Source organism: Puntigrus tetrazona, chromosome 7, assembly GCF_018831695.1.
Source record: "Puntigrus tetrazona isolate hp1 chromosome 7, ASM1883169v1, whole genome shotgun sequence".
Taxonomy (NCBI): Eukaryota; Metazoa; Chordata; class Actinopteri; order Cypriniformes; family Cyprinidae; genus Puntigrus; species Puntigrus tetrazona.
This window is the reverse complement of record NC_056705.1, coordinates 23,543,226-23,615,314: the sequence shown is the minus strand read 5'-3', so window position 1 is coordinate 23,615,314 and position 72,089 is coordinate 23,543,226. Positions and strand designations below refer to the sequence as shown.

Here is a 72,089-nt window from a genome sequence, read left to right as displayed (position 1 = left end):
TTTCCTATTATTAATGTAATTCCTAATGGAATCTCTGGCATGGAGTATAGGAGTGTTACGGGAGATCTCGGAAGAACAGGTCAGAGCTGTATTAAGACTCAACTCCTGGACGACATCCAGCTGAAGCGGCAGGGATTTTCTTTTGGGTGTTTGGTGGCAGGGCGCGGGTTTCATATACATTTTGTATTGGATTTTAGGTTTTATGTTCAAAATAAAATGATCCAACTATGTACAAAATAAAATTATTTTAATAACCCGTGTGTCTTTGTTACTGACACGATTTGTCACTGTTTTTATTTATTAAAGCGCTAGTTTTAAAAAAGGAGCAGTTATCTGGATTCAGCCAGAAGAGATACAGGAGGGGAAATGGTGAGAACATGTCTCCACACAGAATTTCCCTTCAAAAGGACCAGCCGACCTTCTAAGAGCACATGCAAAGACAGCTTGATCTTGCAGGTTTGCATTACACAACATCAGAAAGATTAGGCTCTTTCCTATCTCGGTATGCTGCACAACTTTTTTTGTCCAGTCCCTTGTTCATTTCGAGGTTGACTACAGCAGTGCTCTTCTGGCCGGACTTCCTGCAAAGCACAGTTAAACCTCTACCCAGTGTTTTAGAATGCAGCAGCACGACTGATCTTCTCCCAAAGAGCACATGTTCAAGACATTGATGTTTGCTTATAGAACAGCCACAGGTGTGTGTGTGTGTGTGTGTGTGTGTGTATCTCCTTACCTTACCTTCTAGCTTGTACACTTATTTGAACAATGCTCAGGTGTATTGAGCACTTCTGTTTGGATGAATTGCTTTATATTCCCCAGTTGCAAGTCGGATAAAAGCGTCTGAAAAATTAACAAAACAAAAAGAAAATCCCCAGTTTTCACCTTTTCTGAGCCTATGGCTAAGCTTCTAAGGTTCGAGGAGAACTACAACAACGTGGTAAAATGGTAAAGCAGTGTGAACTAAAAACCAGTGTGTTCATAATTATTATTATTAACACGATAAGACACATCAAAATGAACAAAGGGCTTGGAACAAAATGAGTAAATAATGAAAGAATTAGAATTTTGGGGTATTAACTTTTTAAGACTATATTGGCTGATTTTTTTTTTTTTTTTTACACAGACCTGTTGCATAACATAATACCCCTTTTAGACATAGGCTAGTGTTTGAAGTAAAGAGAAAAGAAAACACTATACAAAACTTGTTGAAACAGCAAGTAGGTAGACTAATAACTTTGACACGTGTGTACAGTTGAAAACCCCCGCCGTGATTTTTTGCACACGTGAATGCGTTTTAGCTTCTCTTCAATTGTGGAAAATTTGAAAGGCATGCGTCTGTCCTGTAAGAAGATGTCGGCTAAAGTTGTTTTTTATTTATTGAATTTTTTTGCAAGGCAAGATTTTCATTTACCATGTCCTTCCACAATAAATAACTTTTGATCCATTTATGATTGTTAAACGTACCATATATGCAATCGTTATTCTGTGCTCTATAAATAGATATAATTTATGACTACGTGCCATACAAGGCGTAGGAACATGGCGTTTATTGTACAGTGTTAGGATACAAGTCACATCAAATGATGTTTTAAAAATATATTTGTGATATTTCAACTGTAATGGACATGTTTTTCTAGTATGAATATTAAAATGATGACACAGCATGATGTAAAATATACGAGGTTGTACAGTTAATATACTCATAGGTCAGTCAAAAAAAAGTTTTTAGGTCAAAGATTAGAGGGTTAAAGATTATACGGGTATGTATGTGAGGACGTTAAAATATACTGTATGTATAGTATAAAACCACTACACTTAAGTACCTATAATACTAGAAAGATGTCTGTGTGTTTTTTGCATGTAGGTTAGATATTGCAGTGTAGTCAGTGAGTGAAATTTATGTGTTATTCCTGTTACAGGATGCCCCAGTACAGAATTAGGAATTAGGAGAAATAGGGGAATGCCAGCAGAACCTTTAGAGAGGGCCTCAAAAGTAGTAGAGGAGGAGAAGTCTATTAGAAAAGTAAGTAAAAAATGCAGAACTGTAATTTATTACATTTCCAATGAATAGTTAGCCAGCTTTAGAGCATTAAAAACAGGTGTCCTTTGGTTCTGTTGCAACTGTATATGGGTACAGGTGAGACAAGAAAGCATGATGCATGGTATTTTAGTACACAAGGAAAAGAAATATCTTGTGAGAATAATAACAATAAGCATCTAGTTTTTGTGTAGTGATGGAAAAAAAGCAAAAAGTGTATCTCTGCATGGCCAGCTGCATAAACTTAGCATTTAGGTCAAGACTGGCTTATGAACTAGTTTGACCAAAAAACAGTTATCAGCCAGGGGGTAATCAGTCTTACTTTCCCAGTGCAAATAAGACCAATCTACCTTTTCATAACTGCAATATGATCATTCTTGAAGAAAAAAAAAAATAGATGACTGACTTTTAAGACTAGTCTAAATAACGTATGCAACCGGTCCCGGTTCTTTTTTTATCCTTGTAAGATCACAATTGAGTACTCCTGTAAGACCCCCTTTCACACTAACACACACACACACACACACACACACACACACAAACTTTCATGGAATCTAAGCCAAAGTCCATTTTGTCTTTGTCTATGCAATGGTATTTGATCTCAAAAAGTGAGTTTGCATAGTCCTTGATTGTTCTTTCTCCACTGTTTGTATTCATCTGTTTTCTGTATTCATCCACACAGTAGATGAAGAAAAAAGTAAACTTGCAGCACAATAATCACACTGATACCCATTCATTTATTGTAACCAGACAGTTGTCTCCCCTTTGTAATTTATAAGTACAGAACCATCTCTGGCGCCCTCATACGGTGATAAATGGATCAACAATAATTTCCATTCAGTTTGTAGATGCCATCTGTGGTGCTCTCTGCATTCACATGCATTATAAGAAGTGACACGCATCTTTAGACTGAAATAAATACCTGGGTGAATTTCCCTTCTTATAGCCAATACATGAAGACATGTTAAACCACTGACCTGCTAAGTTGCATGGTAGCCTTATCTACCAATAATTAGTGATGACAGATTTATATTCGCGTTGGCTAGTAGTAGCCTACTCGAAAACTAATGTCAACATCAAGTGGTCTTCAGCCCAGCTCTACATGTGTGATTTATGTGATACCATAAAAACTTAAACCCTATAGCCCTATCTGCAGTGAAGCTTCAGTATATTAATTCAGTTCAGAGATTTATACAACCTACTGTACATCGCATGCCTATATAAAATAAATCATAAAATAAGTCAGTACTGTCACACAATTAGCAAAATCTCTATTACCGTTCCTATATAAAAAAAACATCTGCTCATCGCATGCAATAAACTGCAACCAGTTCTGTCCTCAGAGTTAATTTGATTTAGTAATTAAGTCACTGTCCTCTCAAGTTACTGCAGTGTATACTACAAATGTATTTATTTTTAACAGTACTACATATATGTACACACCACAAGCTTTTATGCCTTTACCAAACTCTCCAGCACGCGCACTTAACACGTTTCCCGTAACAGTCTCTGTTCTCTGCCGTTAGAATCGACAAAGACTGGATAATGTTTAACCTCGTCGATCTGTGAGTCACCGTTTTCCTGCAGGGGAGCAGTCTAAGTGTCTTAGTGTGGAATATTCAATAGCACAGACTTGTTCCGTCAGGTAATCAGGCCAAGGCTCATTACACCGGGAGAGAGAGGATAATAAGGAGGACCGAGGGTGCTCGCTGTTACCCAGCTATGTGCTGCTGTGATACGCACACGAGACACGGGGGCAATAATAAAGTCCGGAACATTTAGCTGGTCTTGACATTTTGACTCTGGGTCTTTCTTCGGATGAGACATTTTTTTTTGAGACGGCGTGTCAAGGAGGTGCGGAGAAAGCCGTCCGTTAGCATCCGAGCTGGCACAGATCTGGACACTCAGTTCCAGACACAATAGTTTTCAGCCAATCGCCCGTTTACTATAAATGCCACATGACAAGTGTTTTAGGAAACAGTATATTCACTTATGAAACAAGTTTCTGTTACAGTACCAGATTTTTAAACAGAGAAAGGCTCCGTGATGCCAACGTGATGTAATCTATACAGCAAGCAGCTTTCAGCTTCCGGCAGGCATTTTTTTAAAAAAAGTTATTTATTGTTTACCTGCATGCTATTCAGTTTTAGTTTTTGTTTCATATCTCAGTGAAATAATAAATTCGATAACAAGAGTTTATTAAAAAAACTATATGAATATGCTGTAAACCACACACAAATACAGCTGTAAAGTGCTTTTAAAAATTATTTCACTTTAAAAGGTTGCAAACACTGACATTTTGCTCAATACTTATTTTCCTGAAGGGTGTCCGTACTGCAAATAATTATATTTTAAGTGATAAGTTATCAATAAAACATTAATTTAAAAAAATAAATAAAATGCATTTGTTAGTAGTCAAATGTACTAGCAATTTCAATACAATAGCAAATGTACAAAAGTAACACTTTGCACTGGGCATTACATTTTAAAGAAGATTATAATATATATATATATATATATATATATATATATATATATATATATATATATATATATATATATATATATATAATTTTTCTTGTAAAACTTATTCCAACAGAATGATTTTTAACAGTTGGTGTGATTGTCACTATCCAGCAGATGGCAGCACACAGCTACAAACCTCTTCAGTTTTAGGTTTAGACAGGCGCCGTACGAAGTCTTCAGTGAATTTAATTTTTCCAGCAGGCGCCCTAGACGATCTACTTATTTTTATTTAATAGTCAGGACGTGTTACATTAGCGTACTGTATTATGTTCTCTACGTTTGGACTAATAAAAATAACAACATCGAACCTATATCTCATTCTGTATTTATAACTTCATACACACTTCCTTTCTCCAAGGTCATGCGTTTCCTGATGACATCATAGTATCCGATAGTGTGCGTGAGGCGATGATGTCATGCGTTCGGTTGCTAAGTGATCCCAGGTGGAGCCGTATCCCCGCTGCCTTCGTTGTCCGTTGTCCGTCATTCGAGCGGTCCGATTTATGGAAATGTTTCTGTTTGCAGCTTCATTAAGAATGAATGAGGCTGGATGTCTAGTATATATTTAACATATTTGCAGAAATAGAATTCCCAGAATAGCCACCGAGATCAAGGATACCTGAGCAAGCACAAAACGTATGGCTGCAATCAATGCGTCATGTAACGTAAACCGCATCTGGACGCCATAAAAATAGCAGCAAGCTGATATTTTGGGTAGCGTGGATATCAATAATATCAACCACTGTCTCAATCTGAGAAATAACCAATATCGCTTGGGAAACCAAAGCAGGCTGTAGATAAGATCACAAACCCCTGCTTGTTGGTCGTTAATAAGAGACATGGTCACGAAAATAAATGTAATGAAATGTTATGGTGTATGCCCTTGATTCGGTTTATCTCTCAGACTAAGAATACTGTCTTTTTTTTTTATCCATACAATGTTAATGGTCACCGAAGCTATCAAAATATCTCCTTTGACAGTCATAGAGGTTTTATCTGTATCCCTTTAACCTGCCGTACTTATACGTGAGACTCCGAGACATTTCATTTTTGTAATAAATATTGGTGTAGAACTATCATCCTCATTTTGTAATATAGAATGCTTCATGAAAAGAAAAAGAAAAGAGAAAAAAAAAACTTTTGAAAAGCTTGAAAATCCAACCAAAGTCTGCTGCAGGCTATGCTTGATCAGAGACTGAACTGTCCCTTTGAGTAGAGAGAGATTTAGATGAAGCAGCTTGAGTGACTAGTAATCGATATCAAACTTATATTCAAAATATTTATGCTGTCCGTGAAAATCCATATTTCATCTGCAACAACGTTGCGAACTTTTTATAAAAGTACATTTGGCCGTTAATTTTAAATGCACCGTTATGCAAACACATGGGAAGAAATCTGCGCTTGAAACACCAGCGACTGGCAGAGATTTCTCTCCGATGTGGTGGGGAATGAAATAAAATAAACGTGGAGGACGCTAACTGTGACAAGATGATTGACGGGGCCTTCAAACAGTGACGAGATGCACGTTAAAGACTGTTAAAGATGCAAAGCTTTGCTCTGCTGGTATTATTTTAGGACATGCTAAGTGTGTGTACTGGAATGCGCTTTAAGTGATATTTTGTATTCATCTTTTCGCAGGCGAGAGTGAGGAGACGGTAACTGTTTGAGTGTTAACTGCAGGGGGCAGTCAATGTAGGCCAGGTTAAATTCACCTCACCACGTCACCTCTTGGGCTGGTGTTGCCATGGTTACAAACAAACAATCTTCACGTCTATATACCTCCGAACAAGCAATCTTTTGTCTCTTTCGCGTCAGATGAATAAAAGGAAACTGAAAAAAGTCACACAGGTATTTTTATTCAGGTAAGCTTCAGTGAGACCAGTCTTCTCAGCCTTGATCTCTATAGCGTTCCTGCTCTGTCAGATCACAGCTCAGCGTGACCGTCACCATTAGTCACAGCACTCAAGCTATATACGCTGGAAGCATGTATGATTACTAACTTATCATAGTGGTCCCTCGTTTGGGGGTCAGGGGTGGTCCACGTATACCATCTGACGCGACGGACCGGGTCAGTTACCAGCAGGGTATATATTTACAGTCTTGGCTGGCTTAGTACGAGCCTGTCCTGCTAAAATAGCATTGCTGAGAAGCGAGAATCTTGGCAGGACCTCAGGCATGCCTGTTTCATGTATGTACTGGTAATTCTGGCAGAGGTGCTAAGAGGTTGTTGATTCCCACACGCAGTTTTCATTGATGAGAATTGCTCTATTGCAGACCCGGATGCCATCATCGGGTTTTTCCCAGATTATTATGGTGACATGGCCTGACGCACTCTGATGGCACATCGACCAAATGATATCGATTCACTGATTCATTGTCGAACCATTTGAATCAGTATCATCATAGCAACCAAATAGTGAAGCAGTCGTAATGTACGTTATTACTGGCAACGTAAAGGATATTCAAGGCTGTATGATCATGACGTTAGGGTGTTCCCCTACCTCCAAATACTTTGGAAAGGTTTAGAACGCAAATGTGCATTACTTCAAATTTTTAGGTCTGGGCTTTGAAATTTTTGTCAGCTGAAAAGCCGCCCTCTTGAACATGCCATCACATTAACCTTTCACCCAAAGAACAACACTCAGATGTGTCAGAATGGTCAGCCTCCCAGCCCATGGGTCACTTCTCTATTACAGCGTGCTCACATTCTCAACCACTAATTAAACACGTTCTGATGTTCCAGAGGTCAGTAAGAGGTTCAACGTATGCGTGTGAAATATATCATGGGTTCCTGTGGATCAAACTGTACAGAAACGCAAGGTCATGGGTTCGGTGCCTAGGACATTACCTTGAATACAAATGTAGGCTACAAAAGTCACTTTGAAGGTGTCTGCCAATGTAAATATAAATGAAATCTTGCTATTAAATAGTATTTAAACAAATACATGGCTGTAAAATTCATTAAATATTTTAGTTATTATTATCCATTTAATGACCAGGATAATGTTCTCATGTTTTATTTTATTAGCAATTTATTGATTCATAGGGTGTTGTTTCAGCCTTTTATTTTGTTAATTACTGCTTATATTACATTTTGTCTATACACCGCATCTTGGAGCTATCAGTGCAATGGAATCAATGCATGGACAGTTTTACAATAAATCATTAAAGTAAATTAGATGAGTTGCATAGGAAATTAATTAAATAGATATTATAGTTCATTATTCATGGTCTGTCTGAATACTGTATTCTGGTTGCATGCAGTAAAACCGTTTAAATGCACAGGTACTTCTAGGTAAGTCAGTTTAATCACAAAAATGAAAATATTTATTTTGTTAGCTCACATTGCAAGCCACAAAAAAAAAAAAAGAGAGGATCTGTTGTATATCCATACAGTTTTAACTGTTTATATTTAAACCTGCTTATTTTATTTCATCGGACACTTTCTTTTCTTTGTTCAACTATTCAACTGAAATAAAAACCAACAAAAACTGCAGACATATTTAAAATAAAAGACCACAAAAAAAACTAAATAACAAAAATGTAAAATATAAAAAATTACACAATTAAAAAAATGATAACGTCATGCAAAATAATAATAAAAATAATAGTACTAAAATATCATTTCCTTACAAGGATGAATGTTTTTCTGCGTAACTTGTACAAATGAATCTCATGCTTGTCACTGTCATATTGTCATCTTACTTGATTAAGAGGTTTCCTTGAGGAACTCCGCAACAGGAGTCCATTACTGCAATAACATTAGCATCCTGGACGGCCTCCAGTACATACAGACTTTGGCAGCAGTGCCACTCACTCTGCACCAAGCGCTATCTCCCGAAACCCCAGCCACACTCAGGCCACGGGGGTCAGTCATGCTTCCATCAGAAGTTTCCATCAGAAGACCGGTTAGTCAAAAAATAGACCCCCCTTGCCTTTTATAAATCAAAGCATCCCTATAAAAAGCGTAGCTGGTTGGTGGCGATGGTGGCGAGGCCCTATCTTTAGCTTTATTTATGCACTGGTGTTGACAGTAGCACTTGCATGCTTTCCAGCCACCATTCAATAGGTCACATGTCCGCCAGGGCTTTGTTGCTGGAAAGCACCACCTTGAGAAAAAGCTTTGCACGTGCGTCTTCGCCGACAGTCGCAACCGTAACGACACCAATTTTATCTTAACGGCGAATTAGCTGCTCACATTCTTTCCGTACAAATACTGCTTCGGATACAAAAGTAGAGAGGCAAGTACTAGCGGGGGAATTATCCATTGTGACTGACGTGGTTCCTTTAGAGTCAAACGTGTAAATAAAAAATATATTTCTTAATGTATTTTAATTGACAGGACAGAATGAGAGATTACTAAAAAGATGAGCCTTAAATTAAATGACGTTAAATGAAATGAAAAATAAAATAATAAAACTCAGTAATCATAAATGCCATCTATTGTTGTTCTGAGTCACAAACAAAAATGACATTAAGCTGTCTGCAATCTAAAAATGGATTACGGCTGATAGCTGCCTCTTGTGAGCCGTGTGTTTATCTGTGTAGTCAATGCAATCAATATTTTCAAGTTTCCAGAGAACGTGCTCGACAAAATAGCCACCATCTTATCACCTGCTAACATGATACAGGAGTACACGGCAATTTTCGCAGCTGAAATCAAGGGGTGCGAGCAGGGTTACTCCTGGCTCTCATTCTGTTTTTTCAACTACAGCGTTTCCTTGGTAACGGCTGAAATAACAGGTGACCTAAAAGCAGTCTTACGCATGGGACGCAGGGTGGCCAGACATTCAAAAAGGTATTGTAGAGGATTATTTGAAAAACAGCTGATCTCAATGAAGATGGACACAGCCAGCGGTTCAGTGCAAGTTAAGGAGCGGTTTGCCATTCAATGTAACGCAGTAGTGGGAGCATATTCGTACAACTTATTGGTGAAACTCAACAGATGAAAATCAACTAAGAAATTAAAGCGCTGATTGAGAAATCAAAAAAACGGTTGAGCGGATATAAAGGCAGCGAGTCTACAGTGCTATTAAAAAACAAATACATACATAAATATGATACAATTTGAAGTACAAAAATGAAATACAAAATTAATGCATGATTTTTCAATTTGTTGAATGCTTTTTCAGTTCTCTAACCTATTACTGATTTCCTACTGAAACGGAGGTGACACTGAAGTTACGATTGATCGATGCTGTTTAATTCATGTTTTTGAGAATAATTTTTGAGAGTAGAAAGCCTTAATTACATATTAATTACTTTATTTGCCAGTAATTGTGTTCTTTCACAAAGACAGTAATAGACACCTCCTTTTCCCTCAAAGAACGGTTTACCCAGAAATCATTTACTTCCCCTCGTTCCTCTCTCAGGTTGAAGATATTTAGATTTTGGTAGTCAATGGGGACCATTGACTGTTTGATTACCAGTGTTATTCAAAATATCTTGTTTTATGTTAATATAAGAAGGACACTCAAACAGGTTTAGAACAGCATTAGTAATTTGGAATTATGAAAAATTAACATTTTTGGGTCAACTATGCCTTTAGTTGTATTTTATCACCCTTGTTTCATTCCAATGCTGTTATTTCTTTCATGGAAAATAAACAACACTAATGCTCCAAAAATGACTAAAGTATCATAGTAATACGTATAAAAAAAATTTTCCCATTATAATTTCTAGCATTAGTAGATATGTATTTGTTCACAAGATTAAATGCAATTTATTTTATAGTCTAGTGAATTTATGCAAGGAACTTCTTTACAATGACAGTTGATGGGTTCATCGTTTAGCTTCATACTTTGCACTCCCTGTAGCTGTTATATAGACATTTTCACCACTGCCCATGCAGATGAGCAGCCTCCATATAGATGAGAGCAGGACGTCCGCTGGTCTCCAGGGTTTAGGAGGTAGGCTTTACAAGAGATCTAAGCTGAGCAGCTGTCCAACTGGCCTGTCTAAACTTTTAATGCAGCCATATCGGGGCCGTTGTTCCTGGAAGAGCACAGCAAGATTAAAACCACTGATAGTTCCCTCACAGCGGGAGACAAAAGTAAACTCCCCAGTTGAGCTCTCAGCCTGCCGGATCGTAAATGAAAGGGTCATAGGTCAACTGTTTAAAAAGGAGGACCTGAGCAAATGGAAAAACTGAGTTGAAGCCCTCTGTTTGTCACTTTTAGGAGCCATAAGGTTGAAGGCCCGTGATGGAGGACTGACAGCTGATCATTACAAAGGCTGAACGGTGTCTTCTTTTAGTATTATATTTAAAGGAGTGTCTATTTACGCTAACTGTGACTGGGGTAGTCATCACTACAAAAGACGCTCATTTGACATCAGCTTCAGTGACGCAGATGGTAAACCGTATGGTGGTCTTATTATCTAACTTCAGACTAACTTTTTTCTCCCTTTTTAAATTTCAAAATCACATCAAAAAGTATTTGTTTGCAATAAAATGAACTAAATATTCAAAAGGTTGAAAATAATTGGGTAGGCTTAGGGTGGGTGCAGGTAGGGCTTTATTGTCTCATTAAGGCTGTTAACCATGGCATCTGTTTAAATCATTTGAATTAAAATTAACATTTACAATCAATAAGTTGCATTCTGTTTAATAATGTACTTCAACACTGAGGTGCAGATAACTGCCACTTGCAATAAGTCGTATGAATAGCAGAAAATGCTATTTGCACTTAAATAATGCTGCTATTTTCAATTAGTGTAAATAGAATCCACTGTAAATAAGCGTCTAATTTCTGTTTACACTAAGGGCAACTAGCCACCGCCAATAATATGCTGCTGCTCGTTTTAATCTTACTTTTAGTCATTTGTCGTATTTTTGTAGTATTTTTTGGTTAGTTTTGTTGTTTTATATTATAAATGAACTTTAACTTTTTTAGTCATTATAATCCTTAATCTTAGTAAGTTTATTTTATTTGTTGCCAAAACAACATTTAACGTTTTTTAATTCTTTGTTCTATATATTTCATTTAGCTTAGTTATTTTAATAAATCATCTTTCGGTTTTAATTAAACATATAGGCCTAGTTTACCCCAAATTTTTAATTCTCATACTTTATGAAATGAAAGTTGTTCCACCGATGTCACATGGACTCCTTTAACGATGTCCTGGGCCTCGTTGTAATATCCTTGCTGTCTATGCAGGCTCAGAAAGCTCTCGTATTTCATCAGAATGTCTGAATTTGTGTTAAAAACAAATCAGTGCGAGTAATTCATGACAAAAATTACGACACTCTTGTGGACGACAACATCCATGTCATTTTAAAACACGTATTTTTCCCCCGTAAAACCTTAAAGAAACAATTCAGAACAGTTTTTTCCATAAAACATACCCCTAGCAAGTCAGTTGGTACAAAAGTTGCTTTGGACCCCCCTGACTTTTATCATACAGGGTTGAATAGATGTTACAGCTTTCATTTTGGGGTGAACCGTCGCAATATTCTTTTTATAAAATTCATGCAGTACATGACATAATTAACCGTAAGCATAATTAAGCTTCGTACTACCGCTCCATCCTGAGTCATTAAGAAAGCCAAATCGCGCAGAATAAAAAAAAAAGAATAAATCGGTGCGTTAGTGGCACGTAATAACCAGCGTGGAAAATATCCCGATGATAATGCGCTTGGCCCACATGTGCTCAGAGTAATGGATGTAATCCCACACATAGCAGCTATATGTCTGCTCGTGATGGCCCGCGTTCACACCAGCTAGTAAAGACTCAGACAGTGGGCGGCTCGTGTGGGCGACTGGGCATATGACTGTAGTAAGACTGAGCCCAGAGAGCCGCACTACCACCAGCAAGACAGAGCTGCCAGCGAGTGTAGGTGTAGCTGTTGCTTTCTACAATCTGGCCCGCTCAGGAAAGAGCGCCGAAAAGTATCTGTATGAAGTGAAAAATACACGTATTGATCTGAGGACAGAGCTGTATTTGTCCCGAGCGCTTCGGCCCCGTTCTGTGTCACATGGCGCACGTAATAATTGAGCTGTAGCTCTTCATGTCTGGCAGACAGTCTGGAACGAAGCTTTCCATTTTGCAGAAGGACACTTTTTGAGCGCACCGTCAAAAGGTGTGGATAAACGCAGTTATTTAAGTGCTAGTTTTGCTCAGCAGGATATCTTCGCAACAAAAGAGAACGGCATACAAAACAGCGCGTCGTTGAAAAGAGAAAAGAAAGAGAATCAATCTGAATTAAAGCCCCGGAGTTGAGCTGTTTCTATGACAACCGAGACAATGCAGCGGATGTGCCCACAGAAAAATCAAACTTCCTATTCAAGGTACAGATGAATAGCATCATTTGGCTTTTTTAACATTTAAGATCACCCCCTGAGTAAGGGTATTCACTATGCAGCGCTGCCTAGAAAAAGTTCAAACAAAACTAATGTCTGCCTACTAATGTGGAATACAACAAGTAATGAGGCTATTATGTTTGGGTAGTGTTGTGCTCTCTCATAGGCTGTATCTTTGATTCACTGCTTTCAGCCGGTCTATGAATCACGCCAAACTATTTCTCCAGCCGTGTGATCACGCCTTTATGTTACTGTAGAATCAAGCCAATCACAACAGCCACGCTGCGTATGGCGTTATGTCACCCGTCTCAATGGAAAGAGAATAAACGGTGTGCTTTTTAACTAAAGCTGAATTCGACTAAGACAGAATAACAGATCAAAAGACGTTTTGTTGAGTGAAAGATTTTCCGTCTGACTATGCATTAAAGAGTAAAACTCTTTGATAATACTTTGATATTATACAGACAGGACACCGTGTTCAAGGCCCAGAAACGTAGTCTAGAAAGACATCGATAAAATAGTCAATTTGACAACGGTGGTTCGATTTAATGTTATGAAACTACAAAAAAAGAAAACTTTATTCAACATCTCTCTCGTTGAAAAAAAACGTTCATTAATTGCTCTCCCTCATGACATACCAAACCCGTAAGGGACAAATTAAACAGAAATTAAGATATTTTGATTAAACCGGACAGCTTTCTGACCCTCCAGAAGGCAACAAAAACCTAAATGTTCCCGGGTCCAGAAACGTAGGATATACATCAACAAAACTTTTTTTAACAAGTTGATATCTACATTTTTTCTGAAATAAAAAGTCTTACAACCGTGAGGAAAAAGCCAGTATAAAAGTCATTGCCGTGGACAAGAGTGAATATCAAGAAACATCTGACTGCTCAGTGCCACAACTGACCAAATAAAATCAAGTATTTCAGAGACCTTTGTAATAAAACGTAAACGGCAACTAGCAAAGATCGCATGAACGTTATGAAATAGGTACTGTTACTGCATAGGCGGTACTGTTGTACAGTCAACCCTTCTGTTCAACATGCTGGCATTTAGAGATCTTGACAAAGACAGACCATCTGATATGTAAAGCATGTTGCGTTCTCCACAGTGTAAACTCACTTTAATGCAGTTAACATGGCCAGGCAGCATTTTCACTGAGCAGCAACTAGCCGACATCGTAATGCAATAACAGAAAGGTCTATTCTATTAGCCCCAACTCTGTAGCTTTCTTTGAGCGATAACTAGAGCCATTAGCTGGCAGGCATTTTTAAGCAACAGGACCTCTTTCTGAAAATAGCAAATCACGCGGCCGCCTAAATCATAGTAAATGCCATCTACAATCTCATCATTTTAACTATAAAGACGGCAGCGTCTTTATGGCACAAATAATAATAAGGGTCCACATATTGAGCATCAGGCTGACAAGACAAGAAAACGTAATTTTGTTTTAAAAATAGGAAAAAGGAAATTACAAACCAATGTGGAGGTTAACGGTCATGGCTTTTATCCTATAATGCCACAATAACCCTCCGTCTATTCAAGCACTTGCACGCAGCCTAACAAATAATGGTTGAAGTGGCTCTGAAGTGACCCTTTTAACTGTAGCACATTAATAGCTGCTGATAAGGACCCCTATAGTCAACACCCCATAGCTGCAATATTAATCTGCTTGACATTTATGCAGAGAAGAACAATTCATCAATCTCTAAAAAAAAAAAATTATATATATATAGATAACAGATTTAATCCTCTTAAACAGGCAAAATAATAAATATACAGGCACGCAGGCAGAACATAAACCACACATATGGGCCTCAGTAATCGGACAAACTGAACTCAAAAACAGGACTTAAATATACAACGTAATTGACTAAATTAACAAGAAACAGCTGACGACAATGATACAATTAACAGGAAGGAAAGGTAGAGCACACAGAGCACATGACACAAGACAAAACGCAACAACAAAAGAGTCCAAAAGATTTGAGACATATATATATATATATATATATATATATATATATATATGTATATACACATATATATATATATACACACATATATATATATATATATATATATATATATATATATATATATATATATATATACATATATATATATATATATATATATATATATATATATATATATATATATGTATATACACACATATATATATATATATATATATATATATATATATATATATATATATATATATATATATATATATATGTACATAATATTGTAGTAGGCTATTTGCCAAATCAAAGGCTCATATTATATTCAAAACACTTTAAACAGCTTCAAGTTTGGGAACGAGCCTTGGCAAATAGCATCATTCCAGTAATATCACACAAGCAATCACAGCTGTGCTGAAAGCCAACAGCACAATTGCTTCTTACAAGAATAAGCTTAATAAGCAAGATTTCAATAGACTTATTTAGACCCAACTGACAGCGCCTTTGTGCCTTTTTGCTTCTGACAAAAACAATTGAGTGTTTTTCAGTCAAACAGTGGATCCACAGCGATTCTTCAAACAAAAACACGGTAGTGGTGTACGTTCTTGAACAAATCATTTTGAGTTAATCGGTTAAGTTAACGACTCAATGTATTCCTCATTAGGAAAGTTATTTGTTCAGTTCCTCAGGCAGATTTCATACTAAACGAGAAGCACGATCCATTCATTCAAGTTGCAGCTTCAGGACGGTATTTCTAAAAAAAGGTATAGATTACGTTCTTTTAACGATTTACTCTTTTAAGTATTTCTATTTAATTTATTGCCTATATCCCCCTAATCCTGTCCCAACGGAAAATTATAACATATCGTAACCTAATTTGCCTCTTGGTTTTAAATTGAGTTTTGCTGAAAAGGAAAACCTAATCTCATTAGCTGATCGTATTAGCTGATTTCTGTAAATGTAATGTCTGTACATTCGGACATACATGGAAATAGTAAAAGTATATATTCACGGCTTTAGAAAAGCAAATCTTAACCTTAAAACAAAACAAATCTTATGTTCATCTCTCTAACTATTTACAGATAAAGAAAATTTGTCAATAAAGCGAAGCAAGTGATGCGGTTATGTTACAGTAATGGTAAGTAATGGTCCATGTACCGAAGTACAACTTCATCATTAATACTATTCATATTCATAAAGGTTCAAATTCAATTTTAGTGACTATACTCAGAAAGTATGTGATTTCAGATATGAGGAATACGAACTGGAGCGTATTGGTACTGAAAACTGCCCAAACTCATATATATAGTATATGTTTTATCAGTACAGTCCTTTTATTTAATGTTAAAAACCGTTATCCGAGGCATTATTATGACCTGCTGGAAGTGGGACCCGATGAGAGACACAAATCAGCGAGGTTCCTGAATCTCAAACATTTTTTGCATTGGTTGAAATGAATGGAGAAGATCTGGCGTTATTCTTGTGATCTGCATCTGTGATTAGGACCCAGCACAACCCCTGCAGCGCGCCAGTGCCAGTAAGCACTACTTCTGTTATCGGTGCTGTCCAGTGAGGCGGTTAAATTTAGATCTGGCATTCACGTAGTTGCAAAGTCTAACAGTACGGAAACTCAGAAGTACATGCCTCACAGCGTGCGGCAGAGTAAATATCTCATGTGCCTGACTGGTGCTAACGGCGCAGAACAGAGGATGCCATTCTCTTCACAGACAGCGTTGCATTTTTTACTCATACAAGGTATCACATTTTTTCCACCTATAAAACATTACTTTTTGTATAATTTTAGCAGCGTTCGCTCAAAAACGTAGGTGCCTGAGATCAGTGAGGCCTATGACCAGACATTTCCAAAGAGACTGAATCCAAGATTCGGTAATAATATAGCACGATGAGCATAACTCTGGCATACTTGCGGTTTTAAAAGGCTGGTTATTTTTGACAGGGAACACCCAATTAGGATCATGATAACTACCGAGTCAAAATCTGTACCTGTTTGGTGACCGACAGAGGGCACCGATCACTATTTGTGCTGTTGTCGTTCATCTACCATGACCGCTTTCTTTTTTCATACCAGCAGTTATCTTATTTAGTGTTTTTTTTCCTTATCAATTGTTTAAACTTGTTTTTTAAAATGTAACGCTCACTGCTTAAAAGTCATTATATCACTGGTCAATTCACCTTAAGGTAACTTTTTTTATCTATGCATACCTTGCCGTTGTGCACAACAGCGCTAAAAATGTGCCATTAAGTCTCAGGTTTGTAAGCACGCTATCATTGTGTGATGAAAATGTAAATGCTGAAGAGGACAACTAGATGAATACACCACATTAGGATGAGCTGCAGGGCGCGACAGGGTGAACCGAATCTGAATCACAGACTAAATTGGATTTCATGCTTGTCCCTCTTCACAAAGCTCCACTGGAGATTGCATCACTCAACGTGGCGAGATTAAATATGCATTAGATCAAGACAATTACAGGTTTTTCTGGTTGAAGGAGGCCTCTCCGATTTAGGCAGCTAACCTTCGCTCGCCTTTTCCAATCTGAGCTGCGGTAAACAAGATGGGTCGACAGGGAAAAGTGGAGAGAGGCTAAGTGGCCGAGGCCCTATTAAATTAATCAGGCAGGCGAACACTTGGCTCATTTTGGATAGATTAAAAAGGATTATAAATAGAAAGATGCAGTGCACTGCTGATGTTGAATCCTGCCCAAGCGTGATCACGTGGACTGCGTGAAAGGGGTGTCGCTGAAGCTGGCTTCATGCTGGCCTGCTCACTGTGGTATCGCTTTCAGGTCAGCGGCCTCAGCCTCCACATGTGTAAACAGCCAACGATAAGAGCCGCCGATGCGCTGTGAACCTTTACGCTCTCGGCAAAAGCGGCGAGAAATGGAGGAATAGGGGACACTGTCCAGCTCTGGAAATGACAAATATTTTCCACAAAGTCATTTTCCACAGACCAACAGCATCATGGGTACTTCATCACCCTGAAACGTGTTTATAACGTCTCACGTAGACATCACAGCTGCACTCTTCCTGGCCAAGAATAGAAACAGGACTTACAGATGACTGAGAAATCACTGCAGGACTGAAAGATACACACACACACACACACATATATATATATATGTGTGTGTGTCTGAAATCAGAAATTGGCAATTTGGAAATGAAATGTCTGTTGGGTGGTGCTAAAAGGTTAATACTCTATCGTGTCTGAAAATAATGTTTCTCCTAAACCCTACCGATAGTCTTTACAAAAGTGATCGTTAAATCAATACACATTTCCTAAAACATCCATGCTAGTTTAGCTTGCATTTACAATGCCTTTAAGAGTTTTTTTTTTCTTTTCTGTTGCACGGTTACATTTTTTAATCATGGTCATTCACACGGTCTTCTATTATCACATTATGCACAAAATTCAACAATGAATTCAAAAGTCGTGTATTGTGCACTTTTTCATTAAAAAGTACTGCTGTATGAAGAAAAATGCCATACTGTGAGATCTGGTTTGCAAACTCTTTCAACAAATAAGTTTTCTCGCAAAATCTCAGATTATGTGTATTGAGATCTTTTCACAGTTGAAACAGGATACCTTCTGATGTTTATTTCCTACTGTAGTAAAAAAAAAGAGATGATTGGTCCATGTGCTGCTTGAACTGAGGCAATACAGCGATCTGTTTTGACACTTTAAAAAGTAACAAAAACGTATTTGTCTGAATTACTGAAAAGGGACCACATTTGAAAACGAAGACTTTTTTTCCTACCTAAAGTAACCTGCTCTCTTGTCTGTTGATGTGTTGTCAGTTTCATCTTTGCTCCATGATGTTTTTTCACGGTGTGAGAACATAATGCGTGGCGTGGGACCACCATGGCTTGTCGAATGAAGCAACAGCAATGGAGGAGGCGGGCTTCGTGAGGGGTCAGTTATGATCAGATATGATAGGCACTATGATAAACCTGTGTTTCAGGTCATAACATAGTATCGTTCTATACATATATATATATATAAGAACAAAACAAAATAATGTCATTATTAATCTGTTTTACTCTGTGGTCATAAATTGTACATAAATGCACATACAGAGGTTAAAAGCTCACAGTTTCATCTGGTTGATAGTTTAATCTGGCCAGATGTACCGATCGGATCCTAAGAGAACTAAAACAAGGCCAGAGAATCTAAATATAGACCCTGCTTTCGCTGTATTATTAGGCTTGACCTACGAATGACTGGGTCTTTTTGTAAACATTCTTTTGGGCTGCTGCCCTTCAAAAATACGCAACCGTAACCATTCATAACCCTCGTGGGACTGTTCGTAGCAAAACAATGTGTTGACAGTTCCAAAAGCAATTCATATTTTCTAGTATTTGCGTACACGTTGTATTTTTAAGCTTGCATTAGGGAACGTCCTCATAACGTCTGTATCGGGAACTCTGCTGGAAGGTAAATAATCAGCATGTTGTTTTTGGACATCGCGACCCTCTCCTAACGCCCCGGCGGAATGAGCAGCCCTGGATGTGATGTTACGATTCTATGCTTTAACAGCAGAATACTCGTGAACGAGATCCTCAGAGATTACACTGTTCATCTGTTGCATGTGAACGATGTCCTTACGGCAAGATTTAGCAGAAACACGACAGAAGGAGCACGAGGCAATGTGACACACTTTTAATTATTTAAAAGAGCACCTGAGGCTGGGAACGCGAGCGGAACGTAACAGCGACTGCTATACGCTCGATGCCAAACAAGCTTCGTTTACAGTCGTAGCGGGAAGGCTGCTGTTTGGCGTCACGCAGCATGTGGCTATTTTTGGCATACCGAATGTCTATATATAGCATACTTGTAAGGTCATCTGGGTCACGTTCGCCAGTGTCATCTCAACATAAGCAGGAGATGGCTGGCTAAAAGGGATTGTGGGTAATCTTTCCTGTCTCACTAAATGTGAAACCGTTTCAGCCTGGTTATTATCCCGGGGGATGGGATTATTATTCTCCATCTCTAAAACAGCTTGGCCTGAAGATGGCCTGAAAAACATGAATGAGGTTAAGCTCTCTCTTGCTTTCTCAATGTCAGTCTATTTTTCTTCTCTATTAATACGAGTGACCAAATAGAGCTTGTTCATTACATTTGAGCTAAACCAATCATACACCAGAGGGAAAAATTATGTAATTATCATTCCAAACGATTTAATTGCCACTACTTGCATGCATGATTGTAAACAAGACATTCTGATTAGAGTAGATTGCACTCAAACACATAACAGAAATATAATGACCATAATTTCTTAAGGTTTCATAAAGTTAATGAACTCTTTTCTCACCTGATGAGTGTATATGAGTGATCAAACAGGGCTCGTTTTCTGATTTATTTCTTTATTTCAGTTCACCGATCACGCAACCCAGAGAGGAAAAATTAATTAACCTATTTATATAGTGATCCCGCATTTTTAAATCACCCCTAAACTACTGTACTACAAAGCTTAAAAACAAATAAATAACATAGAAATATCACATGTAGAGAGAAGTTTTGAAGTGGTGCTAATCTATATATTGTCTAATAATGTTCACTAAAACCCGAATCGTATGGTATCAAAAGTTAGCAAACTAGAAAACAGAAATCCCTCAGAGTTGATGCTAAAACTGTAGTGACCGAATGATCTAAAAGCTCTCAGAAGTTAGAGAGAGACTTTAAGTGGCACTCGTTCCTGGCAGCCTTTGGTTGGTGGTGTTGAATTCTGGTAGGACAGTCTCACAAATATAACAATGAGTATGACGCCTGTAAACAAGAACACAAGATGTGATTGCGGGAGCTGCAAATCGCGTTATCCTCTTCCGTTTGCAATAATTTCAGGATGTTCTGTGTGAGCTTTGTACGTTCTCTCACCTATAACTCCCAGTGTTCCGAGCAGGATGCCCACTGTTGACTGGATAGTAGGCATGCCCTGAAGCTGTTTTGGTGCTGTTCTACAGTTCCCCCTCACATTGCATGGGCAAACCGTCACTCATGAGAGAAACAGCCACCATTGAGCTTGTTTTAAATGCATTAGAGGGGTGAGGGAAATAGGATATATTTATGGAGCACTAGGTGAGGGTGATTGCATCGGTGAGGTCTCGTGGGAAACTAGCACGAGGGTCATACAAGATGAGACCGTGACAGGGAAAGAGAGAGAGGAGCCATGCACCTGTGGCCATGTCATGCATCACTGGAGACTGTGAACAGGATGTTTCAAGAGAGAATCTATTAAACCAATGAACGTGAATGCGTGACCAAGCAGACACAAATACACACAGCATTGGTTCTCAACCATTTTGACTCAAGGATATTGTTTCCGCTTTAAGTACAACACCACTGCTTGTTTTATAAACTTTTCTAATTAACTAGTAGTGTAATTAATGAATTAAACTTCGACCGCACGAATCCACTTTTTCAAACGTACCTCCCAGAGAATATGGAAAAGAAGGCAAAAACTAAATAAACATTGATTTAACATGAAAAACATTCTCACCTTTTCTCACAAGCTCATATCAGTAAGCTTCATGAGAAAACATGGCTACATTAGTGCTAAATTGTTTCACAAATATCCTCATACTGAACAGTCATTAAGCTTATTTGTACATTTTTAATAATGGGAATGACGTAAGCCTGCTTGTTTTATCATGGAAATTTGGCTTAATTGCGCTGTTTATGCGTGGGGGAACACTGTAAGAGATCTAAATTTAAAAATGTCATTTATGACCTAAAGTGAACATTACTGTCTACAGCGAGTCCATTTAACATTGTGTTCAGACAGCTAGTGAATGCAGTGCATGAATGTAATGAAATGACGTACATGGTTGAGTTCTTTACGTAAACATGCTCCCTTTTCATTCATTTAGTTCTGTGCTGGTCTGTGTGCGTTACCTGGCAGATTGATGAAAGTGCTTCTGGGTGGGGAGCTGCTGTCTGAGATGGTAAAGGGTACGATGTAAACCTCTGGAGGCAGGTATGGGACATTCAAAGACAGGTTGGTGTGAGTATCTGTGGAACAAAAAACGACATCCCAGCTTACATTTCTATGAAAGATTAGTCATAATAACAATGTTATTGGTCTGCTGGCTTGGCAATTTAAATATTAGCAATGCAATAAAATCCTAGCATCAAGTTAGTATCCCTATATGTGCTAAAACAGCTAAACAGTGTGCTATAATATTCCAGTAATGTGTTACAATCTGTTAGCAACATACTAAGACGATGCTAGCAGCATACTAAATCTTGCTGTATGACATATAACACTCAAACCTTGAACTTTATTTGATGCTGTTTAAAGTTTAAAGTTTGTCAGTTATAATGTTTACCCTCGACATTAACAAAAATAATTAGGTGACAGAACATTAAGCTAAGTCAAGCAATGCTTATGGAAAAACTCCTCACTGGGCCCAATCAGGTTTTGGCCGTGTGACGCAAAAGTAAGAACTCAGTCCGGTAAACAAGGGGCTGTTATCAGTCTCTACTCACTCTTATCAGTGGTCCAAGAAGCCCCACTACTGTCCTTTGACACTGGAGTCCTTTAATGTGCTAGTCAAAAGGGGACTAAAGGGGTCACCAGTACTAAACTAGTACGGGATTATCTCTCACAAGTATCTCTCTTGTCAGAGGTGACCAATATGTTGCCCATGGCCTCCAGCCTTCTGGTGGAAGCACTTAAAGAAATTTATTCTACACAATATAAACAGTACACGACAACTATCTACTGGGCCTGTTCATATTTTTTTTATTCATGCAACTGCCATGGAGACCCGAAAAACTGCAGCACAAGTGGTTTTTCTATCTATTTCAATCTTTAAATATTTATATAATCTTTCAAATGAAGAAAAACAACTATATGTGATCAGACTTCATATTCTGGGTACGTGTAGTCCATATACATCACCTATCAGTATTTCAATCACCATGGGCACGTCATTTGCTGTTCAAGCATTTAAAAAAAATGTTGAGTTGAGTTAAGTTTTAAATAACAAAAACATCAAAACTCTTTAGTCATTTTTGAGCGTGATGCTAATAGTCTAACCAGATTCCTTGATCTATGCTAAACTGCAGCTAATAGGGGAGTTGGAAAATTAGCCTATTTTCAAAAAAGTGTCATGTTCCTTTAAACGATCAAATTCCATGTACACCTTACTAATGATGTGTCCTGGCAAGCGATTGACTTTTGCCATTTTGAATCTTAATTCAAATTCAGACCGAATTCAGTAACTGAACACCATCAGAGATGATGGAGAGGATGATGTTGAAGAGGATGTGTTTGTGTCACGAGTAGACACCAACGTCACGTGAGCAAAGACGGGTGTTTGGGCTGAAATATAAATTGAGACCTACAGACGCCAGACTACGTCATCCCTCACCATCATTCTCGACACGCTTTCATGATGGAGAATGTAAAGCTGGATGAGTAAGAAAGGAAGAGAGAGAGGTGAGTGTGGAAAAAAGAAACTCACTGTGGGATGTCTAAAGATCAATTAGATGACAAGTCAATGGAAGTACACTTTTAGTCTCTTAACCAACCGGCCCCAGCTGTGAGATCATATAAATTAAAGGCAACATAATTACCCCATGTCACTAGAGGGGGCCTTTTTATTCATTAACAACAAGGAAAAAAAACCTTGAGAAATACTTAGACAAAAACTGGGAAGAAAAACTGAGCACAAGAGAAAAATGAGTGAACAACGGAATCAAAATCTATTAGATTCTAGTCCGTGACTCAGATGCTGCAACTAAGTCAACCTGCTCACCGGCATGAGCTTGGCACATTAATGATGCCTGAAGCTATCAGGAAGACAGCTATTACGCTTATTACATCCAACACAGATTCGTCTGAAGACACTAGACATGGAGGGCAATTTCCTTTGTCAGTACGCTCTTTTCCCCAGACCTGCACTGTGTGTGTGATTCAGCAGGTGGAAAGCATTACACCCAGTTCTGATGACGTCTCAATTTGACTGCATGGATGTTACAGTCAAATGTTCTTTTCTTTTCAAACCTCTAATTTTATCCACATTGACGTCATTGTTAGAGGAGGTCAACGTAACCGGGCATGTCAGCGCTCTTGTGATAATAGACGGTTTGGGCGCATGAAGATCGTCTGACATGTATTTTTTTTAAATGACTGACAGACAAATAGATCTTTAAAGAGGGATAAAGTAGTTCTTGGGCGATAGGGGTGATTTTGTCACTTTAAATGCAACGTATTCAATATGCAGAGGGGTTGGAAGTGGGTTAAAAAAGAGACAAACCATTGATGGGAGTGAGCTTCCAGTTTCGGCGGACAGTGGCGTCGCTGCGGAGGGAGAAGTTGAGCCTTCCTCCATGCTGGGGCCCATCGCTGTCCCGAGAGGCCAGAACCAGAGCCTGATCCTCCCAGCGAGGAGTGCACAGGTACTTCCAGGAGTAATCGCCCACCAGAACTGGGCTATTGTCATTTACATCCAGAATGTGCACCGTCACCAGCGTGGAGGCCGACAAAGAGGAATTACCTGAAGGAGAGAAGAGGTGGCAGAACAAAATAATCTTGAGCTGCATTGAGTGTGCATTTACTGTATTTGAACATGTTCCTGCTTGAAATGGCTGCTGTTCTTATATATATATATATATATATATACGCTTACACTCCAAAAATGAAGAATATTAGTAACCAAACAGTTTTGGTGAGCGTTGACTCAAGAGACTGAGGAATGTTTTGAAATATCTTCACTTTCAGCTTTGGACTGCCATAAGGGTGAGTAAATGGTGACAAAATGTAATTTTTTTTTTGCTTGAACTATGCTTTTAAGTGTATTAATTACGCAGAAACCAGACTGTATGCCATGCCGCAAAAGCTTCATTATACCGTGCTCAGGAGATCAAGCCATGAATTATTAATATACTGTTCATAAAAATATGCAACTTCAGCTATTGTTCATGGATTTCAAATGTTGTTAGATTAAGCTGCTGCTTCCACTGTTTCTTTGCTCTCTTCACTGCAGGAGATGTTTTAAAACAGACATCAATCTGATGCTCAATATTGGTCGAGCTGTATCAAAGGCTGTGCAGGTTGAGATTAGTGCTACAAAGCTCAATGGCATCAGTCAAAAGTGATTTGAAAAGAAATGTCCAACTTTACATATTTATCTTGCAAATAACAGCCAGAATCACAAAACCTACAAGCAAACCCCAGTATATCGATAAATGTTTGCATTTTAACCTGTTCTGCAAAAGCATGCATTTTTTCATATTTTTATGTAGTAACATATTGTGAAACCTACATAGTAAAGACTGACTTTTAGCCTCTTAACTATAGAATTAGTAAAAGTTATCTCAAAATGTTATTTTTATTCAAATTTTGGTCACACTTTATTACTTCATTTTAAATAGACTTTCCCACGGGAATAGTTTGAGATTAAACAATAATTGGCAGAACACTTGTGATACCAAACGACTCCTAAACATTTGACGGTGCTTTTAAAGATGTGATCCATTTTAAATGGAATGTTTGGGATTCAATCAAAATGCAGAACTTGAAAGGTAAGCTAAACTTAAAATTTGTCACTTTTAGCTGTGTACTATCAATCCCTATATGACTATCCCTATATAGTACTAAACATTTGAATAATCCTTACTTTATTTTTTTTTTAATTACACTAGGTGACACAAGTAGTGCAGAAACTGCTTTCTTCGCCGACAACTACAGTTTATGACAACAATCTATAAAAGATCACGCTGAAAGAGTTGTGTACATACTATTTATATTTACATATATCTAAATATTCATAAAAATATATGTAACGCTTTCGACAATTTCCTTCTTACAGCTTTTTAACCCTTACTGTCTATTTTAATGCATCTTTTTCTGCAGCCCAGAGTAAAATACAATTCCTTGAAGGTCAGAAGCTCTCAGATACCGAAGTGTGTATTATTTTTGTCTATCATCTATAGTTTCTTTATTTCTCCCTCCTCTTATACCCTCCCTCTCGTTCTCTACTCTGCTTCAAGACTCGAGACCACGTAAGACAGGCAGTTGTGAGTCATATCTGTTGTTCTCGTCTCATTTCTCTCCTTTTTCTCTCCCCCGTAAACATTTGTGACTGAGCATTCAGGACTGGACTTATTTCTCATCTGAGAGCGCTGATGGAGGCAGAAGGTAATTGGAAGGTGAACCGTGTGACCTTCACACCTCAGATCTTTGATCTGCGCCCTACATTCAGGTGTGGAGGAATAATGTACAATCCTGTACCACACACACACACACTGCAACATCTCAGCTGGTGACTCATTCACTGCTAGTTATTACAATGTCTGAGATTTCTCTCACGGCATGTGGATGTGGCCCAGAATTTTTAAATGAGATTTGATACTGAATAGAGCCTGTCACAGCATTTTGAAATGTCAAGAGTCTCGGCAGCACTGATGATTTTGAAAGAGAGAAAGCCGAGGGATGTTGATTTTCCCCAGATGTCTCGCATTGATAGCATCTTCTTCTTGTACTTGCTCTGTATAATAACTTCAGTTTGATGGACATGTTTATTCAAACAAACAACATGAATTGACAGCCCTCCGCAGTGAATGCACAGCACGAGGAGGGGTAAAATATCTCTTACGCCCATCTTCAGCCACCACCTCCATGGTGTAGGTGCTGTTCTCCTCTCTGTCCAAAGCCTGGACCGTCTTGAGCTCTCCTGAGTACTTCCCAATGGAGAAATATTTCTTAGTGTCTCCTCTCAGCGAATACCTGTGGAAACAACGTTGAGGGTTCGATTATAACATTATGGATTATAACACAGCAACAACAAAAGATATCGGGGTTCAAATACTCATCTGCAAAGATAACATTAGGCTTTCAGCATATTAAAATGATTTCTGAAAGATCACGTGACACACGAGACTGCTGTAATGACTGCTGAAAAATCAGTTTTACATTTTAAAACAACCAGTTACTGTAATAACATTTTACAATATGACTGTTTTTTATGTATTTCAGATTCTTTTCCACCTTCCATTGCAAAATGTGTGATTGAAACCTGTATAAACCAATAACTATTCTTGAGGCAGTCCTCTCAAATCACTCCAGATGCAGCCATTTTATGCACTTCCCCTGCTGTTTAGCCAAGGAAACAGAATGTCAGGTACATGAAATAATGTGGCGACATCTGAACGCAGGATAGATCCTGCTTGTACATCGTGTACAATACACAACCTGAACACACCACAGTAAATGACAATGACATTAAGACACTTTCGATATGTTAAATTATGCTTCTTTGTGTTTACATTTAGGTACACAACTCTGGATTAACAGTTTTAGTTTTTAAGAAAATAGTGATTTCCCTCCATGAGATTGTGGTTTTTGTGTCGATTGAGATTTATTAATATGAGAATCCCTAGTTTACGAAAGTGAGTGACAGCTGGAAATTGAGCAGGAATCGATGTAAAGATACAGTTGGTATTGTGATAGGTAGTTGTACTAATGTAATAAGTGAAATATCGGCTTACCTGATTGGATGGGAGTCAGGGTCATAACCTCTGATTGTGGCAATGACACGTCCTGGCTCCTCCCCTTCTCTGACCGTGACTTCATAATGGCTTTGAGACAAAACGGGCCCTTCATTGATGTCATCGATAAAAATTGTGACAGTTGCTGTGGATGCTGGTCCGTATCTGCCTCGGACCAGAGCCACCGGGTTCTGAGCGCTCAGTACCAGTATGTACTCATTCTCCCGCTCAAAGTCTAGCACCTGCACACAAAATGAACACGCTCTTAGTACAGTATGGTTTTTTTATGCCTGGAAGATGACTTTGAGACAAAAAAAAAGCCACTCTGCAATTATGAACATAAAAAAGACATACCTAACCAGTATATGTTGTGTTTTTTTAAAAGGGCAGGACAAAATCCCACTGAGATAGTCTGACTGGTCATCACAGTGTGTCAAAATGCATTTCTGAAGGTGAAATGTGTTCAAATCAGGTTCTGAATGACCCATTGTACGCTCTGATGTCATTCATCAAACCGAAGGTCAGATATTTCTGTGGATGCGCATAACCTGCTGACATCACTCTGTAAGTCATACACTGGGCTGTCTTCCAGGAAAACAGGGTTATAATACAAAGGTAACAAAATGCAGATAAACGTTGACGTGAGAGTGGGCGGTAAGACACGCCGTTACCAATGTCAAAACACTCTGTGTTTGTCCATACCTCTAGTCGTCGTCTTTACATTTTTCTTTTCTCATTTAACTTAATTCTAAAGGCTTCACCTTTTGAAGGTGGTTTGTAGAAAAAATCATCTTGACTATAATTGAGAACAAATTATGATGTCAGTGATGGTGCAAATGCTGAATCTGTGTTTTATGTTCCCAGAAATGAGAAAAACAGAGACAGAGAGAGAAAAAGATTAATGCTACTGACTGAAATGAACAGCATTACCATTTTTTCACTAGTAATATTACATCCAAACTTCACTTAATTTAATTCATTAAGTCACTTAATTCACTTGTATTTTAAAGAGCAGACAGCATTCTGACCAGACCCTGATGTTCTGCCATTCTTTGCTCTTATTCCAGATGTTATCTAAGTCAACCAATCAGTCAGCCACAACAAAAGTGTCCTGTACAACTAGGATCTACAAATCAAACGGCAACCAGAAGACCAGTTAAGACTTCTCCAATTCTCCACAACCTTGCAGGTTCAACTTCATGACGTCAGGATAACGAGACCGTTCTTGTCACGTTACTTTGACATCTCTTTTCTAATTCAATACATTTCTAATATGTTACTGAAAACTCTATTCTTTGCTCCACTCAGAACACAGGTTCTCAAATCTTCAGCCCATCCATGCTTAAAACAAACACAAAAATAGTTCATACTAACTCCTGACAACTGTAAAAACCTACCAAAACATGCTTCAAGGCGATAGCAAATTCCATTTATTACTGTTGCTTATCTAAAAACAGTTCTTCTACTAAGAAATACAAGATATTTGTTGTCTTGAGAGCCATGCTGCAAACATGACATACTGTAATTAGTGCTTGCTAATTAATAATACGATCTACTTAATTTCTGGGTCCCAGAACAACAACAGAGATAGTTGTGTAGAGTCCACAAGAACACCGATGAACACATGGTGAAACAAATGGCTAAATAAATAAATATAAGGATTCAAGAATCCTTTGTTGAAATGTCATCAGCTCACAGCTCGCATTCTGACCAAACATGAATAAAAGATGTCAGAAATGGATCAAAATTGCCGCATATCACATAAGGTTTGGACAGAGTCAAGATCAAAGGAACCAGTGACAATAATCAGTGGAACAACTGCATCACCTGAAGGGAATGTGGGTCACGGTGTGGATCAGGCCTTGAGCCCTGGATGAACGGCCTGCTAAATAATGACTTCATATAATGACCTCAGAAAGTATTTTTACATAAGCACATAATATGTATAAACCTCAGCAGCGGCATTTGAAAACAAACTATACTAGACATTTTCTGGTAATTTATTTACATTATTAGCCATTTTTTGACCAACTGTGCTATTGCTTATGATATTTTGAGTTCGCGAGGGTGCCAGTTTTTGAACAGTATATAAACTTTTTGTGAAATATTTTATTTGAAATTTAGTGTTTGAACTCCTGAGGGCTGAGCGGTGAACAACGTAACACTTAAACCTCATCATGTACTTAACATTACCTATAAAAATACCAGCTAGAATAAATCAAACTGTTCAGTGAATGTAAACACAGAGATAATTATAGTAACTAAAGAGTATGAACAATCATACATTTTGACGATTTGTTTGATGAGTATCTGCAGTGTCGGTCCCATTCTGTAAGCACTTCACAAAACTGCATGTGGCTGACTTGGATGTGTTTAGAAGTTTCCGACAGAACATCAATTTCAGATCGCAGATTAAAAGTTGTATAAACAAAGAACGATCACGTTGTGTCAGGGTGATAATTCAAGATTTTGTTCCTAATTCACTGAAAAAGAACAGACCACTGGGAGTTCTTCTTCAGCTTTTCCCGGCCCCTTTATTGAAGAGTATGCATGCGCTTTTAAAGCTGACTCTTTACAACAAGTGCAACTTGGTTTGATGTTTATCTGTTTGACTGGCAGTGATATGCAGGCAGAGATGATACCTTATCAAGGATGAGGGCAGCTTCATTGTTCTGTCTGTCAGTCACTAGAGTGAAAACCTCCTCCTCGTTCCCAGATTCAAGTCTGTAGTCCACCTGCCAGCTGTCTCCACCCCACTCATCCGCATCCCATGCTGACACTACAGTGACTGTGGTGCCCACTGAGGAGTCCTCAGCCAGGTGGAAGGGTCCATACTAGAGAGACGGAAATAAATAAAACAATTTAATTTAAGGACCACATCTTTACTAGTAGCTTATAGCATTTGTTACATATATTTTATTACAACTTATAAAGCGCATATCAATGCCTCATCCTCCATGACCCTATTTTAAATCACTTAATTCAACCCCATACCTTACCTTAATTACCTTATTAATAAGCAGCAAATTAAGATTCTAGGGATAATTATGATTGTGTTCCCTATTTTAAAGTGTGATTAAGATTTCTAATATACTGTTTGTAATTATGATAAAAAAGAAAAGAAATCATTAAAAAGTGACCAACTTTATGGATCATTAAAGTAATAGTTCACCCAAAAATGAAAAATTTAGACATTTTTTTTTCCTACAATGGAAGTCAATGGTGGCCCCGATTTGGAACTACTTGAGGATAAATAAATGATGACAGAATTTTCATTTTTGGTTGAACTACTCCTTTAACATCAACCTGCCAGAAGGGATTACAGATAAAAATTGGCCAGTGTTGGCTAAATGTGGCCTACTTTACATATTGGATGTACTATTAATGTGCATCATTGCACCCTCATTAATTAAAATAATGAAAAATAAAAATGAAAATGTCTTTAAATGTATAAAATGTGTCACATGAAATCTAATGAAATATTATCCATAAACAATGTTCAAGATTTGCCGTCGGTAAGATTTCCTTTTTGAAAATTAAAGAGGTAGTTCATTAAAGGCATAGTTCATTCAGTCAATCAATAACTCTCAATATTTATTCAACCTACTTATTTTTCAAAATATCTTCTGTGATTATCGAATTTGGACAGAATTTTTGTTTTTTTGGTGATGAACAATCTATACATTGATCAAAAGTGACAGTAAAGACATTTATATTCCCCCTCACCCCCATCATACAATCAGCACAAAATATTAAGCAGCACTGCAATTTTCAACAATGATAATAATGCAAAATATTGTGGGCCCCCTGTACTCAATCCCTCTTTTTCTCAGAATAGCTGTCAGTGGAGGAAGACGCTTTCTGAATTCAGAGGTGTAGTAATAAAAAATCGACCAGCAGGTTCTAACAACACCTAACTAGACAACCTTGGCCATTTGGCATAGTTTTGCTGACATTGAGAACTTCAGAGTCTTAGAAGAGCTGTATTCAGATGCTAGTCACTCTGTCACACCCCCAGCACTTCACAACTAAACCCTTGACAAACAGACATGACCTTCTAAAAATGTTTTTACTTTAAGAAAGTATGTGTCTTTGTGTGTACTTCTGAAAACAGTGCTGTTCATTAATGTAAGTACAGCGCCATTCATCAAAACATCATTCCTCTAAGAAGTTATGGCTGCCTCGTGGTGCCTAAAATTCATTGTCAACTAAATTAGGTGATACATAATTCAAATGAAAGGCGCACAGCCAATGAGGAGAGCTTTACGAATGTTTCCAGAATGCAGAACATGGCACGTCTTCCTCATCTTTCAAAGGGGATCTAAATATACCTGCTGAATTCAAGCCAGCACTGCTTTTTACCCTCCACTGCTGCTGCCCTCCATCTTCACACCAGCACTCTGTCTGCACCCACGTACATCTCCTGTATTATTCACAACACGTGGCGTAAACACACAGGGTATTTTCCAGAAATCGGGAGAGCACTGCCTGCCTCCATCCTCTGTTCTGCGTTTCTCATTTTGCTAATCTCTTCCCGTCACTGTAGTCATCTTTCTGTTTATTATTCAACTCGGCTGCATCAGTGAACAAAGATGATGACATAAGATAAACGCTTAAGGCTGTTCTGCATATGCGCTCATCTACCATAAATAGATAGTGCTACAAATTAGCAAGTGGTCATATTTAGAACATCACCTCAGGAAAATACGTTTTTCTAAAAATAGGAGATTCAGATATGTTCTGCAAACATTTGATCTTATGCTCCACATTAAATCACTATTATATTTCTTTTTGTTTACTCAATGCAATTATGTACTGATATTAACTGCCCAATATAGATATATTAATTATGGGTTAATGGTTCATTTGATGGTTAACTGCTAAATTAATAAATACATAAATAACCATAGGCTTTATTTTTGCCATCGGACATTTATTAAAATTTAAAAATAGATTTATTGTCTCATTCCAAACCCGTTTTATCCATATGTAACCTATATATAAAAAATCGAAAAGTACATAAACCGATATGAATAAATGTAAAATTTATAGTATAAAGTTGGCTGATAATTGATAAATTGTTTAATTCCTAAATGTAATACATGTTAGGGTGGAGACCAATCTTACAAAATAAATGTGTAACTCTTTAGGTAGAAACAATACTCTGCTCTTCATCTGCGCAAGACATAATAAAAAATAAGAAAACGCGACTTACAGGCAAGCAGTGAAAGATCTGAGATCATTACTGGTAAAAATCAGAATTCATCTGAATAAACTTAATTGGTGTCATCCAATTACAGCTGTAAACATTGCCCATTTATAGTGCTTAAAACTAAAAAAAGAAACACTCCCAGCTAAATTATTACATGTCCATAAGCCTGAGATTAAAGCAAGGATTCCCCCTGAAAGCTCTTTATCTCATCTGTCTCTGTAAATCACATTTTCTAGAACACGGGTCTTGTACAAACACACTAACAGATAAAGAGAAATAAAGAGAGAAAACTGAGGTGACAGCAGAAACACCAACAGCGTCTAAAGAGAATTGATCTCAAACCACAAAATAGAAATTACTATATCACAGGGAACACAGCAGTACCCATAGTGCACAGCTCATACCTCATGATGGGAAAAGATCGGTGGGTTGTTGTTTTCATCCAGAACCTTGACTATGACAGTGCAGGAGCTGTTTAGTCCTGAGAAACAAGTCAGAAAACATATTGATTATCTATAAATAGCAATATTGTTAGTTCTGTTAACTGGCATTAACATCAAGTGACAGAAAATTAAAATGTTACTGCGTGACAGTATATCAGACTCTACATGGCATATTATGTCAGCCGACACGCTACAGTCCCACATTCTGTGTGGAAAGATGTGACATTTCGATAGCCATTAGTTGGATCCATAAAATTACAGAGATCAATTATGCTGCATCAATCATGCTGCATAACTACAGTAACTACCTCAAGTGTTAAACGAAATTATGCCTGAGCATCACAATATGAAATTTCACACAATCACACAAACCAATCAGAGAAAATTGCACGAAATGAGAATTACGTGGTGCCATTCTACTAGACTAATTTAGCACTGAGCAGTGTCGGGGATGGTTCGACCTTTAGCGTCCTCTGCCGTGATGGTGAGTGTGTACTGTGGAGCGGTGCCCTCCATGCTGTCTGCCTGAACTGTGATCACTCCCGAGTCCCGGTCCACTCGGAACAAATTCCGGGGAGTCTCAGGCATCTGGCCCACCAGCCGATAAAATATCCGCACGCTTGTCGGCTTTCGGTCGTCATTGTCAGCTGCTTGGACTGTGAGAATCTCTGTACCTGCGAGCAGAAGGTCAAAGCACTCAATAAACCTGCTTTAGTATTTAAATAGCATATATATACTTTGTAAGTATGTGTGTTTAACCTTTAGTCGCAAGCTCCTTGACCACAGTGTGGTACTGCATCTGTGGGAACGTGGGCCTATTGTCATTGGCGTCCCCCACCATCACTCGCAGCTCCACGGGCTTAGCAATCTCTCTGCCATCTGGCCTCTCTACCACTATGTCAATATGAAACTAAAAGGGAAAAGGCATTCTTGTGAGTTCTCAGTTGCAAAGAAATCAGTATGTTATCTGCTATAGTCATCTGTGGTTTGGAGTATAGGATGAAAAGAATTCTGCATATATATTTTTACTGGAACATCTTAAGACATATATGGATACGTTTACACTGTTAGTAGTTATAGAGCGAGTCTTGAAAGGTTCTGTTCGTGATTGAGGCTGCTGTTTGTATGAATGTGCAACTGACGTCAAGCTTGTATTGTGATCACCTTTAACAATAGCGGCAGTGATTAAAGTAAATACAAAAAAGCACAAAGTCTTATCACACGGGACACAACAGCGTTCCACATGAATTAATCAACTGAAGGTTTAAACTTTATACCTCAGTAAGGAGGAGAGGATTTGAGACATACACAGACAGTCTGGAGTAACTCTGGTTTTTAAACCTTCAGATTACGCAAAGCTCATAGCTGCATCTCTGAATATTACCGAAAACCATTCATGAAAAGCCACAACATGCCGCAGAGGGGCTCTCTTACACTGTATAACGCAACAGACAGCTGGTTATAAGTCCTGTAAATTTACTGGTGTGAGTTTGGTTATAAAATGGAGCTGCCACTATCGTAAATAAGTTACATAGATGGAGGAGTGAAGTCATGTAACAGCACTCTGTGATTAGTAACAAACGATGGGGATTTAGAATGGTATATATTTAGGTGCAATATTTATTTACTAGCTCACTTAATCCTCAAGCATGACATGGGATTTGGTGCGCTGTCAAAAACGTGCTTAAATGCAGGACTCGCCTCAAGCATTAGCTGGACTACTTGATTAAAAAAAATACATATAAAGGGATACAAAATTAGCATCAAAAAGTGATTCTGGGGTGTAAAAATTAGGTTGGAGCATCGACTCTCATTCTTGTTCACTTATCATTTACATATTCAAAAACAGAACAACAAAATGACATAAGGTTTTGCCTACTGCATCTTAGAGTTTCTCTTTTCGTAACATCATAACATTTATCTTTTACCTGGTCCTGTGTTTCTCTGTCCAGAGGAGCATTTAGGTAAATGATTCCTTCCCTGTTGATAGTGAAGAGCATTTCTGGAAACTCTCCCTCAAGACTATACTCAACTGGACTTCCACTCCACTTCACCTGAAACACACACGCACACACAAACACAACATTACCAATCAAAACCACTGTAGCTAACTTGTAAACCCAAAGGCTGATGTTAGAATTAGGATGGGGGGCACCAGCACCTGTGACAGCACCATGCAAATGGCTTGGACATCAGATTTAAACAAGGATGAGATACAATGTTTGAGGAAAACCCTGCATGTTTAGGCACTGCTGATAAGTGCGGTGAAGCCGGCACCTGCCAAAACAAACCAGCTGCCCTCGCGATGGAGGGATTTTCCACTGGGCTGCGATAAATGATGGAAACGCTCCTGGAAAGGGTGTGGAAACGCACCGAAGAAGGAGAGGACCCTGTAGAGGGGAGACATGTGTATCTCCTCAATACCTCGCCCTCCAACCGCTTTGTTATGGAGATGGCTCTCCAAACTCAAGCACTTTGTATATATCAGCGGGCCTCTCAAAAGATGACCTGCCCACGCTGTTATGAACCGTCAAGAGCAGAGCTTTGAAGAGATTAATGTGCGTCGTCCTGCTGTTCTAAAAATGGTGAGCACCGGCTAAGGTGATGTCATCTATTTAGTTTCCAAGGCCTGTTTTTGACAGAAGTGATAGAATCCTCTTAGGACGAGTCAGTTCATGCCTTTGATGTTTAGTGCTGTGGACTGACGAAAAGAGAGCGTGTTAACAGTTGGATGTTGAAAATATATTCTTGTGATAACAATTCTGAGGAGCCCTAGGAGGCCGTTATTATTTTTGTTCTGTTTTGTTTTCTTATGATCATGAATGAAACTCACCCTTTCTCTGATCAGACTAAATAATTTAATCACATCTGTGAAATATCATTCTATTATCATGCAGGCGTCCCAGACATGAATCACATGTTCTCATTCACTACTGTGTCTATGATGATGGTTGTAGCCGCCTGCTCCTCTTCTTCAAGCGTTACTGATTTGGAAATGCTCACTGAGTCATAGGAGTGAATCTTTGATCAAAGTGCAAAAACAGCTCATCCATGATGAAGCCATGTATTATGCTTATAAACGTTTTTTTTTTTTTTTAAAAAGTCGATTTTTGTGGATATCTGAACACCAAGGGTGATAATCAACCTAAATTCAGAATCGCAAGATACAAGTTTGAAATGACTTTTTTCTTTGCAGTTCAAAAGTTTACAACTTGCAGTTTAGTTTAAAAAAAAAATGTTTATATCTCACATCTTTGAGTTTACATTAGATCTAGAAATTGTGATATATCCACAGAATTGTGAGAAATATGGAGAGAAGGCAGAAATAAGCTTCCATAGTATCAGTAACACTGTAATCGCTGTCAGATTGATTTTTATGTTCAGGTAATAAGCTAGTCAATGAGAATCCACCTGACGTTAAAGAGCTCCAGTAGTGGCGACTTAACTAGACACAATTAGGTGGTTCCTTACAAACGCTTGTGCGAAGCACAGAATGATCAAGCTTCTCTCGAACTTCACTAAAATGCAACCCCAGCACCCCGAAGCGTGTTTAAGCAAGGCTTTTTTAAAGCACTCCAGCATATTGCAAAATAAACTACAGAGTATCACGAATCACAAACTTACTGGAACAATGCCACGTTTTTCAGCCTGAAGCTGAACATTCTCCACAGACTTTAATTTAAACACGGCAATTCAAAATGCTTCTGCTGTCAGCCTATCTGTCTCTCGTATACACTCGCTCACAAACAGCAATTTGTGACTCTCGAGCTGTGATTTGTCATGTAGGGTCAATTTGAACCAGAAAAGGAGAGAAAAATGTGATTTCACTATTGTGGCATCAGCTAAACACAATATGTTTCACAAGATGAAATGGGGATGAAGAATGGGTTGCTGCTCGGGTTCAGCTGCTCTCCTGAATTGTGTCACCCCTGTATTTGGTGGATTTGACTGAGAGCAAACAAACAAAGCTGACATCCAAGTCATCCACTAAGCATTATGATCAAATAAAGCTCTTTATCTGAAATACCAAAAGTGTTTTGTAGGAATACATGGAGTTAAGAGGATTGAGATAAACTTTTTTAGGTTTAGGTTCTATCCCGTTTTAAAAATAGAAAAATGGAGGATGAAATGAGGAGAGCACTGCTGTCTTGCAGCGTTGCTATGAGAGAAATGCACGACTCGCAGACTCTTGAGTTCTTCATGACCACTAATCTGTTTCATAACCAGTGTAACTCCAGCCACCCACATGCACATCACAGCACACACGAGTGGGCGGGAAAAGGCTTTTCCCATTTAAAAAAAAAAGAAAAACATCAAGTCAGACCCAGCACACACACTTTTATATTAATTTTATATTAATAGTATCAAAAGGGACTTAACTGAATTTAAATATAACACAATAATGCAATATCAATCGGATGTTCTAATATGTTAGTTTCATATTAAGATTAATATAATAAAATACGGTTAAGAATATGTTGCAAATATCAAAACCAATACAATAATTGCAAAACTGCATCCATATCGCCAACATTACATTTTTTTTGCATAAAACGTATCCATGTGTTAAATACTACTACTACTAGTAGTACTAATATAGAAATTAAATCAGAAAAGCACATATTCTTTTACAAATGTTGTTTAAAGAAACTAACATTTTAATTTCTAAGTAATCTGTCCCTAAAATTTAGGTATGAAAAGCAACATAGAAATCTTCTATTCTGCTATATAGCCCTGGTTGGGAAAGGAAAGCTTTTTTGTGTGTGTGTGTGCGATCTAGGAATTTTAGTGGGTGGAAAGGCGTTGGTGTGTGTAGGAGGCGCCCATGAAGGAGAGAGGAGGATCTTTTGCCACAAACCCACAAATAACTGTAAAAGATTATTCTGCAAACGCATATCATACGTGACTTTCCACTGCAGACTGATCAACTTTACTTAAATATCACTGGCTGTACTCAAGCATTTTGGCCACACTTTATTTTAACTCAATAAACTAATCTGCTTCTTATAAATAGTACATGTTAATTTAGGTATTGAGCGAGATGTAGAATATGGTTATTCAGAATATGTGCTTTACAAGCATTAATAAACAGCCAATATGTTAATAACAGGCAGGGTAATAAGCAACTGTTTAATAGTGAGAACTGGTTACCACCATTTCTAACTGCAACACTTTCTACCAAAAATGAAACCTTTGCTGAGGAAACAGATGCACAATTAGTTACAAATATGCTCTAAGAGGCAGAAAGTAGATTCCCCACATCCACTATCATGACATCAGGTGTTTCATAGACAGTGACTGTGTTAGGATGGCAGTGAGTCGTGACTAATATAAATTCTGAACATCAAGCAAAAGGTCATGTCATGATGAAAGCCATGTGCAGTTGTGGGATGCTGCCGCACTCTCCTTTGAGGTGAATGAATTCAATATAAAACAGACTCCCCTATGTTAATATATATATATATACACACACATACAGGATATCTCATGCCGCCAGTGCTCCTAGAGTCCTCTGCTCTAGTCATACCTGTGAGATCGGGATGGGATATGGTCCAGGCAGATTCTCCTGCAGTCTCACAGGGTCAGGTGAGGCCCATGCGTTCCCAGTCACCTCCACTAACACAGTTCCAGTGGAGAAGAAAGCGTTGGCCTTGCCGGCCATGTCCTGCACCATCACAGACAGCTTGTAGCGGCCACACATTTCTGGATCGAGAGTTGAGGCACCTGGACAGATGGACACATTAAAAAAAAAAAAACACAAACAGCTGAACCACAAAGATCAAAAGGGAAAATATGTAGAACATCTTAAGCTTACAAATGCTGTATTTATTTGATGAAAACAGTAATATTGTGAAATATTATTACAATTTTAAACTTAAATTTTCTATTTTAATATATGGGCCCACTTTTCATTAGATATTCTTGTATTATGTAACATTTGATATAACGTACTTATTGTGTACATACAAGTTTTTACATTGTACTTATGTGAAAACACCATCCTGTAATTACATGCATAATTAATTTGTGTAGTTGCATCTAAAATTACACTGTTGACACGGTTTCCCCCTCAAAAGCAGAAAAAAGGTGTTTTGCAGTTCAACATGAATATGAATCATATGATTTATGAGACTGTACACTGTACCTAACAATTCATTATTTTATTACTAAGTAACACCTAATGTACTTCTGTAACGTACGACCAATTTCTTAAAAAAAAACTTCTACAAGCTGCTATAAACTTCTAAAAATGAGTTTTAGTCTTGACCATATCTCCAAACCTAATTCATATCTCTAACCTAGGTCAATGACACTGCTGTACAAGCAACAAACACTGATCGTGAGCCTAAACTTCACCAAATCCATGAAATGCTTCTTCAAATCTGGTTAATCACAATGATGTTCCAGGGTCAACAAAGATGCGGATCAGGCACTTAGGTAAGATCTGTTTCTGCCAAGGTACATCAGCATGTGTAAATATCTACATTGCAAAACCATCTATTGTTTGCGCTGCCTCGTGAAAACAAGTGTACAAACACTCTCTGAGCGTATTAAGTCTGTTTTATCTCTCTCGAGCTAATGCCAGGCCGCTTTGGTTATATTTGAACCAGAATCCTCTGAGCTGACCTGATGGCTCGGGCTCTCGATGACTCATTCAAATTAGCCATCTTTCTTTTCTAGCTCTGTGAGGTTTGGCACTGCTTCAAAATCATTTTAATTTAGCAGCAATGTTTAAAAAAAAACCAAAGGGCAATGTTGTTAACAGCTGATTTAACAATGCAATAAGCAGAGCGTATTGGACCAGTGAAAGGAGACGGTGAGAGTGTTATTAGCTGATTTCATGGTGAAATTGGGCTGAGAGGAATGAAGGACGATAAAAGGAAATGAGAAGGATATTGTCTTTCAGTTTACACCAAGACGCTAAAAAAGCATGAGGGAACTACGCAGAATTTATAAGAAAAGTAGGTATTAATCTATGACTTTTCAGGATTCGATTGACTGCACTGCGCACATTATTCATTAATTCATCCCAGTCTTAGTCACACACAAGCAGCTGTAGTTTATTACCATCCTCTGTAAGGGACACTTCTCCAGTGATGGAATCGATGGAGAACATGTGGCTGGCAGGGATGCGAGGTATCTGGTCCAAAAGACTGAAACGTAGGTCTGCGTGGGCGGTGTTTCTGTCGTCTCGGTCCAGCGCTTCCACCTGCATGAACGGGATTCCTGTGACAAAGACACATATATATCGGAATTATTTATCACGATCCGATGAACCGACACATTTAGACCGATGAGCAAATGGTGCTTATTCACATGTTAAGAGAACGGAATTTCAAAAATAGCCTTTTCTTACAATTATATCATTTTATTAGTATACAGTGTGAAAGGAGACAGGAAACGACAGCAAGAAGAGGCAGGAACGGGACTGGCAATACTGAGTCAAAGTAAAGTAGTCGACAGCTGGCTATAGAGTTTGTTGAAACCAGAACGCATTCTGCTTTCTTTAATAGCCCCGTTCTTAATGTTTGATTGCAATCAAGCAGTCAAAACATCTTACAATCTCTAAACTAGGCTGACATTCAGTCGTTACTGATGTTCTGCGTCGAAATATACTCACTTCACTGGGCTGACATTATCAACAAATGCTTCTTAAGTACGTTCGTTTTCTTTCTTAGCCTGAACCCTCTGAGGTCACGAGTACATAAGTCTCTTTATTGTTATGTTCTTAAAATAGGAGATGAGTAATCTCTGAGCATTACTGAGCAAAAGCATTTTTCATTTTGGTCTTGTTATTCATTCTGATCTCTGTTAGCGTTTCTGAGAAAACATTCAAAAACCCGAAGAATACGTGAGGGTTAGTGCTTCAAGGACATTTCATCTGTCATCAAAATGATGATGCGCAGGTAAAACATCTTGTCCTCACATCCAATAGGCTCTTCGTGCATCCCATTATCGAACGAAAATGAAACAAAATACCATTCAATTATGCCACACTGAGCTATTTCCACGCTACTACGCTACTCGTAATTTACGGTGTGGCATAAGAAATGACATTCAGAGTAACAGTTTATCTCATTTAGCATCGCACGCCTGTAGAACTGAAGAAAAAGTCAAGGCAATTAGGATGAGCATCAAGCAAAGGAAGTTCTCCAGCGCAGGCCTGCTGCGCTCTCTTCCCACCCACCTTTGAGAAGCCCCAGCTGCACGCTGCCTCTCATGCTCTCTTCCAAGAACACCGGCACGTTGTCGTTCTTATCAATGACGCACACCTCGACAGTAAAGCTCTGAGTGTGCATGGATTTTGTGAAGGACACCTGGGAAAAAAACACACGCGGGTCAAATCACTCGAGCAGCGTGTCTTATTAGAGCTCAACCCTTTTTGGTTCGTTTATTGGCCTGCGGTTTTCTTCAGAATTTGCTATTTTGGGCTGCCACCGGATGTATTGGGCGTGGGTTTTTCCATAAACTGAACTGAGTGGCGACGCGTTCCAGATAAAAACATCAGGAGACACTCAAGACGCCATGTGCTGTAGCAGTCAATGCTGAATTTAGGCTCATTTTAAAAGAATGAATGACAAACACAAGTGACATAAAAAAAACAAACTTAATAAATATGTGTCTAACATAAAAAAGGAAGGTTACTTTATCGGTTGATTTTTAACTTAAATGAAATTCGCTTATGATTCCGCACCTGCAAGGAGTAGGACGGCTGCTTCTCTCTGTCCAGAGGTTTAAGGGCATAGAGAAGCCTGACTCCACCCCAAAATCCCTTCATCATCACCACTTACAGACAGATCTGAGTAGGTCAGGGGGAGATCTGGCAACTGTAAAATCAAAATATGATCAATATATAAAACCACAAATTATAAATATCCATAAACTGAAACTGTATGTTCTATGCATTTACACGTGGCATAAATGCAATTTCTGTATTGGATATCAGTGTACTCTTCTTAACGATACAGTCATATCTGTATTTAAAAGAATAGTATTTATTTATAACACAAAACCCACCCACTCCACCAAGGGCTTTAAGCTCCTTAGGTCTGATATGCTCAGTTACCTGATTTCTATTAAAAAAATCACTAGCTTTTCACATGATTGCTGCACTGGCGTCGTTTCTTCGGTTGTCAGTTCCTATATTTTTCATGGTATAGATGGCTGGTTGTCTTTTTAATAACATGAAAAACTTTCAGTGAAAACGAACTTTCAGAATCATTTCAGTGAAAAAACCCCAGCAGACAGTCAATTTAGCTGTCTGCTCTACAGGAAGCATATCTTATTTACATCATGTGTGTACTTTGCTGGTAACAATAAAAATGTCTGCGCTAAACAAAACTCTGGCATTTTGAGCAGATGACATTTAAATGCATCCGAATCGGCCGTGTCAATGCGTTCTGTAATTAGTTACAATGTTCCACTCTGCAAAAACACATTGTTGAAAATAACATTTGCCTCAGTGGTACTATATTTAAACACACGCCCTTCACAGTTATTTTATTGCAGCATTTTTTTTATTAATTACTCAGCCATAATTTAACCAGTTATCTGGATGTAGAAGCTATTTGGACAAGCTGAACAAGCTACATTTTTAATCGGCTGATGATACGAGCTGCTTGATTAAATCGCATTTTGCTGCTTTCAAGTGCACTTGCTGGGAAACGGAGCCATTCTTTACAATGACCACAGGAATTCAAGTTGGAAACATAACATGGATGCACCCTAAACAAAACAAATGAACTATATAGTGAGTCATAATCCAACAACACCAGAATTCTTAATTATATAATTAATTTCTGTCACTTACTTACTGTACAGGGTATCACAACCAAGACCATATGTCAAAGTTAATAAACACTATTCCCTACAGACTTGCTTTCCGTTCACTGCTCTCTTTATAGGTTTCATCAGTGTTTCCGCCATGTTTTACATCGGCATGCTCCTTCCAGAGTCACAACTCAGCACCGTGTACCATCGAGTAAATACAAGTTCCCACTTGTAAATATAGAACTTGGCTCGGTCATCTGTGTGCCCGGAAATCGCAATTAAGACATTTACGAAAAAGAGCACTTGAAGAGCACATTAATGGCTGTTGGTGTAAACACCGGTTGAGTAGCAGAAGCGGTCAGTGAGACGGTAATGATGTTTGGCTGACCGTTCTCTACGTCTGTGAATGAACGTGACTGCTGCTGTTGACAGAAGTTATGTGGCTCAGCGGTTGACACCAATGCACATAGAGATTCAGAATTAAGCTGGGCATGAGGCTCCAAGTGCTTTGTGTTCAGCACTGGCACATCCTATACAGGGCACGGTGTGCATGCGTCGTCGCATATCTTAAATAGCACACAAACCTGAACAGTCAGTGTCATGCCAAATATTCCCATCTGCCTGGCCAGAATTGTAATTCTTCTGTCTAGTTCCTGGAATGTATCTCTCTGAATAGTTTTTTTCCACGCTTGCCTGGCATATTTAGAACAGCGTGCCATTGAGTGTTTATTAGGAAAGGTAAAGATTGATTGAAGTGCTAATTGCACGCAGCATGACCCGTGCGGCGCTGAATCTGAAATGCTGCCTACACGTCTGCGCAGGACATCCAGGGAACGGAGTCTTTTAAACCCATGCTTGGTTGTTTTCACTGACTGTGGTAAAAAAGCTAACTGAAATTGATCAGTTCTATCTGTGGCGCCTGCAGCCAGAACACAATACTAGACAAGCTAGAAGAAAAAAAAAGGAAAAAGAAAAGCATAATGTGTCACTTATTTTTGTTAGCCTAAACAAATATTATGTAGCCATCATTTCGTTCTTTCAGTGATCACACAGGGGGCACGTAATTATCCACCCACTCGCATGTAGGCCATTATACTTGATTTGGACACTGAACAGAGACTGTTTTGATAGCATGGCGTCAGATGCAGAAAATGATGAACGAGAAGAACTAGGACCCAAACAGTCCTTCAGAAATGCCGCCAATTACTGTGTCAAAGCGAAAAGCTTTTTGGAGAGCAACCGGGCTATTACTAAATGACATCTGGTAAAGATGTCTGACACAGGGTTTGAAGTAAGGCATTGTACAGGAGCACCATATTTAGTCTGGTGACGACTGGTTTGTGCGTGAATGCCTGCTCATAATTACACCTTGAGTTCTGAGTGCTCTGGGAAATGGGGTGTAGGGTTTATTGAATGGCATGTTCAATGTTCTGCTTTTTAAGTCCTTTCTCTATGTTGCTTTTAGAAGCCGTCATTAATACATTCATGGAACTCTTTAGTCATTCACGGCACAAGGACAGTCCATTTTAACCACTGAATGTATAGTCTATAAATACCATACACAAATATTTCTTTCACTCAGTGGTTTTTTTAGCAATCAGAGTCTGAGCTGCCTACAATTCTTAGCTGGACTGAAATGTTCAGAGCCTTGGTCACATCCGCACACTCTTGAAAATTACATCAGCTCGTCTGTCAAGACTAAATAACTGTACACCTGCGTAATATGAAAGAGAGAAGATCGTCTTCATTACTTGAAATGCCATTTTCATCAATCTAGTCGACAAAAAACACAGCTAGGCAAATTGGCAACCTGTATAATCTTGTATTAAGTGTGGAACACTCCTTTAACCTTCTCAGCTCTTCCCCTTTTCATCTGTTTACACACATTTCAGTTACTGGATGAATTACTTGATTCAACTGTGCTCGTAATAATAATAATAATAATTGTTATAATAGTTGCATTTTATGTATAACTGAAATAATAGTCGGTGTAGTAGTTATTTTATTTATTCGTTACACTATAGACGTATGCAAAATAAGCCAGGCCAAAGCTTCTACTAACACGTAAACTTTCCAAAGTCATTTTGTCCTCCTCGCAGAAAGAACTCACCTTGGTGAGGTACCATGGGAAAATACCATCATAGTTTTCTGGAACACCAATTTTAAGATGAGCGCTCTCAGAAAGCAAAATGTTCTGAGACAGGACCTAAAACAGAAAGCGATTACTCGCGAAGGTAAATCATGTGGAGTGATAAACATTAATATAGCACAGAGAAAAAGTCTATCTAAGAGAACTTACACTCAGTGCGATGAACCAAGCGCTCAGAGACTCCATCAAGACAACAGTGGCCTTCATACTTAAGACAAAAAAATCATTTTAGCATTCACGCTTTGCTTCAAAGCTCAGTCTGTTTTATTTTGATGTAAAATGAAAGTTTTAAGCAAGTTCCTCTAAAAGACTGACTCAGTGGATTTCCGTTAAAGGTGCACTTCGTGTTTTGTGTTGATATAGGCTAGAGGCTGCATATTTTTCCTCAAAGCCACAAAGTTCGTCGTGTGATGTAAATATCATTCTCCAGCAAGCCCGATCATTTATTTATATGTGAAACTTTGTAAAAATTAAACGACGACGAGCGTCCCTCAGAGAGAAAATTAAGCGTGGCGTGAAACCACTTCTCCCTCAGTTAATGTTAAACTCGTGTACTTACACCTCATTAATGTAATGTCACGTCGCGCGTCGAGTTACTTCAGCAGCGTTTTCAGCGATAGGTACAGGATTTAGGCTAAAAGCTTTTTTCTTTTTTAATTCTGTGCTTACCCAGGGGGTCACATGAAAACAAAAAAACAACCAATTATTCAACAATTACATCAGTGAACGAAGAACAAACACAAATAAAACTAATAAAGCCGCTGTACTGCAGCCAACAGCGAAGGGGTCGTTTTAAGCCGGATAACGCTAGCAACGCAAATCATTTAAAGCGACGACAACAGCTCTGAAAATTAACGTCACGGTGGACTGCAACAAAATCTTCGTTTTTTTGTTTTTTGTTTTCTCATATCGTGTTAATAAAAAGCAGGTCTTACCTCCAGTCCTCACTTGCAGTGAGCGAAACAGAGAATGGCTTGAAGTGCCAGAAGAGCATTGCATCTGCTTTGTAACCGATTAATGATTAGCTTTCTTAATTTGGCTGAGAAAACTTTTAACTACCTTGTTTCCTTCATTACCCGACTGACTAGCAAGTCCCTCGCTTGCATATGCATGGGGGCATAAATTACAAGGTGTGATATCCTCAGGTCTCGATGTGTATTTCGTGTTTGCGGGACACCATGCCAATCGACGTTGCGTTTCTGCATGATCTTTTATTAGAAAACCAGTTGTAAACATGTAACAAAATTAACAACTCAATAATATTAAATGGCGATAAGTGCAAATCAAACATTTTTAAAAACGGCCCACAACACATAGTTTATTGCTTCTATGTCTTTCATTTGCACATGGAGCATAGATGCCAGAATAACCTATCAGACCTCTTATATCGAAACACTCTATTTATATTGCCTCTTGCCCTATCCTACCCCCAAACCTTCGAGTTCAGTGTCTTGGCTGAGGTACGAACCTGCGCACTCAGTTTCAAGTAACATTTGATTCCACATATTTCGACAAGAAAAATGACTTGTGCTCATCCTTTAGACTTCTGACACAGCTCTAGTCCACATAAAGGAAAAAAGAACCTATTTCTTTCGCCTTTGTGCAAACACACCCACAGCTCTTCAAAGGGAAAAACACCGTGATCGGCGGGTTTACCTCCTATTTACATGCGCAGAATTTGACAGCTATACATATTAAGGCAGCGAAACACAGAAAAAAAGTAACGTGACAATAAAAAAAGCCTCATGCCGGTCAACATAATCAATTTGATTTTGTCAGCTTCCTTTCATATATAATCTCTTCTCAGTTTACAAAACAAGTTCATATTCGTCTGTACAACTAAATAGTCCTCATATTAGGATGAAAAACACACAGCTTCTGGTCGTGGGTATCTGAGGGCACATTAGTCCGGTTTTTCATAGCACTGACAGGTCGTGACAGGATTTGGATTTCTGCCTGAAGGCCATCTTCTTGTTCTTCCGGGCCACCATGCGGCCCAGGAAACGCTTGGCCTTTTGCTGATGCTCTCCGACGCTTGCAGCTGGCCATGCGGCGGCGTTTCTTTCCTTGCTGTCCTTGCGCAGGCGGATTTGTCGGACGATGCCCTCGAAGAGGTCGCGCACGTTGTGGTGCAGGGAGGCTGAGGTCTCGATGAACTTGCAGTCGAACACAACGGCACAGGCACTGCCTCTCAGAGAGACGAGGGGAAAAAGGAGCATTAACTCCATCACCGGAGGGAAGACGACGGCTACGCATCATCATCATCTTTATTGTGCCTCTTGGCTGGTATCTCAAAACATCTACAACCTGACTCCATCCATAGACCATAGTTTCTGTTTCTATCTCCCAGATTAAGAAAAACCAAACAGAATAAGTCGGGTGAAATCTTACCATCTACAGAAACTTCTCGACCGCACTAAGTCACTCTTGTTTCCCACCAGGATGATGGGGATGTTTTCAGACTGCCGAGCTCTGCGAAGCTGGATTCGTAGCTCTGAAGCTTTCTCAAAGCTGGACTTGTCTGTCACCGAGTACACGATGATGTAGGCGTCTCCCATACGCATGCACTGATCTTTCAGCCACTGGCTGTTATCCTGTAGGAAAAAGAAAAAAGAATGGTTATGCGCTGCAGTGATAATGTTTATCATGACTAGTGACAATCACATTAATGTTTGTAATGCATTTTAGCTTTTTTTGTTACATTTGTCTAAACATATAAATAAATGTATATGTTAAAATTATTTAATTTTAATTTGGTTAAATATTTAAAACATTTTATACTATGTATTTAAAAAAAAACAATTTATTTAAAATAAATACTACTCTCAATGCCCTTTCCTTACCTGTTCCCATATATCATAGAGAAGTATTGACGTCTCCTCATCATCGACCACAAGGGATCTGTCATATGTGTTTCCTGACACGAAGGTGCAAAATACACAATTAGACATCTGCAATGTTGCACAAGCTCCTTAATTCAAGCACTAAACAAACCGAGGCATCTACCTGTTTCCTCGCAGTCGTTGCTGTCCTCAACTCCTCCAAATATCCTGGCCAAACTCGACTTCCCGACGCCGTGCTCGCCCAGGAGCACCACCTTGTAGACCTGTCCCTCGGAGTCGCTGCCGGACGAGATGACAGAGTCGGAGGAGTCGGACACGCAGCTGTTCCTGTGCTCCTCCGCCGGACCGAAGCGCAGGAGGCTGGGCTGAGCCTCGGGCATCGAGCGCAGCTCTCGGTCGTCCACGGGCATGCTCCTCCTGTGCAGGTTCTGCAGGTGGAGGGGAAACGGCATGCTGCCTCTCCTCTTGTCCATGTTCCTCAACTTGTCTCCTTTGTTCAAAGTCATGACTCCAAACCTGTCCGTGTGAAAGCGTATTACGGCACGTGCACTGCGCGACGGCACTTCGGCGTAAACTCACAGCTGCCTATAGATGTTAAACGCGTCAAAACGCTACTCACGTGCGACTGCTCCCGCAAAGCCTCCCGTTAAATGTCACAATTCCAGTTAGTCCGTTTAACGCCGTTACCCGTCCGCCGAGGGTTTCTCTTATGATCGGTGATGAGACGGAGCCCTTATTTATGCTGGCGAGTGACGTCAGGCCGAGGAGGGCTCGCCCGGAGGATCACGCGTCTTTCTTCTAGTAGTAACATCATTTTGGGGGAGGAGCGGGCCCCGGCGCGTGTGATTCACAATTCTGCGAGGGTCTTCCCTTCCCTGCGCGCGGACGAGGGGCTGAATCATGTTCCGCTTTTACTACAGCTCTTCGGCGCACGGAGGTAAAGGCGTGTAGCCCGAGCGTGACAAATGTTTCACGGGTGAAAAAAAAAAACAGGGCGCGCGCATTCGTACTCACTTATTGGTGTTACTTTTCGTCGCGATCGTTTTAAATGGTTTATGCAAAATCCGCGATTTTAAAGGCAACGTGTGAAAGGCTGTTAATTGGCGTAGCTGTTGGGAGAACAGGCACCTAACCATATATGGGAAAATATATTTCAATGACATTATTTTTTTACTTTCGATTCATTTAGGAAAGGTATGGCTATGTGTGTGTAGCTGCTGTATTCGGCGTTCCCCAGAATCTGTTTTAATCTTGTTTTTAATTGTATTGTACAGTAACGCGATTAAACGGCTCAGACAGGTTGGCAGACATTAACGTTATAGGATTTTGTAAAACACAGTTATAAACTGAAATCACCAAAATGTCACAGAAAATGATCTGGTATCAGCAATTAACCCCCCAAAGGTATCACTTGAAGAGATTTTCTGATTAGAATCATAATTGGTATCCGGTGTCAGATTATCATTTATTATATTTGTTGCGTGCTCACAACATCTTCCTGTAATTCCCAAGGGCAAAATCGTCTTTGATCGTATTAGTGGGGTACATTTGTAGGTGGTTTAATGTCGCCACCTAGTGGTGTATGGTAGTATTGTTAGGTACAGGATTTACCAGCAGGTGTATCAACCTGTGCCCAGCCAATACAATTTAACTTTATTATTTCACAACTATAATAGAAGGTGTTTTCCACGTTTTCGACTGTCATTTAACAGCTGACTGTATAATACATGAATTGCATGCAATTTATATTTCTACATGTTTTATCAGATCCGATTCTATTAGAGTTTTTATGTTTATTTTCACTCAATATTTAACTTGAAATCATTAGAAAGCAGGCACCACACGTAAGTTTTTTTCTATGCTATACCGATTTCAAACTTATTATGATGAAGATATTTATGTATTGTGATGACTTGGGATTTTATAGCCTGCTCTAGCTGCTAAATTATATGGTATATGTGGCAAATACACACGCACAAACAAACACACACACACACACACACGAACATGTATATGTACTAACAATATAAGCTTTCTTTTTTGTGCTGATATATCCTGACATGTATATCCTTTCTATTTATAGCGCAGATGTATGACAAGTGAAAAAGTAAATAATCATAAATTACAAAAATCTCTCTCTCTCTCTCTCTCTCTCTCTCTCTCTCTATATATATATATATATATATATATATATATATATAAATAATATTCAAAGTTCAGTGTTTATTTTCATGACTGGGCCAAAAAAAAGACTTGCAGCGTTAGCTTGTCTGGTAATTTATAAAAAAACAAAACTATTGAATAAGAGTTCTATTACGTGAAATAGTATCTATCATGCATTTTTAATGCATGCTAGTGAAAGCACTTTTGTGACTTGAAAGCCAAGCAAGTGTAATCTAAACAGACTCCGCAAAACTATTGTGCTTATTTTAGTACGTGCATCATCACGGTCTTCTGCATTCGGCTTAGACAGGCTATTACCCTTCAGACTTTTATAAGACAAACAAGTTTTCAAACATTACTTTATAACACAGGTCATGTATTAAAGACTGTCATTTGTGAAAAATATCTTAAGAAAATGTGATTTTTGTCACACCCTCGTCTGATTTGAATGTCTGTCTCTCCAAATGCAGAGTGCGCTGTAAGTGTGTCTTTGATGAAGGTTAACAATAGCTTTAGTGTAAAAGTAGTGATTTTCTATGTATCCATATATAAGTAAAGCCATTTATTTGATACACTGTATCTATAAAAAATTTTATATTTATACCACAGAATACAAATCATCTCTATGTATTTTTTTTTAGCTTTTTAAAGTTACCTATTAATCACAAGCAGCTGAAACTTCACTACGCTCTACAAAAGGCTGTAGAAAAATACTGTTTGCTTATGTTTAAGAATGTTTATTGAACATTTTAATTAAACACAATATTCTTTTTATTGGCAAAAACAAGATGTACAAAACATAGCAGTGCAAATTATTTCTATTGTACACTTTCTCCATTTTCTTTGAAAAGTCATTTTGAACATATTCACAAATATATGGCATGTCCACATACAAGTCCTCCTGATCCGGAGCTGTCCGTCGAGTGTAGAGTACTAGATATATATCAGAAGCGGTGTTACCTACTGGCTTGCCTGTAGGAGTTCATCCTGATCCGTGTGAGGACTACGCAGGATTTTGGGATCACATGGTTCTGGTGGACAGACACTGGTTGACCACCTCCAGCAGCTGAGAGTTTTCCAGAGCTGCTGCCACTCTCTCTTTGTCTGCAAGCTGCTTATTGACTGAAGAAGAAAAGCACAAGTCAACTTTTATTTTAAAGTGCCCCTATCTAGGATTTTTGAAAATGTCCTTTCATGCAGTGTGCAAGTGATTAAAAACATCCTGCCAAGTTTTAAATCTGTGCACCGTGAATAAAGTTATTGTGTCTCAAAAGAAATATGGGCACTATCAAATAAAAACAGGGTAATATAAAACATATTTCTGACCTAAACTATATAAAGCCTACTGTATAATGTTTTACACGTGAATTTAACAGTGTGATCAAAACATGCTGCTGGCAAGCCACCTGCACAAAGTTTTGAATGATAGCTTATATTTTTATTAGTAAGTAAAAGGCTTAATTCTACAACCATACCCATTTAGGCTGGGAAATATAATAATATAAAATATAACATAATGATAAGTAATAATTTCACGATGAACAGTTATTGACTGAAGCAGCTTAGATTCGCTTGATTACTCGTACATCATTTGTTAGAAAAACCTTGTTTATTATTAATTTATGTATAAAGTAAAACATGCTCATCATTATCATGAAAAAGTGTGATGTCTCAAATGTAAAAAGAAAACACATTTGCATACTGATACTGATCCATTTTCAGACTACATTACATGTCTTTTATTTTACAGGGTTAAAGGGATAGTTTAGGTAAAAAATGAAATATTCTGTCATCATGTACACGGACCTCCGTAGTATTTTTCCACACACTGTGAAGTCAACAGGGACTGATTGTCAACTGTTGTTTACCCACATTCTTTCAAATATTTTATTTTGTATTCAGAGGGAACAAACTCATAAAGGAGGGTCAATAAGTGATTACAGGGTTGTCATTTACGGGTGAAGTGTGTCTCTTTAAACTTGTTCTGTGTTGTATATCGGTCGTTTACCTGCATCCTCAGAGGCATGTGTGCCAGGCGTGATGTGAACATCAATCTGACAACAAGAAGACAATTAGACGGCAATCCCAAAGCCTTACGTAAGATTAAAATGTGTAAGATTAAATTACCTTGAATCTGTCAGGAAGGGAGCGCAGGAGCTTTACTTTGATGGACAGGCCAATGAGTGTGGCCATACTGCAGTGTGGGATGGTCGGAGTGAACTCCACGGACACGGTGCTCTCCTCATCATTCACCTACTCACAGACAAAAGATACATAGACAGATAGGTAGACAGTCAGATAGATAGATATACAGATAGATAGATAGAAAGACAGATAGATAGATAGAAAGATAGATAGACAGACAGACAGACAGACAGACAGATAGATAGATAGACAGATAGACATACAGACATATAGATAGATAGATAGACATACAGATAGATAGACAGATAGATAGACAGACAGATAGACATATAGATAGACATACAGATAGATACATATATAGATGATAGATAGATAGACAGACAGACAGACAGATAGATAGATACATATATAGATGATAGATAGATAGATAGATAGATAGATAGATAGACAGACAGATAGATAGATAGATAGATAGATAGATAGATAGATAGATAGATAGATAGATCAGACTCACATTGACGCGCACTTGTTCCACGACATTGAGCTCTTCGAGGGAAAGCGGGTGCTCAGGGTCATTGATCGATCTGATCAGATGTAAACATGTTAAGATTGAACGTAAATGAGGTTTCTGAAATAACGCAGTTTGTACAGCTGTCATTTTCGCAAATAATTTGCACGTCAAAGCAGTTAACTCGGTGTCGTGCTTTGAAAGGATATCGAAGATCTCCCTGTCATCGATGGGATCCGCTACATCCTCATCTTCATCAGTTGAAGTCAGGACTCTTTCCCCTGATCGCTGAAATATCAGAGGATTGGCGTTTTCTAGTCGAGTTCCCCCTGACATTATTACCTCCTCGACGACACGATTATAACACAACCGACACACTATATCAAGACACTAGACCGTAATTAACGTAGTCGCATCTGCGAAGTCGAAAACAAGCAAGCAGGAAGTTACAGAGCGGAAACAGTATACCCTTTTTTCAAAATAAAGGTTTGTAAAAGTACGAAACGATTTTTATTTAAACAGCATATAGAAGACCAGCAGCGACGATAACAACAACAAAAAAATAATAAATGCCATTGTACGACCAGCCTCAACTATATAATAAATAAAAATACAATGATTAAGAGGGGTGATAGCAATATAGCAATTTTATGCTATATGACCCAATGCTTGAGACAGCCAGCATTTTCTTACACAATAATAAATACCTTTAGATCTAGTCCAAACAATAGGAATAAAGATGATACATATACAGCACATTTTATATGTATATATATATATATATATATATATATATATATATATATATATATATATATATATATATATATATATATATATATATATATATATATATATATATGATTTGACTTCATGATTTGAGGACAGGACTCTTTCCCTGAAAATAACATACAGTAGCAGGGAACTCATACGTCACTATTTCATATTTGTTGTGTTTCTTACTTGTTATAGCCTCTTAATTTGATTTTGTTGTTTCAAAGCATTCCTAACGTTTTCTTTATTTTTAGCAAAATCTGCCATTTTGAGAAAGCAGTGCATTATTATTAAATTATAGATCACTTTAAAGCAGCACACTACTATCTGGCCACTGATCAGTTCATAATGAGTCTCTTCCTGAGATGCTGAATCATCCACACAAAGGATTTATAGACAAAGAGATTATCAAGAGAGTCACATGCTATATTTAATGGACAAGTTCTTTTATTTCAGGCTCTTTTCCAAAAGGACGAGGCTATAAATCTGACTGCGCTGCTCTGTTGGCCTGTAAAGAGATTTTCATTCACCTGCTGACAGCTTCTGTGAGCATCTGTCCAGGTTAAAGGTTAACGGTATATGGAGAAAATTAACAAAGTATATTATTAAGGCTCTCCAACCACTGTCTTCTTTCCAGGAAAACATTTTTACATTTCAAAATATTGTATCGATCAAAGCCGTGAAGCGTGAAGTGTTATTTGAAACATATTTGAATGATGTTCACATCTGTGAATATATTTTATTAGAACTGCACATACTTTCTATTGTTGCTACTTCAAATAATCTGACATCAAAATAATAACCCTTGCAATATTTATAAACATCATGTAGTTTTTAAGACCTGACTGATAAATGATATATATATATAATATATATATATATATATATATATATATATATATATATATATATAAACTAATATAAATATATGATAAATATTCCAATCAAATAAAGAAGAAGTTAAAATAACAACATATGCCTTTCTAAGATGCTCCCACTTGTCTCAAAAACATTACTGAATCATTACACACACACACACACACACACACACACACACACACACACACACACACACACACACACACACAACATTAATGTCCCAATTGCTGTCATTGCTGTCCTTTTGCCACTATTTAATAACTCTCATGTGGAGTGAGAACAGACCTTTCTGTTGGTATACAGTCTCACGTCAAGTGAAAACTTTCACTAGAAGTTGGATGGATAGATAGAGCGGCAAAGCTTACGCAAGAGCTGTGTGAGATGAAACACAATGAGCCCTACATGCAAACACATACAGAGAGCTTCAAGAGTGGAAGGTCTGCTGGCGCGTCTGAAGATCTTCAGCTGTCTCCAAATAGCAAATGACTCATTTCCTCCAGAGCAAACGATTAAACCCCACAGCCGCTCTCAAAAACGTCCCGATTCTCAGAGATATCTGAGCGAGGATGTGAAAAAAGAGGCCCTTTGAGCCGATTTTAATTTCATCTCAGCATCTCGGTTTATCTGAGGCAAAGCGACAGAAGAAACGACTGAGCCACAGGGGGCAGTCTTACTACACGACAACACCCGCCATTTATTCATTATGACAAGGACTGCAGCAATCTGCACTCGGTTTAATGCCAGTTGATAGGAAAAGCAGATAATCTCTGACATCCTTCTTTCTTCCTTCCCTCATTGGTTGAACACGAATAAGAGGATTATTTAAGGTAATGTGAAAACAAACTCAATTTCTTCCTACAATGCCAGAATCAGACCCACGTCCAAGTATTGAGATTTGCAAGAAATCAGCTGCTGACTCGGAAATAGCTATTAATTTTAACAGACGTTCAACAGATAGATGCGCCTCTCAATGCAACTTCATTTAACAAATAAACACGTGACCACGTGTTCTTTATTGCCTTGTTGGTAGTTTAAGAGACAGTTAATGTTCAGTAATATTATTGATTTTAAATGAGAGCAAAACTTGAACTGAGCTGAGCCCGAAAGTGACACGAAAAATGTTCTGCAACCTCCAAACTGCTACTATAGGAATAGTTAATTGAATCAATACTGACTTGCTCTGAATAACTACACTACTGTTTTCACTAAACCGACTGGAGCTGAACAATAACATTTTTGTCTCGATAGAGCTGTTTACTGTATAATTAGGATTTGCCTCATATTTGACGAAGTTTGCATCATTAATTCTGTATCTTTGCCTGTTAAGTACAGCAAAACCGCTTTGGAACAATCTGTGCTGCATTCAACAGATGACTTGACTTAACTCGACGTGTGAGGACCTTGAAGGTCACCTGACTGCACCCCGCTGAGAGTCACGACCCTCTCGCACAGGAGCCAGGAATAAAACTCGAATCCGGGCCTGTCTTGGGCCTGTTGAGTGCTTTGACATTTTAAGTGCAAGTAGGTCTGTCATTCATTTATAATAGCAGAAATTGTTCAAAACTTTACAGGGAGAGACTTGAAAATCCTGCAAAAAGCTTTGAGAGGCTGGTTGTGATGAATAAGAAATGAACAGGTTTGATATAAGAGGTATGAGGCACAATAGCCGACTTGAGTGAGTGAGGGACACATGCATTTTTAAATGAGGGCATAACTTGGTAGGAAACAAGTCATGGATTACAATATCATTGTCAGGGTTGGTGAGCATGAGGGGGATGTATATTAGTGGAGAAATGTGTGCCACGCAGATACTAACCCAACAGTACTGACCCATTTAGCTGAACGCTGCCATAACTATGCACATAATGACTTTCCTCCGTAGGATCCCTTCCCATTTAGTCAGAAAGTCAAATACCTCTTAACCAAAGTCACAGCCGTTCACAAGTTCACAGTTTTGTCTGGTGTATGTTTTCGCAAATGACTTTGACAGAGATTTTAAGCCATATTTGGCGGGCCGTACTTCTCTCAGAGTGCCAGGGTTAACCACAGGTTTTTGCTGAGGGTATTACAGATATTCAGTCTTGCGGTAGATTCATTTGTTTACTCTGGATTTCAGCCACACTGCTGATTAAAGACTCAGATTGCTGGTGGAGAGCCAACTTGATGCACACTCTTTGGAGCACACTGAGCCTATGCATCTGATACTCTTGCCTCTGTTCTGCTTGAGGAGGTAATGATGCTGACTAAAGAACACAATAATAACTACAAATAAACAGTTTAAGTGCCGGATAATGTGGCTGGTGATTATCGAACATAAGCCCGTGAAATAAAGGTCCCAAAAAGGGATTTTCACAGCGATGTCAAGGAAGAGCCATTTTCGGTTCACCAATGAAGCTTTCGTGCACTATTAAAAATAAAGCTTCTTTATAGTCAACGGTGGTTTAGTAAAGAACCTTTGACGTCTATAGTGTCTTTCCTTTGCACAAAATATTTTTTCAGTGGAAATGTTTTTTAGATTATAGCGATCTTTACATTTAGAAAAAAATAGGTCTTTTTAATAACGTTTTACTGAAAGCTTGTTTAGGCAACAGAAAATGGTTCCTCTATGGCATTATTGCAAAAACCATTCAAATGACCTTTTGTGTACCGGAAAGGTTCTGTGAATTTTAAATGTTCTCCATGGAACCATTAATGAAAGCCAATAAAGAGCCTTTATTTTTAGGAGGATGATGACAACCCTGATGCAGATTGAAGGCTAATACATAAATATGGACATGAAACTCATTTGAATCTCACTAAGATTCTCAAAACGTTATCCTAGCAATATAAATGCTGCAACTATATCAGCAATATTGTATTAATATGATAGCAGCCCTCCGAGAATCAATAACCGAGACAACAACATTTATGTTTGTATTAAACAAAAAAAAAAATCTGCGAAGTAATATAAGTAAACGTGTCCCGTTCAATTAAACTCATACGTAAATATAGCACAAATACTTAAAACTTGTTCACTTTTTAACAGTTATGCGCAAAATGTGCTGACAGCTATGCAGACTTTGGACTGAGCGGTTCTCAGGGACATTGAAAATGCTGAGGGTGTTGGCATTGGGGATGTCACAGTGTTTTTGGTTCCTTCTCCAGCAGGGTTGACAGGCTGAATCACTGGGTTGAAGCAGCTGCAGCCAGTTTCTTCAGCAGTTCAGCTGACTGGGCACAGAGGGGAGAGAAGAGCGAGTCACCGCTTTCATTTTGTCTCGAGTCAGACCAGACTGAAATATTTACCATCACTATTACTATTACAATTATTGTTTGTCACAAGCATTAAAAAGTGGCATAAAAGGTAAATTTTCTGTATTGAACGCATGCAGCGGCTTTTAATTTTTAAATGGGCATTAAGGTAGGAAGCTATGTATCGATGCACATTTTTATGTGGTCCTCTGTAGATACGGCGTGTAGATATATCAATAATAAATGGTAGTAGGCATGTATTTGATATATAACGCTGTATATGAAATCCAGCTTCTGCAGTAACTTCCATAAATAGCACGCAGCAATGAAGGTATGTTTGGTACTTTTCTTTTAAGATGCTTTCTGCTGGATGAAGGTTATTCTACCTTGGGGAATCGTACTGGATAAACACAAACACGGAAAACACTTTCATAACTTCAAAATGATTGTAAGCGCATTATGCTTTGTATGCATGCAGATGTGCGGACCATTATGCACGAGTTTAATTAGAAAGACTCTGAAAGCTCTGCTGCTTTAGCATATTGAGCGAGGACTGCCCTCGTGCGCCCTGCTAGAAACTCTTCACACTAATCACAACATTAATACAAAGCCAGCAGCACCAGGGAGCAAACTAGGCTGTTTATCCTTCTCGGTCCTGGAAGAGGAAATTTATATAGTTATAAAATAAATTTGAATTTCAATAATTACAATTTTGCTTTTCTGTCAAGTGAAACTAATAATGCATGGAGTTTGGCCTTGTACGTGCGTGAAATTTATTTCGTGGCAAGATAAAAGCAAGCACGAGGGTCTATTTAATTTCAGGTTTTTAACTCGCAGGTTTATCAGATAAAAACTCAAATAATAATAAAAACTATAACAATCGTGAATATAAATATGCTTATAATGGAAACGTATCCTGCCCTATTATGACGTTATAGCTTTATTACACGAGACATGAATATGTTATTATCGCCCGAAGCAACTTTCACATTATTATTAACATGCAGTGTATGTATTAAACCATACTCAATGAATTCAAACGTTCAGTTAACGTGACATGATATCACTCACAAAACATACTTCCGTCCGTTAGTTTCTGAGCTAAAATAAAAAACATTTAAAACATGCACAATGAACAAATAAAACGTGTCCAGTTGGACTGAGGAGGTGTTCATTTCTTAAGTGCCTCTTCACTCTCTTCGTTTCCCAGATCCAATGTTTTCTCCGCAAAATATATTATTTATACAGCCCCAACAATTTTTCTCGACTCGTTTAAATTTCCTTTACCACTCTATCATTGATTGCCTTCATCCCAGCTGGATCCAGAAAATCTCTTTGCTCCTCCCCAGAGTCTGTCTTTTTCCTTCGCTCTTTATAGGTTATGAGACATATTTGGTCAAATGGACACACAGAGATGACAGTGCATTTGTGCCAGTCTGCTTTTGTGTATAAACAGACTGTCAAGAGGCATTTTTCTTTTGGCTGAGCTGACTAGACTTTTCATTTTCACTTACCCACACACATTTTGGGAGGGAAAAATAAAAAAGTTAATGACTTTGCCTATTGAAATTTCATGTTATTTCACAAATGGAAGGCGCAAAAGCAAAAGAGTAGCTTTTTAATCTCAGCATTTGCACAAAATGAAAATGATTATGTCATTTCTGCAGAAAGTTTTAGTTCTCAGATGACTGAATTTCTATCTGTGGACACATGCAACAGTGTATTTAAACTAACAGACATATGTTTGGACACCGCTGCTTTTTATTATTTTTTTATATTACTCGATACTGCATCGTATATTGATGCGGTTTAAACAGAACAAAAGCCAGAGGCAATAAAAAGCAAAACAAAAGTCTGATTTTATTTAAGTATGCTTTTATTCTCAATCATTAGACTTCATTGACAAAACAAATAGAACAAATTTGATAAAGAATGGGCATTTAATTGCACTCACATTTGCATTCTGGGTGGAGAAAAGCACAAATGTATCCTTCTCAAGTGCCTTCTATTTTCATGAGAGTAATACCCAAAGTAAAGTGGTTGCTGGTTGTGAGAATGAATGAAAAGTACTCAGTATATGGATACAGAAATGTACGTTTTGATCACGGCATCATTACCATACCAAATTATATTTCTTCATAAGTTAGTTTTGTCGTTGAAGTTTAATTATTCTAAATAAATCTGTTAAAACACAGGCTGTGCGCTTTTGTAAAAATAAATAGCATTGCACGCTACTGATTTGTCATTTTTATTTATTTCATCAGATACTAAATAGTGAAATTTTCATTTCGGTTCTTCGAGATAGATGCACCGGACTTCATTTGACAGTTGTCAGTAAATATTTCCTGATTTCAGACAGGCATATGCGGGGTCATGCTAATGGTGTGCATGACTGTGAGGAAGATGATACTGACAGCTGGGATGATTATGAGAAAAACCAATAAAGACAACATTGCAGGTAAATGAAAACATCATTAGGCTCGGCGACAAAGTTATACTTTTGATTTTAGTGCACTTACCAAGAAGGCTTAAAATGCTACATTTCTAAAACCAGAAAAGGTGAGTAACCTTGAAAAGTGTAGAAACTGCCCTATCAAAGAATGTCCTACAATTTTCATTTATTTAATAGAATTTCACCTTTCAAAGAAAAAACGAGCGGTGAACTCATTAGCAGTAAAATTACACAGCAGTAAAAAGGGCACTTGTCAACTCGAGCTAAACCACCAGGCTACAAACCTCTCCCCGAAACAAATAGAAAAAGAGTTTCTGATGTTAATGATGAATAATGAAAGGTGGTTGGGCTAATGACAAACCTAGATTCACATGGGAAGGTAATGCACTCTCAATGTCTCATCGCCACAGCTCTCAAAAATGGTTGAAAGCGGAAAAATCACAAGCTTAACTCATTCTTTCCAAACGACTGAACCTATTTTCTCTCATTTAAAATGTTCACCTTATGTGTTTTGTATTCATTTGCTCTTTTGATGTTGCTTAGGAGAAAAAAACAAAAACAATAACAGGTGCTCTTCTGTGTAAAATCCAATTGAAATATATCTCAGACAGCAGCAGAGATTAGAGCAGTGTAGGCGCAAAACATCTTATCACCGGTGCATCAAGTAGAATGCCGCAGCCGACGTGAACCAGAGGGCTTTTCTATGGTTGCTAGACCATCTGTCCCGCACCTCTCTGAGAACCTGTTCACTTCATACTGCTCAGGTGATGTCGATTAACCCGCCACAGTCTCTTAACCTAACACTCCGGCAGAGCTTCTTCACATCGGATCTCGCCACGGATAATGTTATTGTATTCCAGAAAAAAAGACTGGTTGTGCTAGTTAGGCCCCTACTATCTCTGACGGTTTTGTGGAAATGGCCAGTTGGTCCCCAAGAAATGAAAGCGTGAGAGTGAGTAATTGCTGGGCGGACTCTCAGTTGCACTCATGGGTATATTAGTTAGTATGGAGAGCGCTGCATATAGCACGGCAGGGGACAAAACACAATGTTTCTTTAGCCAGGAAATCACTTTTTTTGGAACAAAGCCATCATTAGTAGCAAAGGGCTTTCAAAACCCTAGACTACGGGGTCTGATTTTCCTCTGCTGCTGTTAAATGCATGACGTAAAATTGGAGCGAGCTGATTAGATCAATCTAATAGTGAAGGCTAAATGAATTTTCAGAGGGCCACTTTAGGAGGTGATGGAAATGATTCGGCTCCAAAGTCAGGTGGGAAAGAAAGCGGAGGCGTGTCTTTTACTGAGATCAAATTAAAAGTATTTTGTCATCTTCGCTGTCCTTCTTTCTTCTTCCCTGATGCAATGCCCTGTAAGTTCTAATTTCACCGAATGTAAGAAAGAAAGATGATAATGCTTTTCTGATGCAGTTCAATAGTGTCCAACGAAACTCCATTGAACACTGTGCGTTTTGAACTGTTATTATTATTTGCAATATTAATGAGATGGCTAACTGTGACATAGCTGCCTTTCACGGAATTATAAATGAAGGAACATTAAGTACTAATGAATGTATCCAAAGCACGAGAAAAATGAATATGGATGCATCTGGAAAAAAAAAACCAAAACATCAACAACATTTACAAAGTAGACTTTCATCCTTGAGTGTTCAGGTAATAAAAGATTTTTATTTGCTATATTTCCACTTCTACCACATTTTATCATCGCTTTATATCTCATGTCTGCCAAATGAGCTTTTCTTTATTAAGCACTGTGCTGGGGTCTCTTTCTGGCTAGAGGTAAAATATATACAAGTAATAATGTATATTAACTAAATTGTAAAATGTTTTACAAATAAGAATATTGATTCAGTGTGCATTTGTGTACTGCATCCATCTATTTATAATGTAAATAGCGAATATGTAATGCTTTAACAATCGTTGTTTCTCTAGTTATTTTAGTGGTTCCAAACTGGAATTTGTTATGCATAGTTTTCATTTATTATTGCAATCATAAACACACAGTTATTGCGCTTCATTAGGTATTACTAAGCAAATTCAATGAATAGGAAATCTCACACCAGCTTACTGCTGCAATGAAACATAATGGATGTGGATGCAGGCCTCTTCTTCCATTAATTTCCTCCCTTGGTTCTCATTCCATGCATCTTATGCATGTAAAAGGTGTAGACATTTACGTGCTTATGGTTGTCGCCTTAAGAACCCCTTTACTTTAAAAGTAATTTTTATGTTAACATCACCCTGTTCATTGTTACTATGCATACATGCAATCTTTCTCTCGCTTACTCATTCAATGACTAAATGTGTATTATTTGTTTAATAGCATCTTTATGTTTGAATTTATTTTGTTTTAGTCTTCTTAATCTCTGCTCAAAATCTAGCCCTCAAAAATGTATTCATTTTCAAAATAAATAACACCCCAAAATACAAACACACCTACAATTTCCTGGAGATTTTAATTTAACTAGCATGCTAAATATTTGATCACAAAATATGAATAAATATTAATCATAGCATTTTGAAATACTTGACGATTTGAAACTTTTATTATGGCAGATAGTTCAGCTGATCTTTAAATTCCTTCAGCCTGGTGTGCTTAATAATAATTTAATAATTTGAAGCCGGAGGGGGTTCAGATTGATTTTATTGTTTTGCATGATAATGAAAGAAAACTAGGTGTTCTGGCAGACTCCTGTGTGCTCTGTTCCGAGTGGGAATCTATTACCTCGCTGATGGGCTGTTCCATCAGGTGCTTCCTAGCCTGAGTAATGCGGGGATCAGGCTGATAAAAGGATGTAAAAGGATTAGAACTTCAGAAAGGCGGGCGATGAGACAGAGGGAAAAATAGGGATTAAAGCTCTTCCTCACTGTGTTCTCCACATGCTGGGTGGTTTACTTCAATGAGAAAACATACACGGGAAAAAAAGTGGGAATTATAAATGATAATATGTTTTGATCTTTTATATTATATTGCAATTAGACTCTATTTCTATGTACAGATCATGTTTAAAATCACAATGCATGAAACATATTCAGCAGAAAGTGATATGTAACAACCGGAGGAATCTTAATTATGAAGCACTTTGTTCACGCATCTACCACAGAAAATGTCGTCAAAGCGGATAGAATATGTGTTTTTAAGTAGTTCACAACTTGTTTCACGCCTCATGAAATACTGTGACTTGGTTCTGAGCGAAAACAGCTAGCTCTCACTCTGCTGAGTCTCGCAACCAGTTTCAGATATTAATCAGATGCCCAAGTTTGTGTTCGATTACATACCCAAACTAACGTGAACAAGTCTGGGGTTCTAGTCCATACTTGTAACTACTATAAACTAACTCCGAAAAACAAATGTGTGCACTTACTTTTGACGGGGTTGAAGCGGTGTAATAAGACCGAAAAGCAGTCTCTTAATTTTAAAAATCATTGCTTCTTCTGTGAAATTGCATACAGAGATATATATCCTGTGGCCTCAGATTAGGCTGAAGGTTAGAATTTACCATCTATCTGATGCAGTTTACTGTCTTTGTTGATCTGGGGTTGAGGTAAGGCCATTTTCTCTATTCTCCTCACTGAGCAGTCTCTGGGGCCAGGATATGATTTAAAGTAGACGGCAATTTCACTCGAAAATGACTGCGCACAAGACTTCTCCTGAACCTTGCAACGGAACATGGCGAATCGACGTTTCTGTTTGCATTTCCTTTGCATTTTGTTGAAAGTTAACTGTGTATTCTGCTTTTTACTCTAATTCAATGTTCTACATTAGAGTTGTCCATAGCTGTAAAATATAAGTTACGAAGGTTATACTCTTTTTATTGTTTACTCACAAGATACAGTAAAAAACCTTATGTAGGTTTTCGTGGAAAATGTATATGTTATTACATGCAACACTTCACTGCCAGCCAGACGGATCATCTGAAGTGAGAATTAAGCTTCCTCGTGCCTGATGCACAAGACTTGGGAAAGAAAAAGGCTTCTTTTTAACGACTGGAAATTTCTGCCATCGTAAAAATCAATGACTGCTATAAAGTCCTTGGAGGGCTTTTCCTTGCAGGACTGATAGACCACCTATGGACTTGGGAATGTGCAATGCCATGATAGCTACAGCTTCCACTAATGCCGCCCCAATCCCTGGCCAAGCAGCACAGAGAGACCAGATAAGATGCCATCAAAGGCTGTGCACTCGGCGCTCTTCAGGCCTGCAGCAGCCGCATACACTCAGCCCTAAATGAAGAGAAATAACCTACTGAAAATATCGCTTATCTAGAGCAGCTGACATTAAGGTCCTTAAATTAAAGCAGTTCTATCATTAGTGCATCTGTGCATGCAGACAGGAGCCCACTCCATCCTCTCATGCACACAGTCTGGCTGAAGAAACATCCGTGAGCTTAGCAATTTGACTTCAGCATCTATTAGCGATTAGCGAAAGATTTAGCTTTGATTGGCTGCTGAGGACCAGCGCTCTGGGGTGGATTTTCCCACTAAATAGAGCAGCAAGCGGCACGAAGCCAGCCTGTGAAGGCAGGCAGGAAGAAATGTAGCGCTTGATAAGTTTGTATGGCGGCCGGACGGAAGAGAAAATCGCCAGATTACTAAATGGCAACGCTGGTTTGCCTGCAGAGACGAGCAGCTTTAATGTAGCTTGTTGCGCCGGCAGATAGAATAAACTTGCTTAAGCTGAGCCTTTGTTTATACTTAACATATTCTGTTTTATCGCGCTGGAATCTTTGATCCACCCTTTATGATGAAATGACATTTGTTTGCTGCTACTGGAAGGCACTGTCTGGTGATGCTGAGTAATTACGTGAGGAAAAGCTGATGATCTCCGACAGGTACACTTTATTCAGAGCCTGTTTTATTAATATTTCAAAGCGTCATCCAATGTTATATTTATTTTACAGAAGACTTGAATACATTGGGCAGACATACACATTTCCCCTGTAATGACGGGTACATTTCTTTGATCAGTATGTTTTCGTTAAGCTAATGATTTTATGTTCTCAAAACGATCCTCCACACTAAGCTTCCATGCAGTTTTACATTGTATGTTCAATCACAGAGAAGCAAAGTCACATCTGTATCAAGTATATATGCGCTAAAAGAAAATTTGTATTTAAAATAGGCTAAAAGTGCGTAAGTAAGAAAATATGAATAAGGAGAAACGAACAGGCTTATTTTTATAAGTGACTCTATTCTCTTTGCATTTGTCTGTTCCTTTGAATTGTTATTCTTTTATTTTATTAAAGCAGAACTGCAAGGACATTTGAAATAATGTGGAAAAGCTGCAAAAAGCAATAACAGTCTCTAGCTTTTCGGTAAGTACATTATGTTTGCCTCTCTCGAGAAAGAAATATTTCTGTTCTGATCTGTGTCAGCAGATGCATTCATGCACTGTTGAAGAAATAGAGGAACTGCAGCGGTCTGGCTGGATTTCTCAAACTGATATTAATAAACGTGGACATTTTTTAATCGCAGTATATTGCTGCGTGATAAGTCACAGCAGAGGAGTGGGAGCACTGTCAAATCTCCATCGACTCGCTGTATCACTTGGTAGATATAGTGCACAAACAAATGATGAGAATTCTAAAATATGAAGAGGAAATGCTATAAATTAAATAATACGAGATTTCTTTCTAATTGATAAACTGTTAATAAATAAACTATAATGGAAACTTAATACATACGTTTTATAAATCGATTTAACTCTTGAATTTAACACGAATACTTGGAAGATTTTAAGTGAATGGGCCGTGGTGGTAATGTGGCGTATGCTCACAGCTGATATTACTCTATACATAAATAACTGGTGTGGTGTTAGCAATAATTTAAATGATATATTTTGTAGGATTTGAAATCAAAACTTCCTATTCAATTCCTAAATTTTAAGAAAGAACTATATATTGCTATTTGTGCATTAAACTTATAATCATAAATTTGTAGTTTTGTGCACTAAATTTCTAGAATTACATTAATTTTAACTACATGTATTGTAAATCTGCTGTTAGATAAAAAAAAAAATCACCTATAATTAATTTTAATAGCTCTTTCTGTTATTTATGTCCTTTCCTAAAATCTGTTTCTTGGGTACATCTTATATTAAGCTTGTTTTCTCACGGGCCCAAGTTGGATGCTTCACATAATGTAATTTGAGCATTTGATCGCTGGCAGTTTTAGCCAAACTGACTCAACATACACACACAATCGTGCATGACAGTTCATCATTTTAAAGATCTGCTTCCTAATTCTATTTAATGGAGACAGAAAACATGTATACTGTGTCTAAATGGAAATTAAAAGGGCTAAGTAAGTTACCTGCGCCAGCCTGGGATTTCCAAGCATATGAGAATGGAAACAAATTAATACTCCTCTTAATATAATATCTCATTAAATGCTTTAGTGGGTGGTGTAAGGCCCCTGGACAATTTGCGCATTATGGAGACAGCTACAAAAACAGATATGGTGGAGGAAAGTATGGATATGGAGGCCGGATGGATCGGTACTAAATTCTAAAGCATCAAATCAGCATTAACTCGCCAAGATGGAAGACTCAAACATTCTTAAGTCAATGGCGTGTGCAACATATTCTCTTTTAAGATTCTAAAACAAGCACCGGGCCACTCTGATAGGCTTGACAACTACATGCTAGTAAAGCCGCGCTGCCTGTACAAGCTTTATGATGTAAGTTATATAGAATGATTAGGCAAGTCATAGAAAAAAAAATGCTTTGAAAAGTTTTCTTAGAGTAATATATCTGGTATTTGACGGTGTGATGTTTGGCGCGCAACTGGCTTCCATCTCTCCGGCTCTTCAGCAACCCATCAAGTGTCATAGTTAAGAGCTGAGCCTGTGCTAGTACGCAGATTACCAGCTTGTCAAGTAAAACAAATGACTCTGGCATGCTCATGGACCGATCAACAGTCGGCACTCCAGCCGTTCTCAAACATCTGCCAATTATTTGATAAACACTACAAGTAGAACGATAAATCTGTTCCAATCACGAGTCAAGCCAGGAAGCCGGTTCGCTTTCGGTCCATGTTTTACAAAGTAAAGCAGGCGTTCTGAGACTGTCGACTGATCCATTTTTTGAAAGTGAAGGAGGTGGAAACCAGATGTGCAGCCGCCATCTCCTCACGATGGGAGATGCGTTTATGAATGTAGCAAATCTTGCGCAAACAAAGTGCTGAAATAAGTAGAGCAGCAGAATGGTCTGGCGGAAAAAAGATCCTGGCTTGTTAGACGTGGTACTGTCCTTCTGGCGGAATGGATGAATCTTTGACAGGAGCTTTGAGACGCTATATCGTGGGAATGGACGATTTGTCATTCCAGTGTTTTGATGAGAATGTGCCATACTAGTACAAACGCTTAATCTAACTGCTAACCTGGCAATTTCGAAGCTGGTTCCATGACTGCTGACATCGATACGACGCGGTCAACATAATCACCAATGATACTGCCTATGTGACGGAGGGAACGCAGCTTCTCAGTCTCGCTGCAGCATCTTCATTTTTTAACATCAACAGTACCACTTTTTTACAATATGCCATTTAGTTATTGGATTTGCGTTGTTCTATTGATATACCCGCGAGGCTTTATTCTGTGCTGGGAATAACCTGCTGATGTACATTATCCTTGCTTATACGCCGGCTTCTTGCTACAAAAGTACAAATAATTGCATATAAATTCCCGATCTGGAGCTGAAACATTTTGTAAAAGTTTCAGGCGTTTTAGCCAGGAAGCGCACAAACTATTTTTTTCAGACTTATAATATGATTTCAATTATATAGTCTATTATAGGTATAAGGTATAATATAAAATGTTTTGTAAGGCAGTTAGATATGGTTTTATTGTAGCATTCCAAAGATATATATTTAGATCGCAGATACGATGCTGGAGTAACATGACATAACGCACCGTAATAAACACCTGAATGTGCCACTGACTAATCAGCATTCCAGCATAGCATGTGTAATACAACACTAGGTAATACATTAATCTAATACAAACAAACTAACTGCAACAATGACTCGCTAACAGCATTTTATTAGTATTGAAGTTAACATTAGTATATAAATGTAAATCATTCATTTTATAGTAAATGTGTTTTCATATGGTAATCGTTTGACAAACATGGCTTAGGATCTTTAATAACACCAGTAGTAATGCTGAAATTAATAAGAACTGAGGTTAATAAACGCTGTAGTCTATGCTAACTAATGAACTCCTTTTTAGAAGTGGAATCATGCCCCAATCTTACCTTATACTTGGAATACATTTGGGCGCAGAAGTGGCAGACAGTTCACGGGGCGCTTGTTTTTTTTTTTTTTTGACAGGGAATAGTCTGTGCTGAAGAGTGAATAGGTAAACAGAGGAACTCACAGTGGGGATGAGGACTTGAACTACTACTTTTTCAGCAAGCTGCCCCTCTGAGGTCAAATTATTGTAAGCCAACTCTGAACAGCTTTATTTTTCTTGGGTAAAAATGTTTGCCTCCTAAAATGACAAATTTCTAAGCTGCGGGTTTCCTCACACACAAAGGCTTTCTTGATTGCACTTACTCTTGCTCTAGAACGACTGAAACACAAAAACACAAACACACATATGGTAATAGAAATGCAAATAAAATCCTTGCATACAAAAAATCTAATAAAGCATTGGCTAAAATAAATTACTGGTTACATTCATCTAATACCACATTTCATAACTGGTATTCAGACACAGTCTTAATAGTGAGACTAGTGTCAGTGTGGTAATATAGAATAAAAATTAAAATAAATAAAATAATAAAGGAACAGTTTATTGATCTTTTAAAGCTTGCATATATATATATATATAGCAATACATCAGGGTTTCCACTCATGTCATCTCTCCGATAACATGTGATATAATAATGTTGATAGCCAAGGTTGTATGTAATTTTTTGGTTTTTAAAATCAATGTTTTAAAGAGTAAGTTTAGTCGAAAATACATATAATAAATGATGACTGAGAGGACTCCATACTACAAAGTATCCTCAAATGCTTGTAAGATTGGCATTTGATACTTTTAAAATGATTTTTCTTAAAAAACGGGAAAACAAAACAAAAGATGCACAGATAACTGGAGCCAGAACCTCTCAAGTTCCTGTATACAGAACCAGTAATGTTCAAGTATAACTAATAATATAAACATATCAAATATCATTTAATAATTTAAAAATCATATTTTTGCATCTGATAATCTTCCAACTTCTGGAACTCTAGCTTAAAGAGAAAGCAGAGTTTCCCACTGGGAAATAAATAACTTTTTCAGTAACATTCAAATATGATTTAGTTATAAAACTTATTCTGATGTTTATAATGTTTCTGGGGTGGATTTTATATAAAATCAAATATGATCTGTATAATGCATTTTTAGAATACAACAAAATTTATTTTACTCAGTGTATAAAATTATAACTATTTAATCAGATGACAAACAAATGTAGTAGATTAAAAGCTTTCTTTCCTTAATTATTTAGATAATATAGATAATTTAGAACCAAATTCACTGAAATTATATCTCGTGTCAAAATCATTGGGAATCTACTACCAACTGTTTTTTTGCTTACAAATTGTCGCCTTTTTGGTGATAGGCTTTGCACTTACTGATTGAAGCCAAGAGCAGATGACAGTAAAATAGAATCTCTGATATTTCTGAATGTTTCTGAAGGATCTGGTGATCAAGCTTTCACTGAAAAATAAGAGGAGAATTGCAAGATTGAATCAGAGGGCTGCTCTACCAGTTAATTCTAAAATCTGAAATGCAGATGCTGGAGTAGGTGTAGAAGGTACTTTGAAGCGAAGGTTTACTTGCCTGGAGTAACCTTAGTTGTAATTGAAAACAGTTTAGCTACATAGATTTGGATAGATCTCCCGTGATCTGTATATGTTTTTGATCTTCCTCAATGTTGCCAGATCTGGAGGTCTCTAAGGTATTTTTATGGTAGCTACAGGGCAAAACTCTTTAGAACTGGCCCTAATCTTTGTGAAGGAAATGGCATTTCAACTAATGAGAAGCTTTGTCTCTTTTCCAGGCTTGGTACTAGAGGTCTTCTTCTTGGTTTCTCTTGCATTCCTGGCTAAGTCTCAGCATCTCCTTTTGGTCTGATTGAACGCTGCCAAAAGTTAGTCCTCCATGGTCCAATCAAACAGTTTCAAACCTTTATCAACTGTTTTGGCTGGGGATAGAGTTCCCACCATAACTCAATCTTGACTTGCTCCTCTACTATCACGTAGATGAGCCTCTCAGGGAATGGATCACAAAACACAAATAAGTAGTGGGATGGATTTTGCTGCAAACCATTTCTCAGTACTATTTAAAGGATTGTATTTGAAATTCTAGAGTACCATTAAGTGACGTGGAGCTGATAGAAGCAGAAAAACGGCGTAGACAAAATCTCTCTCTGTGTAAATGTAGTTTAGGAAAGAAATAAGTTAATACAATGCTTGGCAGTGAGAGTGTTTAGTGCACAGGCTTAGTCAGTTAGCTAGCCACTATATCGATAATTCCTAGAACTATTTTAGACTAAAAGTAGATTGAAGTAGAGATCATTTAGTTCCTCCAAATATAGCTCCTGGAGTAAAACTTCTTCCTAGATTTTGCAGTATGAAAACGCAAAAAGTAAAAATGGGTGCTGAAGGTTCTAATTATAACATACAAACATACAAGAGTTGGTGTGGCAGTTTTCTAGTACTCTGCAATGTTCATATTTTGGCATTAGTTTTACTTCTTTGATTTATTCATAAGCCTCAACAACTAAAAATATATGCAAAAAAACTGCCAAAAAAACACCTAGTTCTTGGCAAAAACTATTTCAGCAGCCGCCAGAATTCTGAGAAAGCAGTATGCTGCTGTGCCACTTCCCTGTAATTTGACATCAATTATTTATGTGTGTAAACTCTTTGTGCAAGGTCTACTGGCTCTCTGTTCTACTAGACTTTTATTTGCACTGTTTCCTATCCTTTACAGAGGCCTGGGCTCTCTAAATCATTAATGTGCTTTAGGCCCTGGAATCTCTCTTTAAACGCTTTGCCTTGATTGGAGTGCAGATTTTCTGCAGTAGATTTGCAGTAGCCATATAACCAAACGGCATAATACTGAAGTGATGCTGTGGGAAGGAGATATAGAAATACAGATTTGGTAGACTGACATGGCCTTCACGCTCTACACCTCCATCTGTCCTGGTTGAACAAAAATGAAAAGAATTTATATGGGAAACATATAATACATAAAAGTAATACTACACATACATTATATGTAAATATATATATATATATATATATATATATATATATATATATATATATATATATATATATATATATAGTGTTGCAAAGTTTAATTGCTCTACATTTAGAGACAGAATCAATCAGTGAAGTCAGCTATAGCATATGTAGTATGAATTTTAATAATCTTAAATGGTGTTTAGTGATGCTTTCAACAAAAGCAAAGAAATAAAAATGTTCTGAACAAACATTATCACCTGAATCTAAATTGATTTACCCTTCAAATGTGCATTTTTCTTTTAAATTGTTTATTTTGGCAGGCAACATTTGAAGTTTTGTTATGCCTGAGTGTACAGCTGGCAAGTGATTCATTAATGAGTTTACATTTGTCTGCACGCTTTGTCAGGAAAATATCTTCGCGTTGAGGTGAGCGTCAGCTTCAGATTTGGCCGCTTTAGACAATAACAGTATCAGAGTTGACACAGGCTGTTGGCGGGGGTAATTGTTTGAGTCTTACCCAGAATCTCTCACAGGATTTAAGCATAACTGGATTATACCGAGGCTCTGCAGTCATTACACATCTACTTTCTCACTTTTTAACATTTAATCAAGCTCTCAAATACCATTTGATCTTTCTCTCTCCAGGTCAATTCAGGCTAAAGTCACACAGATACGCTTTTCTGTCCCCTACACCACTGCACACGCTGGAAAACTGAACAAACCTAACAAAGCATCGGATTTATTTTTTTCTGTTTATGGAGATGGCGCGTGCGTGCCTCGGACAATACACTCTCATTGACCTCGAAGCACTGATAGGTTGAGTTAGATCCTCCTCTTTCTCGAGGAAGGATCACGCGTAACATCGCCAGACGCCTCACATCCATCCACAGCTTAAAATTCAAAGAATACAGCCAG

The 72,089-nt window shown here is 38.0% G+C and overlaps 2 protein-coding genes and 1 pseudogene across 2 annotated transcripts; all 3 read right to left on the bottom strand.

Moving 5' to 3' along the window:
- Positions 1 to 20,199: 20,199 nt before the first annotated feature.
- On the bottom strand, positions 20,200 to 45,929 carry LOC122347881 (cadherin-17-like). Its single transcript, XM_043243147.1, is given in 19 exon segments — positions 20,200 to 20,619; positions 20,728 to 20,844; positions 21,745 to 21,861; positions 24,114 to 24,353; positions 26,454 to 26,584; positions 27,346 to 27,587; positions 29,988 to 30,179; positions 32,962 to 33,038; positions 33,462 to 33,674; positions 33,760 to 33,910; positions 34,929 to 35,054; positions 38,528 to 38,724; positions 40,069 to 40,227; positions 41,189 to 41,318; positions 41,696 to 41,762; positions 41,764 to 41,828; positions 44,882 to 44,977; positions 45,071 to 45,128; positions 45,856 to 45,929. Coding segments are annotated over 19 exon segments (2,538 nt in total). The 5' UTR covers positions 45,915 to 45,929; the 3' UTR covers positions 20,200 to 20,518.
- Positions 45,930 to 46,661: 732 nt separating this feature from the next.
- Positions 46,662 to 48,509, bottom strand: LOC122347882 (annotated as a pseudogene).
- A 2,348-nt stretch (positions 48,510 to 50,857) lies between these two features.
- On the bottom strand, positions 50,858 to 53,034 carry LOC122348252 (cytosolic iron-sulfur assembly component 2B-like). The gene is made up of 5 exons (XM_043243546.1): positions 52,789 to 53,034; positions 52,586 to 52,665; positions 52,054 to 52,179; positions 51,935 to 51,980; positions 50,858 to 51,048 (listed from the first exon to the last, which is right to left on the bottom strand). The coding sequence occupies exons 1-5, from the start codon at positions 52,913 to 52,915 to the stop codon at positions 50,948 to 50,950; spliced, it is 480 nt and encodes a 159-aa protein (XP_043099481.1). The 5' UTR covers positions 52,916 to 53,034; the 3' UTR covers positions 50,858 to 50,947.
- Positions 53,035 to 72,089: the final 19,055 nt, after the last annotated feature.

Excerpts from the sequence above, each read along its gene's own strand:
- LOC122348252 (XM_043243546.1), bottom strand. The coding sequence starts at position 52,915 with ATGTCAGGGGGAACTCGACTAGAAAACGCCAATCCTCTGATATTTCAG. Across the intron at positions 52,666-52,788 it reads CGATGACAGGGAGATCTTCG|ATCTGATCAGATCGATCAAT; the intron begins ATATCCTTTCAA and ends TAACATGTTTAC. Across the intron at positions 51,981-52,053 it reads CCCTTCCTGACAGATTCAAG|ATTGATGTTCACATCACGCC; the intron begins GTAATTTAATCT and ends TCTTGTTGTCAG.